Raw genomic sequence first — 72,089 nt, 5'->3', positions numbered from 1 at the left:
AGAAATTAGACAAAAGGAACAGGATAGAGAACAGGAAGAAAGAGATCGCGTGATAGTACAAAAATTTTTAGAGTTACATTTACAATGTGCACACGATAAGGAAGAAATATTTGAAAGAATCGAGGAATCCGTACCAAATGACAGAATCAATAACCTAACACAACAATATGAACAGTTAGCTACTAAATGTGTCAATACTGAAATCCGAGTCGCGACACTTACGGAAGACGTAAATAAACAGAAAGAACAAATAGGTGACTTATCGGAAAGAGTTGAGGAGATTGCAGATAAATTGACAAGTCTTAGTTTAAATGGGGACAGAGATTCAGATGATACAGCTCCATTGCCATTTGCAGAAACCGAAGAGTATCAGAACATAAATAAACATGTTGAAAATCAGGGAAAATTTAATGAACGCGTTAAAAGGGAATTTGAAGCATTACAAGAGCAAGTCAAGCAAATTGAAGGTGAAATCGTAGGAAAAGACAGCAGAAGAAATTTAGAATCACAGATAGCAGAGTGCTTTGAAGACAATAATTTATTTCATTTACGGGAAGCAACAAGAGAGCGCCAGGCGCGCGAACTTGACAATAATCGACATTGGGACTGGGACAGACACGGTAGGTCTTTGTCGCCACGAGGAGAAAACTTTGACTATAAACACTTCTTAACTGTTCGGAAATTTAAGATCTTTCGCAATTCTAAGAACGACATACATCCGTGTTCATGGTTAGATCAATTTATGTACGCACTTCCACCAAATTGGCTACTAAGTCACAAATTGGAATTTATGTGCGGCTATTAAAGTCCTCAGGGGATTCGCTACACCAAGTGAATATGTGCCGTAGCGTGCACAGGGCCCTGAGCTGTAGTGGTGCTATTTCCCTTTTAGTTTTCTGCACCGCTGCCTACTCTTTTACTATTCTTTGTATCTATCAAAACAACTCTTCGACTATCAATGTATCTCGAGAGTCGGTAAATAATAACCAGATATGACTAATTTACCCAAAAGTGATTTCGGAAATTACCGTTTGGACTTACTATATCTTCTGCAGCATTCATTCATAGTTTAAACGAAATTTTACCAGTTTATCTTCGGGACAATATTACTTCATATGTTGACGATATTCTTATTGCTAAACGTTCTTGGAAAGAGCACAACAAAATGTTGGATTCATTATTACGTGTTTTAGTAAGAGTTGGCATTACAGTGAACTTGAAAAAATCTGAATTTGGTCGTTCTCAGGTAAAATATCTTGGTCATATTATTTCAACAGAAGGTATTCTTCCTGATCCAGGGAAACTAGACGCTATTCGTAATTATGCTGTTCCTACTACAAAACATGATGTTTGTAGTTTCCTTGGTGTCTGTAATTTTCTTAGACGCCTCATTAGATTGGACGATTTGGCCACACCTCGTTTATGTGAACTATCTGGTAAGAATTCTAATTGGTGTTGGGATGAGGAAGCTCAATCAGAATTTGAACAACTTCGTGATGCCTTAGTTGCTGCTCCACTTCTTTCACATCAGGATTTATCTAAAGATTTTTGTTTGGCGACGGACTCATCATACAAAGGCCTAGGTGCACATTTATTTCAAGAGATAGAAGATAACGGCGTTGTCGTGCAGAAAACTATTCCCGATCTGTTCTTGCCAAATGCAAATTATGTCAAAAGGCTAAGCCGCCAACTATTTCTCACAGAGCACCGTTGTTTCCTATCATTCCAGCGAAATTAAAGGAGATGGCTGCAGTCGATTTGTTCGGTCCAGCGGTTCGTTCTACTAATGGTTTTGCGTACATTTTAGTAGCAGTGGAATTGGCATCAAAATACACTCCCGGAAATTGAAATAAGAACACCGTGAATTCATTGTCCCAGGAAGGGGAAACTTTATTGACACATTCCTGGGGTCAGATACATCACATGATCACCCTGACAGAAACACAGGCACATAGGCACAGGCAACAGAGCATGCCCAATGTCGGCACTAGTACAGCGTATATCCACATTTCGCAGCACTGCAGGCTGCTATTCTCCCATGGAGACGAACGTAGAGATGCTGGATGTAGTCCTGTGGAACGGCTTGCCATGCCATTTCCACCTGGCGCCTCAGTTGGACCAGCGTTCGTGCTGGACGTGCAGACCGCGTGAGACGACGCTTCATCCAGTCCCAAACATGCTCAATGGGGGACAGATCCGGAGATCTTGCTGGCCAGGGTAGTTGACTTACACCTTCTAGAGCACGTTGGGTGGCACGGGATACATGCGGACGTGCATTGTCCTGTTGGAACAGCAAGTTCCCTTGCCGGTCTAGGAATGGTAGAACGATGGGTTCGATGACGGTTTGGATGTACCGTGCACTATTCAGTGTCCCCTCGACGATCACCAGTGGTGTACGGCCAGTGTAGGAGATCGCTCCCCACACCATGATGCCGGGTGTTGGCCCTGTGTGCCTCGGTCGTATGCAGTCCTGATTGTGGCGCTCACCTGCACGGCGCCAAACACGCATACGACCATCATTGGCACCAAGGCAGAAGCGACTCTCATCGCTGAAGACGACACGTCTCCATTTGTCCCTCCATTCGCGCCTGTCGCGACACCACTGGAGGCGGGCTGCACGATGTTGGGGCGTGAGCGGAAGACGGCCTAACGGTGTGCGGGACCGTAGCCCAGCTTCATGGAGACGGTTGCGAATGGTCCTCGCCGATACCCCAGGAGCAACAGTGTCCCTAATTTGCTGGGAAGTGGCGGTGCGGTCCCCTACGGCACTGCGTAGGATCCTACGGTTTTGGCGTGCATCCGTGCGTCGCTGCGGTCCGGTCCCAGGTCGACGGGCACGTGCACCTTCCGCCGACCACTGGCGGCAACATCGATGTACTGTGGAGACCTCACGCCCCACGTGTTGAGCAATTCGGCGGTACGTCCACCCAGCCTCCCGCATGCCCACTATATGCCCTCGCTCAAAGTCCGTCAACTGCACATACGGTTCACGTCCACGCTGTCGCGGCATGCTACCAGTGTTAAAGACTGCGATGGAGCTCCGTATGCCAAGGCAATATATTTTATATATTAGGTTATTGAAGGGTCAGTGCAAAGCCAAAATTTATTTAGTGAAGTGATATTTACTTATTAATATTATCTTTCATTTTTGGCTGTATTTTTTTTCTTTTGGACGAATTTGGTGGTATTTTCACCACCAATGCTGGCAAAAATACCATCAAATTCTGGCCAGTGGAGGAGGGGCATATGAAAGGTGGCTACACTGAGCCACGGCGCCAGAGATTGCGCCAGAGAGTATTATTCTGCCGCCTCCACTGGCAGTGCTTGTTCAGAAGGTGTGGTAGTTAGTGCTTGCTGAGAAGTCGTAGTGGAGAGTGCTTATTGAGAAGTAGCAGAAGGCTGTGCTTGTTGAGATGTAGCAGTGGTGAGTCTTTGTTGAGAGGTTCCCATGGAGAATGCTTGTTCAGATGTTGTCATATTGTTTTGATGGGCTAGACACCAGGTGTTGTTGGATTAGGGATGCTGTAATGTGCTTTTCGTCAATATATATGAAGGTAAAAAATTCCTTTTTTTGGTATTATATCAATGTCTTGAACAATAATGCCTATTGGTTACAGGTTCAGTCAACAAAGCATCTGGCTCGTGTTCTTGTATTAGACTGTATTTCTGGTTTCTATGTGCAATTATAGTATTTCTGGTTTTTTTTTAAATTATTTCAGTATAAATGATGTTTAAAACATCTGGTCTTATTGAGGAAGAACCGTGCCAGATGTGTACGTTGAATCACACTTCCACACACAGAACAGCTACACTTGTGTTTTGTTGTTTTGTAGGTTTTGTAGTTACTGGGGACTTAATTAATTAATTGTGTTAACGGAAGTTTTCTCTCATTCCTTGTTGTTATTCTATGCAGTCAGATTGCGGAGTAATACCAGTCAGGGCCTACCGTTTACGAGACAGCGTAACCGAACAGACAGCTACTAAATCTAAAAAATAAAAAGTATTTGCATTCATATTAAATTAATTAAGCCCCCATGCACTCTTTCGTCATCTATGTCGTCCTAAAGCTCCCCTTCTCCGCCGAAGTTGCTGTTGAGGTTGGCATATGCTCCACTACACCACTAAAGAGAAAAAAGAGAGTGATAGGCACCCTCGGGCCTCTAAAGCTAATACCTTCGACGTTGAAAATCTCAAGAGTTTGCCAAAAGTGGCCGATAACAAAGAAAAAAGGAGAAACCTGGCGAAAGGCAAGTGGAAGCAATTTTGAAGACAAATTTAGCAAGGTAAATAGGAAGATGTTACGGGAAATTTTCCAAAGACATTGATTCACTAAATATCTTTTATAAGAATCAAAAAGTCTATATTTCAAAACGTACATAGTTTTGCAAAAAGAAAGAGATTAGTAGTTGCTGACTGTACACTGAAGTGATTAAAGTCATGGGACAGCGACGTGCACATACACAGATGACGGTTGTATCGCGTACACAAGGTTTAAAGGGCAGTGCGTTGACGGAGCTGTCATTCGTAACATGATGATTGATGTGAAAAGGTGTCCGACGTGACTATGGCCGCACGACTGGAAATTACAGACTTTGAATGCGTTGTGGTAGTTGGAACTACACGCTTGGGGCATTCAATTTCGGAAACGTTAGAGAATTTAATATTCTCTGCAGACAACGCAGTGGTCGACGGCTTTCACGTAATGACAAAGAACAATGAAGTTTGTTTATAGGCATCAGTGTTAACAGACACGCAACCCTGCGTAGAATAACAGCATGAATCAATGCAGGAAATACAACGAACATATCCGTATTCGGTGAAATCTGGAGTTAATTGCCTATGGCAGCAGACGACCGACGCAAGTGCCTTTGCTAACAGCACAACATCGCCTGCAGCGCCTCTCCTGGAATCGTGACCTTATCAGTTGGACCCGAGACACTATAAAACCGTGCCCGATTTCGGTAGTAAAGGCTGATGGTAGAGTTCGAGTGTGGAGGGAGCCCCACGGAGTCATGGACCCAGATTGTCAACAAGTCACAGTGCAAGCTGCTGGTGACTCCATAATGGTGTCGGCTGTGTTTAAATGGAACCGACTGGGTCCTCTGGCCCAACAGCACCGATCATTCCCTGAAAATGGTGATGCTCGGCTACTTGGACACGATGCCATTCATGACCTTCAGGTTTACGAAGAACGATGGAATTTTTATGGGTGCCACTGTGCCATTTCACTGTTGGCAATTGGTTTGAGAAAAATTCTGGACAGTTCGAGAAATTATTTCGGCACATAGATCACCCGACATGAATGCCATCGAACATTTATGAGACGCAAAAAAATGTTCAAATGTGTGTGAAACCTTTTGGAACTTACCTGCTAAGGTCATCAGTCACTGTGGCCTTGCGGTTCTAGGCGTTTCAGTTTGGAACCGCATGACCGCTACGGTCGCTGGTTCGAATCCTGCCTCGTGCATGGATGTGTGTGACGTCCTTAGGTTAGTTAGGTTTAAGTAGTTCTAAGTTCTAGGGGACTGATGACCTCAGATGTTGAGTCCCGTAGTTCTCAGAGCCATTTGAACCATCATCAGTCGCTCAGCCTACACACTACTCAACCTAAATTATCCTAAGGACAAACACACACACCCATGCCCGAGGGAGGACTCGAACCTCCGCCGAGACCAGCCGCAAAGTCCATGACTGCAGCGCCTTAGATCGCTCGGCTAATCTCGCGCGGCTTTGAGACTCAATCGAGGGGTCAGTCCGTGCACAAAATCTAGCACCGGGGCAATTTCGCAGTTATGGACGGTTATAGAGGCAGCATAGCTCAATATTTCTGCAGGGGACTTCCAGCGACTTGTTGCGTCCATACAACGTCGAACTGCTGTACTACGCAGAGCAAAATGAGATCCGACACCACATCCCATGACGTTTGGTACCAGAAACTTTTTTCACGAAATTTAATAAATTTCGGACTCGTGCTGTATAGTTTAACGCTCCCCGTTTCAGTATAATCATGAAATTGTTTTAAACAGTATGAAAAGTCACTTCTAATCCATTTTTGTGTAAGGACGTCTTCGTAACTTCTCCACTTATTAAGGTGGTCGTCTTTGTTCATCCTTGAGACAGCTGTTTAAATTGTTTTCGTCAGTAGGTCTGGCCACATGATATGAACAAACACATTTAACTTTTATAACTGCCGCGTAACGTTATAAACTCAGGTTTTTCTTTCCCCCCACTTATTGATGTTACAGCCCTGTCCAGCTATTCCCAACATGATTCGCCTTGTGATGCGTACCTGATTGTAGTGGGATATTTCCAGATCACTGTTGCTATACTGGAGAGATGGCTAAATAACAATGCAGATAGCGAATAATCATAAAAATTATTACACTGACTACAAAGGCGCTAATGGTTCGACAATGGTATGGCTGCTACTGCATAGAGGGACTGCACAGCGCTTTGCGTCACAGGTATGAGCGCGGCTGTTACGTGTCGGGAGAGCCAGAGGCCGTGTACAGCGAGGCAAATCGCGACCAACGCATCAGACATGGCTCAGTTGATTAGCATATGGTCGCTCACGCACACGGCAGTCAGCTAGCGCTCTCTTGATAGCTCACACTCGAGCCACGCGCTCCTCTGTTTGTTTCCACTCTAGCCTAATACGAGCAGCTTGAACAGTGATGCATAGAAACTCGGTTGTAACGTTACTTGAACGTAGAAGTTTACGTGAGTGGAGTGCTCTAATGAATGTCAGATGTTTACGTGTATACCTACGTTAATAATGTGAAAGTCATTACAGTACAATCATCATATCATATTTCATTGGTGTATGCAGGGGAAAAGTGAACTGGGTGCCGACGTCAGCGATTTCACCTCTGTTGTCTCACTGCAAGAATCTCTAGATTACATTAGATTGGATGTAGTTTTCTTTCCAATAAATCCATAGTGAGCAGATCCTCCAGAAAGTTGAACATGTCAGAGAACCACGAATAGGCAGTAATATTTACAAAAACAACAACAACAGAGAAAAACAAATATGTTAATCTACGTTTCACAGGTTCCAAGTGAAATAGTCTTCACGGGTGTGGAATACATCAAAAACTTTTAACCATATCTTAATTTAAAATGTAATAAGAAACTTGTTACAAAACATGTACATGTGCCATACAACGAGGTTGACACAGTAATTCTTAGGCTGTTGTGTTGCAGCCATGCATCATGAAAGTGAAAACCCTTTAAGAAGAGTTATTTACAATGATCGCATTAATCTATTGAATTTATACATAAGTCGGATCAGACTAATAGTAGCATCATCTGATATTATTACTAACACAAACACATCAGTAGGTTCTACATCTACGTCCATACTCAGCAGGCCACCTTACGGTGTGTGGCGGAGGGTACCTTGCGTACTTCTTATCTACTAAGAAGTTCATCAGTGTAATGGGGGGAGTTGGCCACCGACGAATACTTTAGGCTCCTCTTAAACTGAACTTCATTCGTAGTTAAATTTCTTATAGCTGCTGGAAAGTGGTTGAAAGTGTGTGTTCCTGAATAATGGACACCTTTCCGGACTAATTACGTGAGTTTAAATCTATGTGAACATTATTCTTATTTATGGTACTGATTCCATGAGCCGAGCTGTCGGTTTGAAAAATAGATATATTTTAATGACAAATTTCATTAACAAATAAATATATTGGGAACCAGTACCTAGTATCCCTCGTTTCTTACACAGGCCGTGACGGAAAGTTTTGAGTTGCCACTACAAATAACTCCTATTGCATGTTTTTGGACGCCCAAAACTTAAGCTTACCATGGAAACTTTAACTTGCTTGTTGAGTTATCGGAAAACCCGTTCCCGTATGATATTATGGAATGAAAGTAAGCGTAGTAAGCTCGCCTCAGGATTCCGAAATGACAGGACACAATATTGCAAATACTGTAGACTCAGGTTTTGGGTTCTCACCGTTTTCTCAAATGAGTCAAGACACATTTTCCATTTGTCAAAATGTGAATGTTCCCGGTGCAAATTCAGTGCCGAAAAGCACCGAAGAACATGTTTCAGACACCAGGGCATTGTTATTACAGTTAATGCAACAAATGGGTCAAAGGCTACAGAAGTTAGACACAATGGAAGAAAATCTTCAAAAGTTAGACACAACGCTTGAACAAAATCAGAAACAAATGGGACAAAATCTTCAAAAGTTAGACGCAATGTAACAAAATCTTCACACCACACTTGAACAAACACGTGAAGATTTAACTACTGAGTTACATAAAATAGAATCGAAATGTCAAAAAGTCTGTAAAGACGTGAAAACACAAATTTGTGAACATTTCCCACCTATTTTTTCACGTCATGAAAATGCATTACAGAATCACGAAGCAGCCATAAAGAAACTGCAAACTATTGGTCATGAAAATCACTACATCTTGCAAGCTAAAATTGACTCAGTTGCATCTTCTGATTCGGTTACGCAACTTGCAAAAACTCAGGAAAACTTAAAAGACAAAGTAGATACGATTTCAGCACAAATCGACACTCTGAAACTTGGTGGAGAAACACACACAGAGGAAATAATTTCACTAACGGATAAAGTATCCGAACTTTCAGATCAATTCACTAACTTATCAACAAAGATAGATGATGATTTGAATGACACAAGACCTGTAGCCTTCACAGACACTGAAGAGTATGAACAAATTAGAAAATTCAAACAAAATCAAAATCAAATCAATACACAGTATAAAAGAGAAATCTGGGAAGTCCAAGATCAGTTGGCACAAGTAATACAAGAATTACATATTTCAGAGGACACTCGCGCTCCAGTACGGGAAGAGGGACATAGAAATACGGAACAACCACAAAATAATAACATAGGACACTTCGGAAATTATGAAAGAAATTGGCAAGGCGCATTGGATTTTGAGATGGAACCGCCGAAACGAAGTAACAATGAGCGATGTGCGACTCACCGATACCATGATTTTGACTATAAGCTGTTCATTACTACACGTAAATTCAAAACGTTCAAGACTTCTGACAACGACATTCATCCACAAGCATGGCTTCATCAATTCTCTCATTGTTTTCCTCCCAACTGGTCATTGGAGGACAGGTTAGAATTTATGTGTGGCTATTTAGAGAATGAACCAGCTGTAAGAATGCGATCGGTCATTCACGATTGCCACAGTGAAGGAGAATTTTATCATGCCTTCCTCTCAGCGTATTGGTCTCAAGCTACACAAGACCGAGTGAAACATAGCATCATAATGATGAAACGTTTCGAACAATCTGAATTTTCCAGTCTTATGAAATATTTTGAAGACATGTTGCAGATGAATCAGTACCTGTCAAACCCATACAGTCCCTCAGAACTCATCCGGATTTGCTTAATAAAACTACCTGAACATTTACGACATATTATTTTGGCAGGACGTTGCAAATACGACATTGAAGCTTTTCAGGGACTGTTACAATAACTGGAAATTGACACTGACAATCGCGTGACGCGAAAACAGGAGCACAACAATTACAGGTCACATCTGTCACAATTCCGCGATGACAGAAATAATACACGACAAGGCTATTCTTACAACGTAAATCGTGACCAAAACAGACACCACCCATATGACAACCGTTGGCAGAGTAGTAATAATTACAGGGAAAGATCACCTCTCCGAAGTAATGATTATCACAGAGACAATCAGAGAAACAGACAATATGGGAACCAAAATAATTGTTATCAAGGGAGAAAGAATAACTTTAGATGCAATGGTCCAGCGCGCAGTTACGATTCAGGGAGAAATTCTCCACCACGTTACCGACAAGAAAGAAACTATGGAATCTACCGACATGACGACAGACGATATGATCGTAACGACAGACTTGAATTGCATCAGAACTGGCGAGATTCAAACAGAGCAGGGCACTCTCGACAAGGTGAATTTGTAGAAGTTAGGCCTCCTAATCCCAATAACGACGGTCGCCAACAAAGAAACAGACAATGACTCACACCGCAGGCAGCCACGTGCGCCCGGTGGCTCAGGGAAAAATAACATAGACGCTAACCTTGAGAAAAATTCCAGTATTCTTTACTGACGTATACCACATGATAATTGCGTTAAAGTTGAAACTCTGCATACTAGGAAGAGCAAAGGGTTCCACCACATTTCACATGTAAAACCATTTATTGAGAGATAATCTGCTTTTTAACTTAGTCTTTGCCATAAAACTTTTCACTTTACATTACTAGTATGCTTTGTCAGACCTAGAATCTGTTAATATGCAACAATGTTTGAAGTTAAATATCCAGTCAAGAACGAAGGGAACTTAGACAGAAATTACGAATGCATTGTTATTGTGAACAGATGGCACAGTGTTATTGTGTGTGTACATTCTTGCTTGTTAGTTATACGATTACGTAGCGTCTATAAGGCTCACATACTTATAACATTTACCAGTACTGCTAATGAGATTTTAATGCAACATTTTGGTTTACTTGAAAATACATTCTTTATTTGAAGTACTTTCTGTGAGATTAAAGATGACTTAGTATTTGGTTTCTTTGACAGCTACACGATTATGTCATGACGCTACTAATGAGTGACAATTTACAATGTTGCTTTTGTGGTGTATCTGTTTTATATCTGCACAGGTTTTCTGAATTCTTCTGTAAAGTAAAACATGTTTTAGTAGTAACTTTTGTGGTATAGCTACAAGGAGACAGCCTTTTCCGTAGGACAACAATACGTTACAGCACAGTACTTTCTTCATCACGTCAATAAGCGTAATAACTAAGATATCTATACGCAAAGCATTTCACTTTTGTGTATCATGAGGTAAGTACATTGACTTCTGCAGAGCTTAGTTTTTGGAGGACAATAACTACGACACTTCCACAGAGATTATCTTACAGCAAGACGCACAATTAGCGCTAAAGGACACGTATTTGAGTGATTAATTTAGTACTTAAATCATTTATTTTTAAAGATATTTGAAGTACAATGATACAAAGGTTTTCCGTGATACATTTCATTCCATTGGTGTAATCTGTAACACCTGAGGGTATTACATTAATCCTCAGGGGGGTACACGCTTACTTTGAGTACCATGTGTTTGGCAAGCACAAGGAGCCCTAGCTAATATGATATTTGCTTATACAACTTTACACATCGGTACCATATTTCTCTAACACACAAATTACATAGCTATCTGATCTTTTAACTAAGAGATAAACATTTTTTTACTACATCAGTGGCACATGTTTACGCAATTACACAGTTGGGTAACTTCACACTTATGAAATTGTATTTTGTCTGTACTTTGTGAACTGTTCATATTTTTTAGGAACCATTGTGATTCTATGAGAGCTTTGAATGATGTATTTGGTAAGGGAGCACGATTTTAAAGTACATTTGAGGTAGAAGACACTATTGAAATGAGCAGAGAATTTTTTTTAGGTTTTCACCTTATTGCAGAAAGCTACGCCTTTTTTGAGATTTGACTGAGGTGTTATGATATTATTTTTACGACGACGATGTGTATTATGCTGTTGAGGTATGTTTATGATCAATAAAATGATGCTACCGTATATGAGGAATTTGATTAAGCTACGTATTTATTATGATAAATATTGAAGAAGTGTCGATGAATACGTGTATGAATAATGAGTAGTGGTTAGGGACTCAGATTTGTGGAAAAGGATGTTGGAAACCAAGAATCGTACTTTAAGAGTTACGAAATGTGTGTAAAAGCGCGAATGTATCACAATGCCGACGAAAACTTTTTGAACACTGTTATATTCATAGGATTTTGTTTCTACACGTTTGCAACGCAAATTCTCGACCTGTGAAATTTTTTTTATGAGACTGCCACTGTAGCAGAAACTGATGTCGTAAATATGTCAGTAAGAAAGGTAAGTGACCTTGACGTAATGCATTTTGGGCGCCCAGCTGAGAGGTAGTCGTCTGAGAAAAGAAAGCCATCAGGTGAAAAAAAAAAAAGAGGCCGTTATCCTCGCTATTGACATTCCTTTGTAGAAAGCATCACAAATACGACACGCTCAAACTTGAAAACATGTGATTATACTGTGGAGCTCTTAATTTATAATATTTACTAAAATGCCTAATGAAATGATGAGAAACATTTCACGGCTATTGTCTTGCTAGTTGAGAGAAATTCCATATGGCTTGATTTATGTATTTATTTACTCTTTTTGTTTAATATCTAGTTTCTAGCTTCACTGCAGCATTGGTTAAAATAAAATTTAATAGATGTACTAATATACATATTTTATGCCTACAGATCAAGTATATAATTTTATGATCTATTCATAAAAACAAAGGAGCATAAAAAGACATTTCCCTTCATACGAATTGCATACAGAATTTTCTTTTCAACTACTTGGTAATTTTTTTGGCACAATAACTTCTTGTGGTGCACCACTTTAATTATATAGACATTAAGATGTGAATATACATTTCCCTTATCTGCATTGTTGTCTTTTGTGTACTATTTTTTTTTTTTTTTTTTTTTTGCTTGAGCTATGTCACGTTTAGATATAAGTTATTGCATTTTCTGCTGCTGTTTGCCAGGCATAGTGCTACTAAATTTGACTTTGTATTACTCTATTAAGCCAGTTTTACTACGGATTTATTTTTCTTGTTTGCTGCACATTGCCTTATATTAGTTGTAATATTGCAATTGCTTTGCTAATTTATATATACTGCAGCTTGCTTTGCCAATTTGAATTTTTTGTCATTGCTGTTTGTGTTAATTGTTTTGTGCTGCGGCATTGCCTCGTCCCTTAGTTTATGCATCTGAGCTCAGTAGATTTAAGTTAGCTTATAAGGCTTATAAGGCCATATAAGAGAACAAGTTGTGATGAATTGGAAGAAATGCATTGAGAAGCTATAAGAAAATGATTTGGCCAAAAAATTATTTGGAAAGAGGATATGAACCAAAAAAATAGGGTTTAGGGACAACAGGTTTAGGTAGGATTTTCTTGGAAATAAATGATGAGGTAAGATAATGGAAAATAAATAATGAGGTAAGAAATGTGTGAACATATAAATACAGAAAGCATGCTTGGATAGAACTTTTTGGTAGAAACAAATGTTGAAATAAGAGGAAAGATATATGGAATGAAGTTATGGGGTGGACTGCAGTACCAAATGTCACACTGAAAACAATCCCTGTCCTGTATTTTTGTGTTATTACACTATGTGAATTTGTGTTTTTCCTGTCTTAATGTGTTTAGCTAATAAGAGTTATGTTGTAGAATTTTTCTGATAATATAATGTTTAGACATTATTTATTCTGTTCATTTTTAGTGCTCGTGTGTGAAGTTGATATTTCGAAAGTTATTCTGATCTTTTATGCATGAACTTATGTCATAATTCTTGTAACACTGATGTGCATGTTTATTTCGATTCTTTTGTAAAGCCTGCACTACAAATGTTATCTGTATTGTTATGTTCTTTAATGATGTATTTTGTACCTTTGTAATTGTATTCTTATGTTACAAAATTGTAATTGACACCAGTTCATCAAATTAAGTAACTTGTAAGTTACATTTCACTGCACACATTTCTGTTGGTCATAGTATATGGACAATATGTGAGAAGTAGGGACTGTTAGTGTTCGCACATGTGTTAATAATTCAGCAAGGGACTGGATAACAGCATTGCTGGTTCTAAGGACAATTCCAAAAACTGTGTGAGTGCACGAGTGGTGGTTTATGGACTTGCTATATTCTCCGCAAGACTCTTCGATGGTGGTTGTGCACCTACACAGCCGCAGCAGATGGCTGCTGGCCATCTCTACAAGGACTACAGTGGGTCTACTCTGTGATGACCTACCTACCAATATTCTTCAAAACTTCGACTGACTCTGCGGTGGGTTTGCTGTGTTGTGGCCCATTACCTGTCTGCATGTCAAGAGCCAGCACTGTCTTTTAGTAGGAAGGACAACACTACTTCTTCAAGACTGCATGGAAATCCACAACTTCCGTGTGCATTTTCCTATTTTACTGTGATGAACGATCAAGACTGTCTTTATGGACTGTGAGAAAATTTTAGCTTTTGACCAACATTGTATCAATAAGTGTGTGCATTTGATTTTGTTGTTATTGTAATTAGGAAATTTTTTTTCAAATCTGTATTGGCCACTGCCCAAAACAATTTGTAAAATTTTTTGTGGGGAGCGTGGGGGCTATGTAAGTAGGCTGTTTAGGTTTTCTTATTTATAACGCCACGTAGCGCTCTGTATGAAAATCACTGGCTGTGCTGTGTGCAGTCTGTGGCTGGTTTGCATTGTTGTTGGCTATTGTAGTGTTGGGCAGCCGGATGTTAACAGCGCATACCGTTGCGCGGTTGGAGGTGAGCCGCCAGCAGTGGTGGATGTGGGGAGAGAAATGGCGGAGGTTCACAATTTTTAAGACTGGATGTCATGAACTGCTATGTATATTATGATTTTTCAACACTATTAAGGTAAATACATTGTTTGTTCTCTATTAAAATCTTTCATTTGCTAACTATGCCTATCAGTAATTAGTGCCTTCCCTAGTTTGAATCTTTTATTTAGCTGGCAGTAGTGGCGCTCGCTGTATTGCAGTAGTTCGAGTAACGAAGATTTTTGTGAGGTAAGTGATTTGCGAAAGGTATAGGTTAATGTTAGTCAGGGCCATTCTTTTGTAGGGATTATTGAAAGTCAGATTGCGTTGCGCTAAAAATATTGTGTGTCAGTTTAAGCACAGTCATGTATAATTGTTCAAAGGGGACGTTCCAAACTATGTCTGACACAACATTCGCGTTAGAGATTTGTTTAAGGCGCTTCGGCAATTCTGTGGGATGCTGCTCCCTTCTGAATTGTAGTGCAAAGAATTTGATGCTGTCAATTTCTTCGATCTGTTTGTCGTCGTATTTTAGGCATATACTGGTGAGAAACCTCTTACAAGTTCTAAGCCGAATATGGTGTATTTTTCCAAAGTTTAGTGACAAACAAATGCCTAGGAACCATTTATAAACGTCCATTAAAATTTCAGTAACCGATCTTTCTAAGACTGTACTTGAATTCGTAAGCGAGGTATACAGTGGAATCGGCAGAGCTATTGCACAATCTATTTTAAATACAGGATGTCTAAATTTTCTCAACAGAATATGTAGGGACAGTTGGTACTCTTTGAATGATCTCCAATTTCAATTCCCAAAGAGCTTCCATGAGAGCTGTGCTGAGCTGCTACAATTAAAGCACCACCTACACAAACATAACTGACGTCTGCCACCAGACTAAAGGGTTAAGTAACCCAAACACTGCAGCACCAGTAGATTCCACTTGCGTCTTATGTTCGGTCTCGTCAGCTATAGCACCATACTTTTCCACAATCTTTACAACAAATCTATGTCTTTGATTCACCTTGCGTCCGTCTTATTTCATACGTTCGTCCATTTACACACAGTGTAGTATTATTCGTACCATCACTAGCGTCATCATCAGCTGCTCAACATATGCGTCTACGGACTTTTCCATGCTTTACGCATTTCAGCTGTACACGTGTATGTTTGTTTGGCATACTTTCTAATGTCATCAACGCATATTACATTACGTCGTCGTCCCAGCGTTTTCTACCTCTTTGCCTTCAGCAAAGAGCTTCTTATGTCTACCAACCATATGTTGGCCACATCTGTTTAATTTTCTTCTCCGTCATAATTATGTTTACCAATCCAGTTCAGGCCGAGAAACGTTTTTGTCCTAGAAATTCCCAAAAATTATCTCACCTGCTCTGTGATCGAACCTCGCTCTTTCAACGATTCTCTCTATTCGGCTCTAGCTTTCAGATAGCTAGATGTGAAACATCTCTTCCCTCTCTGCTAATTGTGAGGACTATGACTACCTTGACTGGCTAAATGGCATTGAGCTCTGCGAGGGCACACCAGAATGTACAAGTACTCGGTATACAACAATATACGAAGTATAGTCTAAATAACTCTATAGTTTACTCAAAGCCCTTCAGTTGCCCGCATCCCCGTCTATACGGACATGATCCACTCTACCTGAGTTATGGGCTTGCTTTCTAACTTGCTCTAAGTAGTTCATTAACTTGTCGTGCAAGGTAGTTTAAGATGGTTCAAATGGCTCTAAGCACTGTTGGACTTAACACCTGAGGTCATCAGTTCCCTAGACTTAGAACTGCTGAAACCAAACTAACCTAAGGACATCACACACGAACATGCCCGAGGCAGGATTCGAACCAGCAGCAGCGCGGTTCCGGACTGAAGCGCCTAGAACCGCTCGGCCACAGCGGCCCGCGTGCAAGGTAGTCTACTCCTTATTTTGTGTTTGTACCTCCTGCGCCGGCTTTTCTACCTGAACTTGAAGCTAGAATTTACGTCGCCACTGAGCGAGTTACACCTGCAATGCTACAGCGAGTTTGGGAAGAAATGACTTCAAATGGGATGAGTGCAGGATAATCATCGGAAACCACATACCAATTCTTTAGTTTAAGGTAAAAAAACTTGATGTATTTCCGTACAAAATAACACTAAACCGTATTTATGTGAATTTTTATAGATGTGTAGTCCTTTTTGAAACACCCTTTAGATGGAAGCTAAGAGATTCCTCTATCTAGACAGCAGGACGGAGCAAGGGGGACATCACAAGCAGACTAGTATTGGCAGAAAGGCTATTGCTGGGCAAAAGAAGTCTTCTAGTATCAAATATAGGCCTTAATGTGAGTAAGAAACCTCTAAAAACTTTCCTTTGGAGCGCAGCAGTGTCTGTTATTGAAACACAAACTGCGGGGAAACTGGAACAGAAGGGAATGGTCGGCTGGGGTGGCCGAGCGGTTCTAGGCGCTACAGTCTGGAACCGCGCGACCGCTACGGTCGCAGGTTCGAATCCTGTCGCGGGCATGGATGTTTGAGATGTCCTTAGGTTAATTAGGTTTAAGTAGTTCTAAGTTCTAGGGGACTGTTGACCTGAGGTCCCATAGTGCTCAGAGCCATTTGAACCATAGAAGGGAATAGAAGCATTTAATGTGTGGTGCTACAGATGAATGTTGAAAATTAGGTAACTGATAAGGTTGGGAATGAGGTGAAGAAAGTAAGATACTGAAATCACTAAGAAGTGACAGGATGATAGAACATCTGTTAAGATTTCTTCCGTGGATTTCTTCCACGGTATTGGAGAGAACTGTAGAGGATAAAAACTCTACAGGAGGAGAAAATAATAGAGGACATAGGTTGGAAGGTTGGAAGCTCTGCTCTGATATGGTTGGCACAGGAGAGGAATTCGTGGCGGGTTGCATCAAACAAGTCAGAAGGCTGAGGACTCAAAAATGAAAGAAATTAAAAAAAAAAAAAAGACATTGATAGTGACGCGATACTGACGCATCACCTCTACGATTGATCGAGCATTTGCATGTACTCAAACTTGCTAATTGTGATAATTTAGTACGCCATCTCTTCTGACGGCCTGCACAACCGAATACTACATCTTATTCATCGCAAAAGTGGTCCATATAAAAGATGTGTTGGGTTTTCAGGCATATAATTACAAACCCACCATTATCTACCGGCCGTTGTGGACGTGCGGTCCTATTCGCGTCAGTCCGGAACCGCGCTGCTGCTGTGGTCGCAGGTTCGAATCCCGCCTCGGGCATGGATGTGTGTGATGTCCTTTGGTTAGTTACGTTGAAGTAGTTCTAACTCTAGGGGACTGATGACCTCAGATTTCAAGTCCCGTAGTGCTTAGTGCCATTTGAACGATTTGAACCGTTATCTCTATTAGGGATATGTGACACTTTCTAGACCCCGTATAGTTTCGTGTGTTGAGAGATTCCCGACTTCTCTGCGTAATGTGATTTTTATTGTGCTTCTCATATTTTGACTTTTTGGAGTGGAGTTCCGGAAATCGTGAAGTGCTCTGTAACTTTCGTTTCTTAACACTCAAATATCAGGCAGAAACATAGGATACAATAAAATCCTATCATAATACCAATTTCTAGAAAATGTATAGCTGCTCATTTGCCCAGTAAGCTCATACATAATGTACTTCCACATAAACACCCCGCAAATTACGTTACCCGAAGCGGAGAACACATATTTTCTGCTATGTACTACTACAAACTAAATTTGCACAGCGCAACGGCGTCCTGAGTAATAGTTATTACATTCCACTTTATTACTAAATTCTACTGAGCTGCGGACGCCGTGTAACGAGAATTTTAAACGAGTGAAGGGCTTAGCGTGCCATGCGCTGGCGTTGGCCCGCCGCCAGCATCGCTGCAGCACTAACACCGCGTGTTCCAGAGTTAACACCTTACGTTAATAGTGTAGCTGCTGAGAGGCTCTGTCAGAATAACCTGTGGTGCCTGAAAATCCTGAATGGGCAACAGATTCATAAAAGAGAGACGAAGGCAGCAGTCGTAAAAGCAAGGAATTTAAGGGGACACAGTCGCGAACAGGCTCAAAAAAATCGAATTCTTTATTTAGTCTTAATCTATGCTCCAATTATTTGGCTACAAAATGCCGTTTGTTTCATACAAATCTGATTATTAGATTCGGAGTTATTAATTTGTTCGTGAAGCATGGTAACTAGCGCCACCTCCATTTTTGCTGTGTCTTGCGCAGTAGTCAGCATTGACTATAGTACAACAATCATTTATGTTCCATGGATATAAATACTCTTTATTTGGGTTGCAAGAGAGAATTGTTATTCTGATGTTTGCCGGCCTGTCTGCATTGTCGACTATCGTTTGTCAGTTTCTTCATCCTAGTTGTTTACGTTTTGGTGATACAAATGAAATGATTTTGTGAAACGTTATAACACAATGGCTTGAATAAGAAAGTTTGGCTATAAGCCTAAGTTTCGTGGAAATAAATACATAAAAATAAACCGCGAAACTGCTAGTTTTGAACAGAGGGCAGAAAATAATACTGAAAGTGGTCAGTGCGAGTGTCAGTGCTTCAAGCAAGAAGCTTCTAGGTGCTGCCGGTTTTCCAAATGCCTCTCAAATGCGTGACAATCCAATATGTGGTGTGAATAGTGTTCCTGTTGTTACTGACACAAACATTCTGATCTCCATGAGGTTATTGCGTGAACTTATCGAAAAATACACAAATTGTAAAAACTGTGGTGGAAACGTTACTTTACACGAAGATGTGGTGAAAACCAAGGGAATTGTTTGTAATTTAGTTTTGACATGTTTGGAATGTAGCTGTGCTGCCAATACAATGTCATCCAACTTAACAAGAAGCAGATTGTATGAAAATAATATAAGATTAGTGTAATGCACTTAGATCTATGGGAAAATGCCGAAGTGCAGGTGCTTTTCTTTGTGCAGTGATGAACATTCCTCCACCTCCAAGAAAGTTTGATGTTTACAACAAGACTATTGGTGCAGTTGTAGCTGAGGTAAGTGAATCTACAATGTTGAAAGCAGCCAAAGAAGCAGTTCAGTTGAATGATACGAAATCTGACCCAAGGCAAATTTCTGCTGGTTTTGATGGCAGTTGGCAGAAACGTGGGCATACATCCCTAATTCACATTGTATCAGCAACTTCTTTTGATACTGGGAAGGTTCTGGATATTGAAATTATTACTAAGTTCTGTGACATCTGTAGCAAAAATCCCACTATACAACATGTGTGCAAAAAGGACTATGATGATTCCAGTGGAGGCATGGAAGTGGCTGGTGTTGCTAACATTTTCAAAAGGTCTGTGGAGTCAAGAGGTATCCTCTATACAGACTATCTTGGGGACGGGGGCAGAAAGTGGTAGAAGATAAGGTTTATGGGCCTAGAGTCAAAATTAATAAACTGGAATGTATAGGACATGTACAGAAAAGAATGGGATCACGACTTCTAAAGATATGTAAAGAAAAAAAGTTAGGTGGTAAAGGGGGCCTGCCAGAGGCTGAAATAGACAGGATCCAGACTTATTGTGGTATGGCCATTAGAAATAACTGCAACAATGCAGAAGCAATGAGGAGAGCCATCTGGGCTATATTCTTTCATAAAATTTCAACAGACGAGGAACCACAACATAATCTTTGCCCACGGGGACCTGATAGCTATAAGCACAAACATTCAATTCCAGAAAAAATCCTGCTAGCTGTGAAACCTATTTTCAGAGACCTTAGCCAACAAGAGCTCCTGAAAAAGTGTCTCCATGGAAAAACTCAAAACCCAAATGAAAGTTAGAATTCTGTCGTTTGGACAAGGCTACCAAAAACTGTTTTCGTTAGAAAAGAAACACTAAAATTTGGTCTTCACGATGCAGTGATGTGCTTCAATGCTGGTGTGTCAAAGAAGACTGATGTATTAAGACTCTCGGGAGCAAAGGATGGTATCAATACTGAAAGGGGACTGAAAAAGATTAACATGAACCGTATCCGCTATGCTGATATTTCTGCAGGAAATGCTACCAAGGAGGCGAGGATAGTCAAAAGATCAAAGAAAAGAAGAAAAGAAGATAAAGATCAAGAAGCTGAGCCACAGTATAGCCCTGGAATATTTTAAAAGTGTGTCTGTATGACATTGTACATTACTTTCTTGCATGTAAAACTTTAATACCATTTTTCTCAAAACTACATTTTTTGACCCTCTGCTACACTTTTCTCAAAAAGTATGACTACTACAGACATCAGACTTACAGTATATCTTGTTAATACAACGATGATTAATTAGATGAAAATATAGACCAGTAGTGATAAAAAGAACAAATTTACAAGCTCCAAGGTGTTTAGAAAAGTTTTAATTTTTTGTCTTATAGAACAAAAAATGATTACTCATGAAATATATATAATACATTAACCATTTTTTATGTGATTTGAGAATGAAGTTTCAGCTGTACACTGTAAAAGTTTCAGGTCTTTGTCTCCATTAGTTACTCCAGAAAGTGTACCTGACGTTTGCTCGTTTTAGCATTGATTCCTTATGGGAGTTCCCTCGCGACTGTGTCCGCTTAAAGAAAAAAACACTTACAGTTAGTGAAGAAATAGACTACGTACCGTGCATTATTTCGAAATAAAAGCGTACGAGCGCTGTCCATTCGCCACCGCAACAAATACATTTGCATGTTGTGCAACATTTCGTTGATAATTTGGCTACTGAACACAACAGAAACACCATCACACTGTAACGAAACATAAGCGTTTTCCTGGTATTCAGGGTGTTCATAAATTACCTTTACAAAATTGTACATTGGATGCCTCTATGAGGGGGAAGATTTGTCTGATGAAGTGATAGAAGAAGAAATATAATAAAATCAAAGAGCCTTAGGAGACATGAGATCAAATAAGGCAGTGAGGATAGATATTGTTACATCATAAATTTTAAAATTCTGGGGGAGGTGGCAACAAAACGACTATTTACGTTGGTTGGCGGTATACCATCCGACTTTCGAAAAGACATCTTCCACACAATTCCGAAGACTGCAGTAGCTGAAAAGTAGGAGAATTATCGCAGTCAGTTTAACATGCATCCAAGTTGCTGACAAGAATAATATACACAAGAAAGGAGAAGAAAATCGAAGATTTTTCAGATGACGATTCTTTGTCTTTATGAGAGGTAAACGAATCAGGGAGGCGGTTTTGACGTCGCGGTTGATAATGGAAGTAGGAGTAAAGAAAAATGAAGATACGTTCAAAGGATTTCTAGACCTGGCGAAAGCGTTCCACATTGTCAAACGGTGCCAGATGTTCGAAATTCTGAGAAAAATTGTGATAAGCTGTAGGGAAATACGTGTAATACACAAGACGTACAAGAACCAAGACGGAACAATAAGAGCGGAAGAACAAGAATGAAGTGCTCAGATTAAAAAGAGTGTATTGTAGGGACGTAGTCTTTCAGCCCTACTGTTCAATCTATACATCGAAGAAACAATGACAGAAATAAAAGAAAGGCTTAAGAGTGGAATTAAAATTCAAGGTGAAAAGATATCAGTGTTAAGATACGCTACTGACATTGTTATTCTCAGTGAAAGTAAAGAAGAATTAGAGGATCTGTTCAAGGCAATGAACAATCTAATAAGTACAGAATATGCTTTGAGAGTAAATCGAAGAAAGACGAAAGTAATAAGAAACAGTAGGAAAGAGAACAGCGAGAGCGTTACCATCAGTATTGGTGATCACGAAGTAGATGAAGTTAAGGATTGGTCCTAGCTAGGAAGCAGAATAATCCGTGAGGACCTGAAAAGGAGACTAGCACTGGCAAAAAGAGCATTCCTGGTCACTAGAAGTCTGCTAGCATCAAACACAGACCTTAATTTGAGGAAAAACGTTTTTGATAATGTACCTTTGGAGCACAGTATTGTATGGTAGTGAAACATGGACTGTGGATAAACAGGAACAGAAGAGAATGGAATTTGAGTTGTGGTACGGGCGGATGTTCAACTGATAAGATAAAAAAAGAGGTGGTTCTATAGAGAATCGACGAGGTAATGAATATGTGGAAAACATAGAAGAAGAAGGGTCATTATAAGACATCACACTATATCTTCCATGGTACTAGGTAAAAACTGTAGAAGTGGGATCCAACCGGCAAATAAATGAGGACGTTCGTAGGTTGTAACTGCTACTATGAGATGAATGAATTAGCATAGGAGAGGAATTCGTGGCGGACCGCATCAAATCAGTCAGAAGATTGATGACTCAAAAAGTTAACAAATGATTTTCAACATGTGGTAAGATAACTCATGAAGTATTTTTTCGTCTTTCATACACATGAATGTGTGCACTCTTAGCAGCACGGATAATGTCTATTTGGATTTCCATTTCTCTCTACATACGACTCAAGATCTCCACGGTTACATATTTTAACGCATTGCGAATGCATGCCTTCGCTTTCTGAAGGTCTTTGACCTTGGTTCGTTACACCAAATCCTTTACAAAATCCCATAGGAAGAAGTCGAATGATGTGAGGTCAGGTGATCTTGGCAGCCATCGAAGCGCACCATCTCGTCCAATCCACCTATTCGGAAACGTCTCATCTAGATATTGAAGGACATTTATGAATCGGCGGGGAGGTGCCACATCATGCTGAAATGACATGAGGTTTCAGGCGTTCCAATTGTGGCACAGCAAATACTGGTACATGTCCACGTAAACACCACCGTTGACGGCAGGCTCGTTGGAAAAGAATGGAGCAGTTATGGAATTGTGCATCAGTCCGCACCAAACACTGACCTTGGTACTGTATCTTTCCATTTCATGTGTAACATGAGTACTCTGTGAACCCGGTATACGAACGCTATGACGATTTATTTTGTCGTATACATGAAACGTTGCGACATCAGAGAAGCAAATCTATTCCAGAAAGTCCCTGTTTGCATCAGTCTTGGCTAACATATCCACTGCAAACTGTTCGCGCTGGGGTCTGTCCGTAGGCTTTCATGTTGAGGCAGCTGCATCTGGTAGGGACATAGCCGTAACCTCTCATTCAAGACGCTGTTCACTGTTTATAGTCTCATTTCCAACTTTCTGGTAGCTGTATGCGTCGATTTTGATGGGCTGGAACAGTTGGGAGGCGTGCCACTTGTTTCTATATAAGACGTAAGCCAACTCCAAAGAGTTATTCTGGGCGGTGGTTGCCTTCCGTTACGTGTTCTAAAGTTTCGTTGCACGTAGGTATCGGACATCATCTCTATGAACCACCTGTGGCGCCCACATTAGGTATTCAAGTTCAATTTTGCGTCAAAATTGTGTCACCTGTAAGGCGAAAAGAAACTTTATGACTTATCCATAATACGTTTAAAACCGCCTGTTAGTATCTAGTACTGTTTTAAAGTCTTCAGTAGTCGAGATAATTTATGGGCAACCTATATTTGAATGTGACTCTCGAAAAACAAAAATACAGAAAGCTAACGTGAAATACTGAAGTTAGTATGTGGGAGTTGGATTGACATGGATTGTTAAGCCAAAAGCAGCATAAAATCAGAGTTCATGTGCGTAAGTCACAGCTTCACATAAAGACGTGAAATGACACAATAAATTTTGCGTGCACTTTGTGCAAAGAATCAGTTGACCTGTGACCTGGTTAGAATGCAGACGCTGAAATATGAAAGTAACACGTCGTGGCACAGCAAAAAGCGACACTTACATGTTCAAGCTGCTCCGTCAGCACGGGATGAAAGCCAAGAAGTGAGTGTAAGCAGCCACGAGAAGACTTCTAGGTAAATAATACTTAGAATTCAAAGTTCTTCGATCTCAGAGCAATTTCTCTTTCGAGAGACGGCAGCAAGCTTGTATCTAATTTGACAGATGTAAATAGGCCTTGAAGCATGAAAATAGAAAGGAATAGTGTCAAAGTTTCGATGGTCTTGTGTACAAATACGTATCAACAATTTCAAAGATTGGTACCGCGTTTGAATGGTCATTTACTATTAATTGGTGAGGCATATACAGTACCTAGAAGAGGAGGTGATACACAGGGATGACCGAATAGAAATACTGTTGAGTGTTGGCCAAATTCCTCATATTTAACGGAGAGGGAAGATTCTTTTTGAGATCCACACTAAATAGATACTTAGTACTCTCGAGTGAGCACTTGGGGGATAAAGCACCCCGTGGGCGCATGTTATGGGTGCCGCCCGCAAACAGGAACTCCACAATACCCCGGGTATGCCCTAGGAACCACCCCAGAATGCAATCCAACTTGATCAAAACGTTTTCTGCTGGACTTCACAGCAAACACGGTACGTCCCGAAATCCGCAACTTTGCATGAAAACCTTTCAGCCACCACCAAATAGTTAGTACTGCTCACGCTGTTTATGAAACAAATGTAACTGAACTGTTACAGCATAGAAAAGAGACGTGTACTGATTATGTTACACCATGTAATGTACTACAATAAGTGCTGGGCATCGTGCAATAAGGTTTCATATTGAAGCAGCTTCAGGAACGTCCTCTGCAATGGAAGAGAACGACTTGTCTCCTATGTTGTTTTGTGCATATGTTCACGATAAATGTAGTTAATATTGTGTCGTGTGGTATATCAACGCCTTTGTTCCTTTTCGTAATAAGTTAGGTTTAGATGTTGTTCTAAAAGTGATTTATCGTAATCTACAAGTGCAGAGAATATGCTGACTTGATTGTCTGTGACAGATTGTAACTGTGTGTCGGAATGAAGTTCGAAGCCGGTTGCATACCTTCCACTGACATCTGAAGATAGAAAGAGACGAAGTTTAAATCAATTATTCACATATGCAAAGAAAAGGGAATTATGTGAGGACAGGCCTGGAACAGGTAGCATTCTCAAGAGTGTACGCTATCTGCACAGTATTCGTTATAAATATACTATAGTAACTTACCTAGCTAAGAAGAACAGAAATTGCTTCGAATCCTTGGGCACATGTGCATTATCAGTTGCTTCAACATAGGCCCGAGACCATCATTGATCATTATATGGCCAAAGTACTTTGTAGCCTCTTGGAAAGAGACTACACTTTCTTTGTTGATATTTGAGCCTCTGACGCTACTATACACTCGTTGAAGCGCTGGTCTTGGGTAGAATCAATGACTAATTTTTCATCAGATAGCTCACATATTACGGTACCAGCTTCATGAACTTGTGCAAATAAGTTTTAAATATTACAGGGGCACTAGCGTTATTAAAGCGGAATTTATTATACACAAAGGCATATTAATCATAAGAAGTATTGAGTTTGCATCTGTGTGTAAACGCTGAAAAGCAGCTGCTAAATCTTTCTTAGAATAGAACTGGCATACCTCGGTGGTATATCTTCTGGAGGTGAAATCAGATACACCTGTATATTAGACTGGTTGTTGAAAGATGTTTTAACGTCTCTGAAAATCAGAATTATACAGTTAGGCTGTCTAATTATCATCATGGACCAGTGCTCACAATAGAACAGAGGCAATAGGTGTTACGACACCTGATGATTGTGTAGATCGAGTTCCACTTGAGTGCTTCCTTCGCTGCAAAGTATACGGGCCTAGCACAAAAAGAGAGGAGTAGCATTAGGTTTTAACTATATCTGCCCAAAGCTGGTAAGATTCGACCTAAAGCGTCCAAGTAATTAAACGGGATACTACACTCCTGGAAATGGAAAAAAGAACACATTGACACCGGTGTGTCAGACCCACCATACTTGCTCCGGACACTGCGAGAGGACTGTACAAGCAATGATCACACGCACGGCACAGCGGACACACCAGGAACCGCGGTGTTGGCCGTCGAATGGCGCTAGCTGCGCAGCATTTGTGCACCGCCGCCGTCAGTGTCAGCCAGTTTGCCGTGGCATACGGAGCTCCATCGCAGTCTTTAACACTGGTAGCATGCCGCGACAGCGTGGACCTGAACCGTACGTGCAGTTGACGGACTTTGAGCGAGGGCGTATAGTGGGCATGCGGGAGGCCGGGTGGACGTACCGCCGAATTGCTCAACACGTGGGGCGTGAGGTCTCCACAGTACATCGATGTTGTCGCCAGTGGTCGGCGGAAGGTGCACGTGCCCGTCGACCTGGGACCGGACCGCAGCGACGCACGGATGCACGCCAAGACCGTAGGATCCTACACAGTGCCGTAGGGGACCGCACCGCCACTTCCCAGCAATTTAGGGACACTGTTGCTCCTGGGGTATCGGCGAGGACCATTCGCAACCGTCTCCATGAAGCTGGGCTACGGTCCCGCACACCGTTAGGCCGTCTTCCGCTCACGCCCCAACATCGTACAGCACGCCTCCAGTGATGTCGCGACAGGCGTGAATGGAGGGACGAATGGAGACGTGTCGTCTTCAGCGATGAGAGTCGCTTCTGCCTTGGTGCCAATGATGGTCGTATGCGTGTTTGGCGCCGTGCAGGTGAGCGCCACAATCAGGACTGCATACGACCGAGGCACACAGGGCCAACACCCACCATCATGGTGTGGGGAGCGATCTCCTACACTGGCCGTACACCACTGGTGATCGTCGAGGGGACACTGAATAGTGCACGGTACATCCAAACCGTCATCGAACCCATCGTTCTACCATTCCTAGACCGGCAAGGGAACTTGCTGTTCCAACAGGACAATGCACGTCCGCATGTATCCCGTGCCACCCAACGTGCTCTAGAAGGTGTAAGTCAACTACCCTGGCCAGCAAGATCTCCGGATCTGTCCCCCATTGAGCATATTTGGGACTGGATGAAGCGTCGTCTCACGCGGTCTGCACGTCCAGCACGAACGCTGGTCCAACTGAGGCGCCAGGTGGAAATGGCACGGCAAGCCGTTCCACAGGACTACATCCAGCATCTCTACGATCGTCTCCATAGGAGAATAGCAGCCTGCATTGCTGCGAAAGGTGGATATACACTGTACTAGTGCCGACATTGTGCATGCTCTGTTGCCTGTGTCTATGTGCCTGTGGTTCTGTCAGTGTGATCATGTGATGTATCTGACCCCAGGAATGTGTCAATAAAGTTTCCCCTTCCTGGGACAATGAATTCACGGTGTTCTTATTTCAATTTCCAGGAGTGTATTACAACTGATGTGAAGTGTATCTTGTATTTCTAGGCCATATACAATAAAAGCATCTAGACCAAAAGTATTAGTTTGTCCTGGGGAAGAAAATATAAATGTTATTGGTCTAAATGCATGTTTATACGTAACGTTAACTGATACTTAGCCATTTAAATCGATAAACAGATTACTGCATATTACCAAATGAGGTTTAGATGCATCCATATGTGAGGAGCTGGTAAGTCAATATGTTTAAAAGTCAATTATGAATACGGAAGCACCGGTATTCACCAGAAAATCTACGTCCACCTTGTTGATGAAGGGTGTGATAATTAGTATGAGTGGCGCTTTGGTATCGGGTGATGGAACATGAGTGATGTTGTGCAGTGTGGTACTGCGGCGAGCCTAAGGACATGGCTGGCTTTGAAAGATACTGGCCAAACACACACGTTCATTCCACGTAAAGCACGAATCACTTTACTGTGTGAATTACACCAGATGCGCTTGCAGAAACACGTGCCTAATGACTTCCTTGCTATCGCTACTGTTTGCGAAGAATCTTTACCATATTTACCGCTATTACCACTATATATTCCACTTACAGGGTGGCTATAATTGTACTTTCTCTACTTGAGAAGACCCATATCGATATGAAAAACGATCGTAGGGCAATGAAACTTTTTAGAAAGGACATGCGGAAGAGAGATAACGAATAAACTTTTGAAAGAGAGACATTTTAATTTCCACATAAGTGGATGACATTTGTTAATAGCGAGCCATGTTTACGCTCCAGGTAAAAAACGTTGCTCAGTATGTCATTTGCGTCATCGACAGTCTGGATACCTTTTCACAGTAGTTCGAGAGCTCTTATCGAACGGTGGACCACGGAATGTTGAACTGTCGTGACACAGCTCGTGTACTGCCTGAAGATCGAACAATGCATCCAGCATTCTCAGCAACCACAACAGTAACTTCTTCAACAACTTCTGGCGCAATAGATCTTCGGCCTCTCCCAGCAGCAATACCGAGTATATTCGAACTTCCTAATCATGTTCTTCAACGCAGGTGAGGAAAGAGGACCTCCAGGTATTCCGTGAATGCGTCGATATTCGCGAAGAGCAGCAGTACTACTGCCGTTATTTTGGTATACAAACCTTTACGAGTAAAGCCATCTTCATGTTGTGCTCATCTGTTCAACTTGATGCCTGTGTTTCAGCCCTACGCTGCCGTACAGTAGCGGCGCGTAACAGCATGTCATGACACAAATACTGATAACAAGGCACCTCTGTGGCTCTCAGTCTGAACATCATTGCTGTAGAGGTGAGTGACCATACGGTCTACATTGGCCTATGTAACGAAAAGGAAGCAGTAAATTAGTTGACTGTTCTATGAATGCGCTGTCACGGAATTTTTACGCTAGACCACACTCTCTCTCCTGTAACGTCCATCGCTAGAAGTGGATTATTATCACCGTGGCGCTGTGACGCTTACTAAACGTCCCTGCGATGAACACTCTGCTCTTCCTTGAATCTTATCTGTATCCTCTATCAATCCTTTTATGGTACGGGTGCCAGAATGACGAGCAATATTCGAGTAGCGATCGTACAATGGTATTGTAAGAAACTTTCTTCGTATCAACTTACGAAGAAAACTTCTTACAATGCCATTGTTCAATCGATACTCGAACTGCAGTTCCTGATGGTCTTCCTAATATACAGGTATTGGATAAAAATGTGGAAACATCAAAAGCACAACATACTGCATGTCTAATACCGTGTAGGAAAGCCGTTGGCGTTCAAAACAGCTTCACCCCGGAGAGGATAAATACAAGTCCTATACCGTTTTCGTGGGGATATTCTTCCTGCAACGATGACGGAAGTGGATAGCGAACACGTATCTTTCTCTCCAAAGTTGACGTCAAAGGCCCATTAATACTGAGATGATATGACTATGGTGGCCAGCGGAAATGCGAAAATTCACTCCCGTGCTCACAAAACAAGTCTTGGACCATGCGAGCTGTGTGAACACAGATCCTGTCGTCTTGAAAACAGCAGCAGTAGCTGGGGAACAATCACTGTACCCAGGAAAGGATCTGCTCAGCCGAAACGGTTACAGAAGCCTTCGAGGCCTGGCAGAGTAAGAACGGATTTCATGGAATAACATGATATGGCTGCCAAAATCGTCACCGAGCCCGCGCAAGGTGTCACTCTTGGGACGCACACTCGGTCAGAAGCTGGAAACAGTGTGAAAGAGGACGCATCCGAAAAAAACTTTATTCCGGTGCCCCTTAATCCTGGTTTTATGGCTTCGACATGACATTATCCAGTCACATACATTTGTTATCACTGATGAGTTATTTTCGAATTCTAGCTCGCCAGGCAATTCCCATGTTAGAGCACTCGTCGTGTTGTTTTGGTGCTGACGGTGTTCGCGGATGCGACATTCAGTTCTGCAGCAACTATCAGTTTTCTAGTCTGACAGCTTCTTCGTATATAACATTATCATACACAAATAGCCTCATGGGGCTTCCGAAACTATTCAGTACATTGTCAACTTCTAAACAGTATAAGATGCTGGAATGCAGTTTCAGTAAAATATAATGTAAGAAGAAGTGTCTTTCTTTTAGTAAAGTAATGATGTACACCCCCCTTTTGAATAAATGACCATGTGGCTGCCGCCGCTATGGCCGAGCGGTTCTAGGCGCTTCAGTCTGGAACCGTGCGACCGCTACAGTCGCAGGTTAGAATCCTGCCTCGGGCATGGATGTGTGTGATGTCATTAGTTTAGTTAGGTTTAAGTAGTTCTACGTTCTAGGGGACTGATGATCTCAGATGTTAAGCCCCATAGTGCTCAGAGCCATTTGAACCATTTGACCATATGGCACTGATGGCCGGGAGGCCCCGTCCGGGGAAGTGAGGCCCCCGAGTTGTAAGTCTTATTTCAGGTGACGCTGCATTCGGCGACTTGCTACCGGTGATGATGAATGATGATGAAGACAACACAGCACCCAGTCCACGAGCGGAGTAAATCTCCAGTCCGGCCGGTAACAGAACCCAGATCCGCTGCATTGTAGACAAGTACTTTACTACTTCTCTTTTTTAAAATTTTGTTCGGTATTGATGTTTTTGTTTGGTCTGGGAGGACGTCATATTACATCCGTGCAAGTTAATCGCTGATTCATTTACCCAGCTTTTTTTTTTTTAAATTGCAGAGAACATCACTCAGCTCAGCATTTACACTCTTGAATAAGGAGTAATGACACAGAGAAACAAACATCCTAGTACAGCCTTTGCTACCATGCTAACATCAGCTTACTAGTAGGAGGATAGGAAAATTGGATATTTGAAATTTGTTTGCTGAATAATGGTAAATATATATCACGAATACCCTTTTCGACTAATATTAATTTGTGATGTCATGTATAGTGGTTTTCGAATACATACGAAGAGTGGATAATTGAAAAGTGCAAAATGTGCCATTTGTCTGGAGAATGAAAAAAACGATGTATCTCTCTTTGTTCGTAACTATTTTCTAGCCAGAAATTGAGAATATATTATGATATGACAGAATTATACTACCTACCACGTCACTACAAAAATAATGAAACAAATTAGAAAAGAAATATTATATTATGAACGTTCTAAGTGCCGTACGAGAGATCTGGCAGGTTCTAGATGCCAATAGGGAAGTGTTTAAAAACGAATTCTTGGAATGAAAAGTTTTTATGAATTGATTCTTGCAATAAATCAACAACCTGTCAATGATAATAACGCTATTTATTTACATAAATAGCACCGTTACCAGTTTCCACCTGACAGGTTTATCTTCAGATTGCTGTTCTAGTTTACATCAATTGTTGGCTGTTTTTGCCTGGTTGTCCTTTTCTTCTCTGTAAGAAAGGGCTTGTATTTGGTCGACATTCACGGTCTCATAGACATCTATTTTTGACGGAATAGTAGAAAGAGAATCTTTGTTCCAAATGCCGTTAATAATGAAGCACTACGTCTTTTTTGTGGAAACCAAAGTACAGAAATACAATATTAGAATTTTAACTAGTAGAACTGAAATCAACAAAAGCTACTCTTCATATCTTAGAAATTTGGGAACTCCAAAGAGGAGCACTGCTTGGTATAAAGACTATGGGCTATTTACTAAGGCATGTTTAAAGTTTTTTCCATCTTTGTCACCTACACCAAGTCTAGGGACGTACAACAAACTACTGGTAACTCAATAACACTGAAAATACATGTTTCGAAGAGATGTTACTTCAAAAGTTTCGTTTTCCATATCCATTATTCATACGTTGTATACAGATTGAAATGTGTTCTTCAAGAAACAAGTCACCATTCACTCTGAGTATTTGCTGTAGTCCAATCAGCTGGTTCCAAAGAAAGGCGGGTGCCTCACAAACTGTCAGAATTTTCCGAGCATTAGATATACTGTACCAGGCAGGAGGGAGCCGAAAAACCACTAAAATATTGCACTTCTTCAGTTAGTTCTGTATAATTTTTCCCTTACCTTCTGCGACAGAAACAACTTCCTAGGATTAGCACTGGTTGAACATTTTTTGTGCCAGATATTTATCAAATTTCAGAGCTTCAAACGATAGGCAGTATTCTGAAATCACAAATATATGAAAAAATTACGTCTTTTAGCGATGTAACTGTAATTCTACAGCATTAATCAAAAAACGCATACGATACGTGCTTGTAACTGTCAAGGTTTATCATCCGCAAGAAGCCTCCTCCATTTCCATGGAGGGTTCGTTGGCCAGTTGTATAGGTGTTTTTGGGAGACACAAAGCGTTCGTTACGCTCAATCTTCGCTCATCGGCGCCGAGACTTCTGCTGAAAACGGTACCTCTTTAGACAGCACTGCGTTCTTATTGCTACACTATGGATTAAGCAATCAAGTATGTGTACGCTAGTAAAAATCTTCGTTAAATGTGAACAGATGAGGGTTTTGGGCCTTCACAACCAGTTTATCAAAGAAATGATTCCCCACTTCCTTGTAGCTGGTCATCTGAACAATCCTAAGAGTCCACTCAGCAGCGGAATGTACGTTGATATGAAACTTCATGGTAGGTTAAAAGTTTGTGCCAAACTGAGACTCGAGCTCTGGACGTATGCTTTTCGGGGGCAAGTGCTCTAAGAACTGGGCTACCAAGCACGAACCACGACCCCTTCTCACAGCTTTAATTCCTACAGTACCTCGTCTCCTAGTTACCAAACTTCACACAAGCTCTCCTGCGACAGGTCTCGAGTTCGAGTCTCGTTCTTGCACACAGTTTTAATCTGCCAGGAGGTATCAATCCTAAGAGTTCTAACGTGATCAGCCCAAATAACAAAATGGATCCAAGAAATCTCAAAAATTTGCCGGTGAAGGCTACACACTATTCCCTGTACTGAAAATTTCTAGTCGGACATCAGATGACATGACCATACACCCTTTCCTAATGATGTCGATGAAGGCGGAGCTGTTATCTCTGATTCACGTAGAAAGGTTTCCGATGTGATTTTGGCAGCAAGAGGGGAGATAACAGACTTCGAACGCGGAATGTCAGTTGGAGCTAGACACATGGGACATTCCATTTCGAAAATCGTCAAGAAATTCAATATCAGCAATGTCAAGAGAGCGCAGAGAGTACAAAATTTCAGTCATTACCTCGCAGCACGGATAACGCAGTGGCCGACGGCCTTCACTTAACGACCGAGAGCAGCGGCGTTTGCGTAGAGATGTCAGTGCTAACAGACGAGCAACCATGCGTGAAATAGCGCAGAAATCATTGTTGAATGTGCGACTAACGTGTCTGTTAGGATAGTGCTCTGAAAATTGGCGTAACACGCTATGGCAGCAGACGACCGATGCGACCGCTTTTGCTAGCAGCAGGACATCGCCTGCAGCGCCTCTCCTGCTCTGTGTGTTGAATCCAAGACGAGTGAAAACCGTGGGCTGGTCAGTTGAGTCCCGATTTCCCTTGGTAAGAGCTGATGGTAGGGTTCGAGTGTGGCTCAGACACCACGAAACCATGGACCAAAGTTTCAAGAATGTGCTGTGCAAGCTGGTGGTGGCTCCATAATATGTGGGCTGAGCTCACATGGAATGGACAGGCTCCTCTGTTCCATATGAACAGGCCATTGACTGTAAATGGTTATGTTCGGCTAGTTCATCTTCAGCCAGCCATGGACTTTATGTTCCCAAGCAACAATGGAATTTTGAAGGATGACAATAGCGCCATGTCACCGGGCCACAATTGTTCGTGATTGGTTTGAAGATCGTTCTGAACAATTCGTGTGAATGATTTGCTCGCCCAAATCACCCGACATGAATGCCGTCGAACATTTACGGGACATAATCGAAAGGGCAGTTCGCAGACAAACTCCTGCACCGGTAACACTTTCGCAATTATGGACGTTTATATAGACAGCATGTCTCATTATTTGTGCACGGACTTTCTAACGATGTGTCGATGCCACGTCGAGTTGCTACGAAGGGCATAAAAAGGTCAAACACGATATTAGGAAGTATCTCATGACTTCTCCATCTCAGTGTATAGCATTGTTAACTCAACACGACAAATAAAGGTTATTGCAGACACCACAGTCTCACTGACGCCTCTGAGGGTCAACTGCACCACTCATTCACACTTAGTGTCCAGCCTGCTGCTCATAACGCGGCCCTGCTTTCCATGTCACAACGTAACTTCAGTTTCCAGAAGAATGAGATGCGTAATTGTCAATGTGTTATGTACCTGTAACTGACATTTTTAAAACCACTATGATATGAACCATGGAACAATTTAAAAATTTTGTTGATTAATACGAAAAGATTTTTCTTCTAAATTTACTATATTATAATATAAATTGTAATGATTGTAATTTTTTACGTACTTAACTTTAATTGTATCTTCAAAATGTTAATTAATATAAAAAAATTACCTTTGGTACACTGAATCCTTAACAACGAAGAAATAATTTCCTGGTTATAAAAGTTCACAGAGGCAACGTTCATTCCACAACTTAAGTAACATTTTTCTATGCACTATCAATACCTGTACTAGTAACTCAAGCAGTGATCTTACAAAATTATTCAAAATAATATTTATTTATTTTGCTTCACAGTTATGTAACATAAATATCTTAAAGGTAGTCATTCAACGCAGAATCCATGCTGTTCACAGTTGCCTTTTCTACACTTTAAACTATAGGATCAGTATTTCATGAAGACAGATTTGGCGTTGTTTTTCGTTCATGACAGTGGTATTAAAATTAGAATGACAATAGACAGTTTTGCTTGTAATGAGATAAAATAAATAGTTAATGCAGTCTAACATTTATACTCTCATGAATCTAGAACTGTACACAGAAACACTTAGACTGCATAAATAAAAAATAATAGCAAATGACAGCGACAGAGCTCTTATATTAAACAGCAGCAGACTTCAGTTTTTGTTTAAGATAATTGTCGAATCTTAAAGATTCAGACACTAATAAATTTTGTAGTTAATGATAACAGTAAGAAGGCCTAAGAATATCAGGCTTCTAGGTGGAATCATTAATGATGACTAACAGTTTCCTGTGTGAGCGCTATACATGCTGCACTGACCCACAAAACTGGAGCTCTGGAGGAAATGATTATTTGTGAGAAGTGAATCATATTACAACGATCATACATCGTGTAGGGTCTTCGGATTCTGACTGCCTACTTGTCAGTTAAGTCATCGTCTAGGCACACTGTAGCTATTCATCAATTATCTGGTTAGTAATTGCGTGCTGTGACAAAGTATCTCTCAACTGTATAATCATTTAACAACAGAGTTTTTTCTGTTCTTTTTTCATGCTACACATAGAAGTTTTGAATGTAAATAAATTAATAAACGGCGACCGTTTTCTTAAAATTACTAGACAGATTTTCGGTTATTTTACAATAGCAAACAAAGCTAATTAGTTAATTACGAATTATAGATTCGTTAAAATTATTTCATAGAGTATTAACAGCGAAGTCAGAAGGATCAGCAACAAAAATGTTAAGGGGTGGTGGCGGTTGGCACAGGACAGGAATTCGTGGTGGGCCGCATCAAACCAGTCATAAGACGATGACAGCAAAACACAAGAAAGAAGGGAATGGAGCTTATTCATCAACATCATGCACGTTCAAGCAACATGAAATTATTTCCCTCCATACATCACGCACGTGTGACACTTCTTCAATTCCCTTTGTGTAGGGGAAGTAGAAAGTCGGCACCGTTTATGAGAAAATCTCTTAGCATTTTCAAATATTTAGACGCAACAGAACGCCAAAGTTCTGAAGCAGGAGAATGGTTTCTGCTGACCCTGTACGGTGGAGACATGGGCAGAGATACACTGGCCGATGTTTGCCTCTGACAATTCTTTAAATCTTGAAGAAAAACTCAAGTTCATACTTGCAAGGCGGCTGTCTAAAGGAGATTCCGCTGAGTACTCGAGATTCTACTCAGTATCACACTTTTCTACCCACCATCAAGTACAAGCATTGCTGGGTAAGGAAAAGATTCCTTTAGTGTGGTGCTCGACGCTACTCAGAACAGAGGTAAACACCATAGCGACAACGCAAATGCGTCTTCAGACACATTAGCGAAAATCTTTTTTTGCAAAAGTACGGTAGGTTGCAGCAAAGGACTTGTAGATTCGAAAAATTAGGACTGTGGTGTTCTATTGCGGCCATGTATACGAGTATATGTCCATGTAGAACTCTAGGAGAAGGATACTGAGATATATATATAACCGCTAAGAAATTAGTTTATGTTAGGAGGAGGTGATGTTATTTTGTTTGTCAAGCTTCGATGTTTATAAGCCTCTACCACGAAAACACACTTCTTTTTACTTTCCGCAGCCTTACCAGAAATGAGCATGCCTTTGAGGGTGGGGGTGAGGTGTGGGAACTTTCTTGATGTCAACCGTTGACAATTAGAGGCCACTATCACTTAAAATAGTTTCAAAGTCAAAATTACAGAGCTGAAATTTTTCCTTTTTCAAATTGTTTTAATGATATGCGAATGTTACTGTTTCTTTTACGTCCTGAATTTCGACAAGTAGGTGGTACAAAGGTACATGTGATAAATGAAAATTATAAAATATTTTACGCTTTGCACAGTAGGACTGAGTGAGATTGGTTGTTGGACAGAAGAGAAGGAAATTATAAGGAAATACCTTGAAATTGTCAAACTTTCACAGTTTTCAAGATCTTCCCGTGTTAGCACAGGGTTCTCGACATCAAAAACTTGGATTCTACACTACACACCAGCTACGTTCAACATGCTAAAAGATAAAAAAATTAGGACCTTTTGTAAGGCTGAAAGTAGCTGCCGACTGGACCACAAAAAATCCGTGAAATCTGGACAAGTATCGAATGTAGCGTGCTGTTCAAAGGTGTGATGGCCATACGCTGACTTCCCGAATACACCTATCAAGAAATTTTTTGTTTCAATGCTCTTGTGTTTTAGATTTAGGTAATAAAGACGTTCGTATAATATATTCCTTCTTTAGCAACTATCTCGGAAAATTTGAATAAGGTGGCTGGGCTCATCTGTATCAGTCTGGAAGGTAGACCATCTGGAAGCACCAAAAGCTTCTGTGATGTTATGAAGGTAGGTACTGGTGAAAGTAAAGCTGTGTGAACGAATTGTGAGTTGTGCTTGGATACCTCAGCCGGTAGGGGACTTGCCCGCGAAAGGTAAAGGTCCCGATTTCGAGTTTCGGTCCGGCACACAGTTTTAATCTGCCGGGACGTTTCACTAAAATCTTGGCGTTGAATGAAAATAGAAAAGTTTGTTACACATGACTCTTAGTATTCCTTTATGAAATTGCTGACAGGAGATTACACTATGTGAGCAAAAGTACCCGGGCACCTGGCTGAAAATGACTTACAAGTTCGTGGCGCCCTCCATCGGAAATGCTGCAATTCAATGTGGTGTTGGCCCACCATTAGGCCTGGATGACAGCTTCCACTCTCGCAGGCATAAGGTCAATCACGTGCTGGAAGGTTTCTTGGGGAATGGCAGCCCATTCTTCACGGAGTGCTGCACTGAAGAGAGGTATGGATGTCGGTCGGTGAGGCATGGCACGAAGTCGGCGTTCCGAATCATCCCAGAGGTGTTCTATAGGATTCAGGTCAGGACTCTGTGCAGTTCAGCCCATTACCGGGATGTTATTGTCGTGTAACGACTCCGCCACAGGCCGTGCATTATGAACAGGTGATCGATCGTGTTGAAAGATGCAATCGACATCATCTAATTGCCCTTCATCAGTGGGGAGCAAGAACGTGCTTATAACATCAATGCAGGCTTGTGCTGTGATATGATAGTGTCAAGCAAAACAACAAGGGGTGCAAGCACCCTCCATGAAAAACACGACCACACCATAACACCACCGCCTCTGAATTTTACTGTTGGCACTACACACGCTGGCAGATGACGTTCACCGGGTATTCGCCATACCCACACCCTGCCATCGGATCGCCACATTGTATACCGTAATTCGTCACTCAGCACAACGTTTTTCCACTGTTCAGTCGTCCAAGCCAGGCGTCGTTTGGCGTTTACCGGGGTGATGTGTGGCTTATGAGCAGCCACTCGACCGTGAAAACCAAGTTTCCTCACCTCCCGCCTAACTGTCACAGTACTTGCAGTGGATCCTGATATAGTTTGGAATTCCTGTGTCATGGTCTGGATAGATGTGTGCTTATTACACTTTACGAACCTCTTCAACTCTGGCAGTCAACAGGCGAGGTCGGCCTGTACGCTTTTGTGCTGTACGTGTCCCTTCACGTTTCCACTTCACTATCACTACGGAAACAGTTGGCCTAGGGATGATTAGGAGTGTGAAAAATCTCGCGTATAGACGTATGACACAAAGTGACACCCAATCACCTGACCACGTTCGAAGTCCGTGAGTTCCGCGAAGCACGCCATTCTGCTCTCTCACGATGTCTAATGGCTACTGAAGTTGCTGATGTAGAGGACCTGGCAGGAGGTGGCAGCACAACGCACCTAATATGAAAAACGTATGTTTTTGGAGGTGTCCGGATACTTTTGATCACATAGTGTACATAAATGTTTTCCACTAAACTCATATCTAACGTTATATGTGAATATTTTTATTTAGATATGTAGTGTAAACCAAGATCTTATTTTCCTGTAAGGCCCAGGATGCAACAGTAACTTAATAGAGCACATTCTCCGCGTTGGAAATTAGACCATGTCAGAGTTTACGCTTTTCAAACAAATTTCTCTGACAAGAAGAAAACCTAAGAAATTTAGTCACATACATAACAAGCAAGATATCGATAGATGTATGTTTGTAGATTTATGATTTCCATTAATAGAAAGGGAAGCTGGCCGTTAGGTACTACATCAGTAACAACAGTTCGTCAGCGGATAACAGAGCAGCTCTTTGCTAATTATCCGTATGAATTCCGTCGCGCAAAGGCACGGTTGTCTCCGCGGGCCAATCTTATGAAAGTTATCCTTAATCAATAGTTACAAGATGTTAGTAGTAGAGCTGAACATCAACAAAGAGGAAGACGACTCAACACCATTTCATTTTTTCTGTGAAATAACCCATGAAATTAAAAGTTAAATTTAGTTATTTTATATCTTTTGTTGGTCATTCATTAGCTACACCATACTATTTTACTCCAGCTGTGTAGATATAACTTAATAACGGAATTTAACCACAATTAGAAGAAAATTTTTGCAGCCATATAGAAATATATTAGGTTTTAATGTTTGATGATTTAATTATGTGTCTTAAGAGCCAATTTTTCTCATTTAGATACGCCAGTTTTTGATAACCGATATTCTGTTTAATTCAGTATTTTATTTCCTTTTTTTTATTCTAAAAGTAACTTTTCCTCAAAGGAAGAGGCAAGAGCTAAAGAATATTTTAACAGTTGCGAACTCGCCACGTTTGTTTCGATTTGAAGTTTGGTTTGTTGTTAAGCCATACGCACCATAAAAATGTTACAGATCTAGAAGAACTGTTACGGGTAATCATTAATTACGACTGACATGCTGTTGGCTATAAATATGCCAGAAATTCATAAAACGCCGTTTGTAGCGATACGTGTGGCGCCATGTTGCTGACGGTTTGGAGACAAATGTCCGCTGGACGAGACCGCACACGCACGCAGGTGATTATAGCAGTGGCGGACGATCCATCGAGCTGCGAAACTTCAATCTGTAGGTACTCTGTCTTATTCCCGCAGTAAAACAATTCCAATATGGCGCTCCTGGCACTGATGTGTAGCGTTGGTGATAGGACGGCTGAGTGCGGTGACCCAGTATTGAACTCTTTTAAACTCTTTAATCTCTAATCGAAGGCCGAAGATCACGTCAAGATTACGTCTCAAGAGCAATGTCGGTAACATTTGGCGTTACTTTAATAACAACGAATTTTTCACCTTTAATTACTGAAATTTCTGTTAGGAATGTTACATGGGATTAAGGTAGATAATGCGACTTTTTTCGGAAGGTGATGTTTCTTCTCTAAATTTATTGCTAGGCTAGGTAACTATTAGTTCCGGATGTGAGACTCTGATTTTACTACCAGCAGTAACATTGACAGTACAGTTAAGAGACGTGCTACAGTAAAACAGCAAAGGCAATACTGTCCTTAGTTCGAGAACTGAAAGCGCACTACTGAAGGGGAGTGACAAAGAATCTATAAAAGGTCAGTTCATTGGCGGAGCAATCATTTCTACTTAGGTGATTCATGTGAAAAGGTTTCCTATGTGATTAAGGCCGCAAGACGGGAATTAATATTTATTGAATGGTGGTTAGAGCTAGATGCACGGGACATCCACTTCCGGAAATGGTTAGGGAATTCATATTCCAAGATACACTGCGTCAAGTGTGTGCCGAGAATACCAAATTCAGACATAATCTGTCACAACGGACAGCGCAGTGGCTGATTGCCTCGCTCAACGACCGAGAGCAGCGGCGTTTGTGTAGAGTTGTCAGAGCTAACAGTCAAGTAACAATGCCTGAAATAACCGCAGAAATAAATGTGGAACGTATGCTAAACGTATCCGTTAGGACAGTGCGTCGAAATTTAGAGTTTACTACTTGCAGCAGATGACCGACGCGAGTGCCTTTGCTCACTGCACGACATGGCTTGCAGCGCCTCCTGAGGACTCGTGAGCATATGGGTTGGACCCTAGACAATAGAAAACAGTGCCCTGATCAGATGAGTCCCGATTTCAGCTGGTGAGAGGTGATGGTACGGTTCAGTTATGGTGCAGACTCCACGAATCCACGGACCCAAGCTCTCGACAAGGCACTGTGCAAGCTGGTGGTGGTTGCATAGTGGTATGGACTCTGTTTACGTAGAGTAGGCTGGTTCCTCTGGTCTAAGTGAGACCACACTTGACTGAAAATTGTTATGTTCGGCCTCTTGTAGACCATATGCTGCCATTCATGGACTTCATATTCCCAAACGTGCTGGACAGCTCGATCGAATGATTTAGCCACCGAAATCACCCGACATTATTCCTATTGAACATTGATGGGCCATAATCGAGAGGTCAGTTGGTGCACAACGCTCAGGACAGGCAACACTTTCTCAATTATGGATAGCTATCGATGCAGCATGGTTCAGTATTTCTGCAGAGGACTTCCAACGACCTATTGAGTCCATGCCACGTCACGTTATTGTATAACGAAGCGAAAAAGAAGGCCGGACCTGATATTAGGCTGTATCCCACGACTTTTATCGCCTCAGTGTATGATGATTAATGAACTCAGCACTTAACACTCAAGATCAGTTTAAGTTCAGTCTGATGTTATAAACTACTGCCAGTCGTAGAGTATCTACGACCTATAGATTCGCCTGCTTAGCTGCATGATTACGTGCTTGCCTACCTTGCAGCGGGCCAGGGTTCGATTCCCAGCTGGGTTGGGGATTTTCTGCGCTCTTGGACTGGGTATTGTGTTGTCCTCATCATTATTTCATCCTTATCACCGGCACGCAAGTCGCCCAATGTGGCGTCCACTGAAATAAGACTTACACTCGGCAGCCGAACTTACCTGGATGGGGCCTCCCGGCCAAGAATGCAATACGCTCATATCCATTTTTTTGAGACCTGTGTGTCTACACATGGATGTTGAACCTTCATGCATTGCCCCTCAGCGAACTAAGCGCACAAACGTGAGCATGTTACTTTAAATTTTTAGCATCTGCAGCCAAACGTCCATATTTTGAAAGAATAAGTTTTTTTTATTAAAAGTCACAACCGGTTGCGCTCCATCACTGGTGATAAAGATTCCTTTGATAAAGATTCTTTTTCCACGCGGGATTAGCCGAGCGGTCTAGGGCGCTGCAGTCTTGGACTGTGCAGCTGGTCCCGGCGGAGGTTCGAGTCCTCCCTCGGCCATGGGTGTTTGTGTTTGTCCGTAGGATAATTTAGGTTTAGTCGTGTGTAAGCTTAGGGACTGATGACCTTAGCAGTTAAGTCCCGTAATGTTTCACACATATTTGAACATTTTTGAAAGATATGTTTGAATAGGTTTTCGCCGAAAGACTACAGCCTTAGAGCCACTCACCATCGTTCGCATCATGTTGTAAGCAAATAACGCCCTAAATGCGCTAGGCCTTATTTGAAACGAAAGAGGTAGCATAACTGCGCCACAAGCAGAAAGGTGGTTGAGAGGCAACAGGTAAGGGAGTACTGCCGTGTCTGCTGCCGTTAAACCGTCTTTCTGTTTGTGGCTTGGTTATGCTACCCCTTTCGTTTTAAATAGGGGCTACCGATTTAAGCGCGCTGTTTGTTTACAACATGATGCGAATGATGGGCAGTGGCTCTAAGGCTGCAGTCTTTCGACGAGGACATATTAAAACAATCTTTATCACCAAAGCGTCTCTAACGGCGTGAAACCAGTCGTGACTTTTAATGCAATATGCCACAGCCATTGGGGATTATTTCTTTCGAAATAAGATCACAAAAAGTGCCTCGACAGCAGCGAAAATGCAAAATGTGAGCGTACAGGAAAAATTATACAGTCCACTATGTTTTCTGAGGAAACTAAACGACTGCAGCAACTAACTTGTTATTCATACTTAATATTCATGTGGTCGAAAGCGAAATAGACACTTACTTTTCTTTATTTCAGTACACCCAGATAAAACACAACGGGTTTCCTATGTTTCTATGCTAGGAGGAGAGTTAACAATGGTTCTATTTGAAACATGCTGTCGACATTCCGCTGTTCCGTATCTCAAGATGCTTTTCATTATGAATGTTTTATTTCACAAACAGTGCAAGAGTCATCACATTTCGGCAGTGTTTATATTTCGTTCTTGCTCAGTTTGGAACTGATTACAACAGCAAATTAAAAATTCTAGAAGTAATCGATATTTGACATCTCCGTGGCTGCTTGACGAAACTCATATTTATTCACGCTTCCTGCAAAGCTGTTGGCTTCACTCGTGTCACACTGCTACCCAGAAGATGAGTGTCAGAAAGCAGTCTCTCAGCCTGAAGAATCATGGAGACATCGTAACAAATGTACAAATCTAAAATTAATATAATCCGGAATTTACTAACATTACTACTTCAGAAAAGTAATCAATCGGCTGTCATTTACCATGAATATTTGACACTATTGCAGTTTATTCACTCTTTCCATAAAGCTGTCGAATGCATTACAATGTATCCGTAGATATCTGCACTGGTTATGAATGTGGGAGTAATTTCCCGATTTGGCAAATTTTGGAGACGTCGAATCACTTACGTACATAAAAGGGTCTCTTGTCTCCTACGTCACGTAACAGATATGTTTTTTCATTAAAACTACCTATGAGTGCCTATTTTAGCACAGCGACAACGTATTTTGTAACGTCTAACCCTCATACCACTCCCCTTCCCCTAAAGAGACATTACTTGGTTACTAACATTTTTCGGATGGAGTTCTTGTTTGTCTTTACCCGTCATTCGTGTCACCAGCTCAACAAAATTCAGCAAATAAATTCTACAACCCTAACTGTGAGTCACTCAGGCAGGGATTGAATTAGCAAAGGGTACAGGAACGAATAGGAATTGCGTCCACTACTCTGAATTCACAGAACACATCCGACAAACGCAGAAATAAACGAATGTCGTTCCGTTATTATTTTATTATGTTGTATCTAAAGCTTTGATTTATTAATCCTGTTTTAATTAATTAATGTAATCAATGTGGAATTAATTTGCGTACTTGGTGTACTTTGGTAATAACATTTTATTGAGGAAACTTAAAAAAAAAAAGAGACAGACGCGTGGGGAATCGCCAACTACGGTTTCATCGATAACATCGGGGAGCCACTAACGACCGTAAAGAGTAATAACAACCTCATTTACGGTCATAGCTACCAGCGATTATTATCGGAAGCAGCAGCCGTTCGAGCTGAAGCCAACCAAAAATTACGTTACCTGGAAAAACAGAGCAAGGCACAATAAAATCTTTATTTACATCCTGTTCGAAAAAGAGAATACCCTGTGTTGTTTTAGACCGTTCTTTGAGAATCAAATTTCACATCCTTCTGTATCGATCTAGAAAACACAAAGGGGAATTAACAAGTAAGCAGACTGTAGAAGTGACATGATCATTACGAATACCAGCCAGCTGAACTGCTCGTAGTTTTAGATCGGTTTGTTCGTTCAGTAAATTTACTGGAAGTACAGGCCGACCTAAGGCACAGATAGTACATAGGAAATTTTATTCACATTATAAAAAAAGAAAACGGATAAAGCAATAAATGAGAGACGCTCAATAACACATATCCATAGTAAGAGCTATGACAACATGAAGAGTATAAAAAGCAAAGACATAAAACCAACTTGAATCAAAGACGATAACAAAATAATTGCCAAAAAATAAAAATTTAAAGTAAAAATCTCAAATAAAATAAAAAAATTCCTGACAGAAACATAAATTGAAGCAAACTTATAAAAATAATAAAAAACAACCGAATATTCACCCAAAACTTATTTATAATGGTGTACATTAAAACATATAATATAGCTGAACAACTTTCATCCAAGCTGTCAAGAAAAATAGTTTACATAAAAACCAACTAAAATCAGTTACGCATCACCAGTGCATCTGAGGAGAAAGTAAAAATTCTAAAAAAGGTACGACTTGCACCCAACGATATTACACGTAAGGTAAAAACACCATCGAGGAATTATAACTTTCACGATCATAATTAGAGACCATTATATTAAGACCATTCTTACTTACGTATTTACAGAGCATCTGATGATGGCAATGTGCCGAAATGCGCTCATCGTGAATAATTTACACAATGAAAACCATTTAAAGAGCAGCGTAGCTGACTGATATTCGTAATAATCTTGTCATTAAAATACACAGTTTGCACTGCAGGCTTCAAAGAACAAAATATTGTGGAAATATAGGGAAGGGATCTGCCTGAACTCTTCATATAAAACATCCTGACATTTACTTTCATCGACTTTTGCAAAAGATGGAAAAACAAATTCGAGGTGTCGGATGAGAATTTCAGAATACGAATGAACTGTCTTATTACAGCGCCACAGCTTTCGCATCGATATACAATGAATATTGTCAGTTTATACACGTGCAGAACTCTTTTGCCATGATTCGTGCAGCGTGTAAGCAATTTGCATTTTATCACACGGTCTATAAAAACCAGATATAAATAATCTTCATTTCCTTGTAATGATAGTGCTACGTAAATTACCAAAAAAATACACTAACGGAAAAAAATCGCAACACCAAAAAGTAATTACTGTATAGTAATGAAATTTTAGGAATACTTTTGTCTAGGAAACACAATTAAGTGATTAAGATTTCAAGATCATATGTTAATGTAAGAGCGAGATAAGTCATTGCTAATGTGTAATCCTAGTACATTAATAATCAGTGTAACCGCAAAATGTTGCATGCAAACATGCAAGTGTGCTCGTATTGTGTTGTACAAGTGCCAGATGTCAGTTTGTGGGAGGGAGTTCCATGACAGTTTCACTTGGTCTGTCAGTATACAGTCTTTTAATTCTGTTTCTGGATGACGCTGGAATTGTTGTTCGATGGTATCTGATGTATGCTCGATTGGAGACAGATCTAGTGGTCGAGTAGGCCAAGGTGATATGTCAACACTCTGTAGAGGCTGTTGTGTCACAACAGCGGAACGTGCATGAGCATTATCCTGTTGGAAAACACTACCTGGAATGATGATCATGAACGGCAGCACAACAGGAGGAATCATCAAAGTTGTAACCTCCCCACCGCAATTTAAAAGAAAAGTAAATGGATAATACTTAATATAAATGCTGATGGACATTGTTCTAGGCGTAACCTGCCCACAATCAAATGTACTGACAATGGGAACAAAAATGTGAAATTCGCAATCTGACTCAAATATAAATTCTTCACAAAATTTAAAGTCCGTTCAGTGACAAGAAAATACAATTAAACCGAAATATCGGTCTTTGGCCCTGTGTAAAACAATCATAATTAAAGTCTTACCTCAGAATAAATGGATGTCACATATCTGCTCTTGTTGTTGTGCACCGCTTGGAGGAACTGCATTGCAAATAATAATATTCTCCTTTTTTTTTTTGATTCTAGTGAAATTTTTCTTCAAAAGAAGTGGAATGAAATGGGAAGTGCAACGAGATCTTTAGTTCAATAAAAATTAAATTTTTGAAAAAATGCTTTTGAAATAAAAATTATTATTGGGGAACTTGTTGGAGAATAATTACAATAAATAAATTTTTACATTATCTAATGATTATATTAATTAATGGTATACCTTATTCACCATCTTGACCAGTGTTGCCGACCGCCTACATCACACAACCGCACTGGGCTGCTACTACTGACCGACTCGCAACGACTATTAGCGTACCGCACGCGACGACTACTAACTGAGTACTGCTCTCAACTAGACAGAGCTACAGACTCGCAACGACTACTGTACTGCACTGGCCTACAGCTACTAACAGACTCGCCACGACGACTACTGACAGACTACAACGACTACTACCGACTAGCCACGACTACTACTGACTGACTGAGAACCGCTCGCAACACTCGCGCGGTCAAGCGCATACTCTCTGGTCACAGATGCTACAATGCCTCGCCAACGCTGCTGCGTTACATACGTGTTTCATAACCCTCCACTGGGGGGGCAAAAATTTGGCAGCGATGGTGAGTCATTTGGACTTGCCAAGCGCGGCAAAATTTTTCATTAATTAACAAAATCCTACAACTTACAGAATATTTAAATGTTGTGCACACGCACTAAGTACAAAATATATCAGACAAAGACAAAATGTGAGTACAAAACATAGTAGCAAATCAGAAAAATGTATATACAAATTATTTGACAGATAACAAAGTGCACAGGCACTGAAAATTCTTTAGCATATTCAGAACAAATGAACAGACTGGCAAAAAATATTATGTTGACAAGTGACATAAGTGTACTCGCATTGGAGTTCAGCGAATCGAAAAATGTATAACCTATGAACATAAATGATGTTACCAAAAAATTTTTTCTTTATGTGACAAGAATCAGGATAGGAAAGGGAAGGATTGCATCATGGTTGTAGCACTTTAGATTGCACACAGCTGCTCTGAAAGTCCATATCTTTCCACAGAAGTACAACACCAAGTGACACAACTTGAAGTTCTTTTCCCATCAGAATTTATCAGTGTAGCCAAGACACTGAACTGTCGTAGTAATGTTCCATGTTTTCATTTTGGCAGTACATTACGTACACCAAACAGTGGGACCATAATAATGTCTTCATCGCTCATGGTGGTGGACAGCATGTCGTGTCAACACCACACTCTTACAAGGCACACCAACGTAGAATTAGTGCAAAACCAAAGATAGTGCTCCATGATCACTAGGATAAACAGGACAAATGGACATTGCAGTAATTCAGGGTAGTCAGCTTATGAGGTGAAGGACATCAAGTCACATAATATTGACAATTACAGACTTAATTAGTAGTTTGTGGCATTCATAGCCCAGTTATTGAACATTTCTGTACCAGGTATGTAGTATTACAGAAAAATGTTCATTAATTGTTGTACATAGAATCAGTAGCCTTCTTTTCCTGGTTACAAAGCATTATGAAATAATCGCATTCTTTTCAGTTACAGAGTATAATTAAGAATCATTAACCTTCTCCTAATTACAGTTAATTAATCATTTGTCATTCCAATAATCATTAGCCTTTTCCTAATTACAGTTAATTAATCATTTGTCGTTAATTGATCATTTGTCTAATTACAGTTAATTAATCATTTGTCGTTAATTAATCATTTGTCTAATTACAGTTAATTAATCATTTGTCGTTAATTAATCATTTGTCTAATTACAGTTAATTAATCATTTGTCGTTAATTAATCATTTGTCTAATTACAGTTAATTAATTGATCATTTGTCATTTCAATATAGTAAGAATTATTAGCCTTAATTAATTACAAAGCATTATTAAACAGTACCATAGTTAATTAATTATGTGTCATTCCAATCTATTAAGAATCATTAGTCTTTTCCTAATTACAAAGCATTATGAAACAGTCACATTCATTTCCAATAACAAAGTATGGCATCGTTAATTAATCATTTGAAATTCCAATATAGTAAGAATTATTAGCCTTCTCCTAATTACAAAGCATTATTAAACAGTCACATTCATTTCAAATTACAAAGTATCAACATTGGAAACAAGAGCTAATCAATGGCATAATTAATAACAATTCGTGGAGTGACATTAATTATTGGCACTCAGTGGCCAGCAAGTATTGAATAGAATCATCATTCAGTATTATTCAGATTATTACGAAGTCATTATTAAAAATCAGTTAATTACAGTCAAATCATTAATAATCACAGGCATTATAAGTGGTATCATTACAATAAACAGTGGCAGTTATTAGCTAGTGACAAAGCATCATTTTGAATATAGTCTCATTAAGAGGTCATTAATCAAGTGCCATGCTATTCAGAGTTGATCAGTATTATTCAGAATTTTCTCAAACTGGTATCACTATTTGGGACTGTTAACACATTTTATTTTTTTTTTTGTCAGCAATGCATTGCGTTGGGATCGATAATTAATTGCTGAAACATAACACTATTTGCTTTTGACCTATTGCAGCAAATGAGGATAGGTAACGTCATTCGTTATGAGTCAGCTGTAGCAAGATTATGTAACAAGGCAGTACATGTGATCACATTTATAAACGATAGACACAAATGGGTAAAAAATATAAAAATGCAAGTACTAGAACAGGTATAATAAGTAACAGGTTTAGTAAGTGTCATGAAAAACTTCTCCTGGAAAAAATACAAAATGGATTATTCACCTGAAAGAAGAAACGCACACTATGCTGAAAAGTAGTGAACTTCGAATTAACAGGCAGTGAAGTGTGTATAAAAAATGTGTTCCATAGCTGTCCTTTCCAAAACTTTCAGTCATCCTACTATGCAATGTAACACCTGCTGTCAAAGCAAACTGCAACACATACTTAAATAACTACGTAGCATAAATACATAACTTCAACATTATCCTCATCTGTAAAGAAAAAAACTTCATTATCCATATCATCATAACCTCACCATTATCATCATCTGTAAAGAAAAACTTCATTATTCATAATACCATATCCTTCATCATTATTCATCAGTATTCATTATCATCTGCAAAATCACTTCATTACTCATTACATAACTATTCCTTATCTCTAGCATATTTCATCACTAAAACTAAGATGTGTAGTTCTCTCTGACAGCCTGCATCAATCACCTTGTATTCTGAAAGAAAAAATTAGTTAAGACTGCTATTCTGTGATGAGTATAGTATATTCTTGTTAATGTTTGTTAATCCTGATCCATTTACTCTTCCTCATAAAGTTATTGCATCTCCTTTCGTTTATCCCGTAGGTGAAATTCCCATTTCTGTTGAATGTATTTCTTACATGCATCATTTCTTTCTGAAATTGATGAACAGAGATTAATGTCTTGCATTTAAATCATATACCCACTAAATAATGACTGGTTTATGGTGACACAATTAACCATACAGCATAACATGACAGAAAACGTAATATGTTAAAGACGTTGACAGTGTTCAGATGCAAAAATGTACACAGAATAATACAATGCAGTAGCAAAAAAAAAAAATGTTAAACAGTCACGATGTTGAGATGTCATAAGGCAAAAAAAAAATGTCAAAGTCGACTGGTGTGTGTTATATCTTAACTATTTCACAGTGCATATAAACAAAACTGGAATACAATCATACATAAAAAGACAAAATGTGACGTTCGTTGTGTTCAGCTTGTATGTAGTGTAGTTAATCGAGGCGAGAATTAAAGACTTTAATGAAAAAAATGTAATGAAATTAACACGTCATTAGCTAATATTGCATAATTAGTCATAAAGTACGTAAGTTCATCTGGAAAAATATGCACGGTCTGATGTGTAACGACAAGAAAAGCGACCTGCTAACCTTACCTTGCCGGGCACTTGCCAAGAAAAAATACGATAATCATCAGTAATTAGTCACGTGAATTAATTGCATTAGTAAATGACATCATAGTGTGTTGAATCATACAGTGGTTTCATTCAATAAACGGTTTAATGTTTGAGATATGGTGATTGCCTTTCGATTTTCTGGTTCTCAAAGTTTCGACGTGTACAACATTGGGGTGAGGGATGCTGCGAATCCGATATGGACCTGTGTATAGAAGTTCAAATTTACTGCACTTACCTTTTAATTTGCTGGATAAATAGTGTGTACGTACTAATATCTTCTGTCCAACGTGAAAGTCGCGGCGTGTACAAACCTGTTTTTGCTGTCTTCTCCGGCGCTCTGCGGCACGTTTGATGTTGTTCAGCGCAATGTTAATTATTTCGTGGTGTCGTAGGCGACGACTTTTGGGTAGTTTTACTAATTCTTTAATTTTGTTTGGTGGTTCAACGTTTTTCAGTATAACAGACGGAGATAGCATAGTGGATTCATTTGGAATGGAATTAATTACATCTTGGAATGAGAGTATGTGTGTATCCCAATCAATATGTCTTTTGTGGCAGTATATTCGGCACAGCTTACCAATTTCTTTCATTAATCTTTCACAAGGGTTCGAAGAAGCGTGGTACTTGGATATATAGATCGGAGAAATGTTTCTGGCTCGTAACATGCGTGTCCATACGCTACTACGGAATTGAGATCCATTGTCAGAAATTACTTTCATTACATGCCCTACATGAGATAGAAAATGTTTTACAAATGCATTTGAAACAGTTTTAGCAGTAGCTTTGCGTAACGGAGTGAAAGTAACAAATTTTGAAGTGAGCTCAACAGCGACAAAAATGTAGCAAAAACCTCTGTTAGTTCTGGGAATCGGGCCAAAAATATCTACTGCGGCCATGTGTCTTAATTTAACAGGTATAATGGGATATAAAGGAGGAATATGTGAAGTGGTGTCTGATTTAGCTTTCTGGCAAATTTTACAAGACGCTAGAACTCGTCGTATACGTTTTTCCATGTTAGTAAAATAACAGTTCTGTCTCAGTATAAGAAAACATTTTCGTGTTCCGTAATGTGCGTAACTTAAATGAGTGTACCAAATTAATTTGTTAACCAGTTCGTCAGGAATGCATAATAACCAGTTGTTGCTGTCAGGATGAGAGCGGCGAAACAGAATGTCATTGCGTACAGTGTAGTGGTTCTTAATCGTAACATTTTTCCTATCTTGCCAAAGGTGTTTAATTTCTTTCCACACATTGTCCTTATTTTGCTCTTGCGCTATGTCCTGTAGTGACGATGAAATAAAGTTTTCAAATGCGACTTGCTGAATGTACATGACACTGAAATTTGTTTTACAGAAGTTGGTTGCTACGTCTTGCAGATTGTTGCCGAGAGAACGCGATAGTGCGTCTGCTATAACATTTTGTGTACCGGGAATGTGAACTATTGTAAAATTAAATTCCTGTAAATATAGTTTCCATCTGCTTAATCTGTCGTGCGTGAATTTGGCCGAAAGTAAAAATTGTATCGCTCTGTGATCTGTGTAAACTGTGGTATGTCTGCCATAAAGAAAGTGCCTAAATCTCATAAAAGCCCATACAACACATAATGTTTCAAGTTCTGTAACAGAATAATTTCGCTCAGCAGGTGACAAAATGCGACTTGCAAATGCGATGTTTTTGATTACTATTGAACCATCTTCTTCAATTTCCTGGAAAATATGTACGCCTAAGGCGGTGTTGGAACTGTCGGTGGCAATGGAAAAATTTCTAGTAAGATCTGGGTGCGATAATAGTGGTGCATTCAACAAAGCATGTTTCAGGTTCATGAATTCAGAGTGTGCTTGCTTGTCCCAAGACCAAATAGTGTTTTTACCTGTTAATTGACATAATCTAGGCGTGTCTAAAGCGGAGTGATGAATAAATTTACGAAAAAAGTTAATTAAGCCCAAAAAACTGCGTAATTGCTTCTTCGTCGTAGGAACGGTAATGTCACGTAGAGCTTGAAGTTTTTCCGGATCAGGTGCAATGCCTTCTGCTGAAATCACGTGTCCAAGAAATTTTATGGAAGTTTTGCCAAAGTGCGATTTACTGAGGTTAACTGTAAGTCCTTGTGCATGGAAAGTTTGTAACAGTTGTTCAAGAATCAGATTGTGTTCAGACCAGTTAGTTTCTGCAATAAGAATGTCGTCTACATACGTCGTGATTCTGACCTTAAGTTCTGTCGGAAGTATTGTGTTCAAACCGCGAATAAAAGCTGCAGAAGAAATAGTTAAGCCGAATGGTAATTTGCAAAATTGATAACAGTCGCCGAAACAGAGAAAAGCTGTGTATTTTCTGCAGTTCGGATGAATTTGAATTTGCCAAAATCCCGATTTCAAATCTAATGTGGAATAAATAGCTGTACCGTGAAATTTCTGTAAAAGTTCCTCTAGTGTCTGTGGTCGATCTGTTTCATTAATAATAATGTCATTAATGTGACGTGAATCAAGTACAAGGCGAAGTGAGCCATCTTTTTTCTTAACAATATGTAGCGGGTTTATGTACGGACTAACTGCTGGTTCAATAATTCCTTGGTCGAGCATATCCTGCAATTCTTTTTTAACCTGTTCTCTGTGAATGTATGGAATAGGATAATGCTTTGCTTTAAATGTGTCGTGCGGTTTGACTTGAAATTCATACATGAAGCCGGACATAGTACCAGGAATGTTGTCAAAAACTGGAGCTTGCTGTAAAAGAATTTTGTGTAATTGCGTTCGTTCGTCGTCTGTAGTTGCACTGCTTTCTTTAACCTTATCAGAAATCAATTGCATTACGTCGAAGTCAGCTTCGTCTGGAGTATTATAGTTGTGTACGTACGTATCCGTGAACAATGTGGGATTAAAGTCTAAGTTACGTGTTGCGGAAATGACCTCTGTGCGGTTAATTGTTTGTTCTTCCGTAGATAAAGAGTGCTGAAATTCTAAAGCAAGTTGTACATTTTCATCCTTTAACATTAAATAAGAATTCTGAAAATCAATAACTGCGTCGTGTTGTACCAGAAAATTCGTACCTAAAATAACGTCTGTTGTCAATAAAGGCACAATCCAAAAATTAGAGTGAAAAGTATGACCTCCAATACAAAATGATAAATGCGTTTGTAATTTAACGTCTACACCTTTACTCGATACTGCTCCTTTCACTTTTGTTTTGCCCAAAGGTAACGTCGGATAAGTATTCTCTTTGTTGCACTCGTTGAAAGTCTCCTCATTAATTACTGATATAGGTGATCCGGAATCAATTACTGCTGAGAATTTCGATGAACCAATTTTAATTTCGATAACAGGATGTGAAATGGTTTTCTGAATAACTGGTCTTTCCTGTAAAAGAGTGTCTCTGATGTCGTCAAAAGTAATTACATTTTCGTGAACAACATTTTGCGTGTCTAAGGTAGTGCTTGTGTTATTAGAAGATGCGTCCTGTGCAGTATTTAGTCAGATTCTATCTGACGTGTTATTATTATTAGGAGGATTCTGTGGCATTTCGACTATTTGAACTGTCCTATTACTTCTTCCAGGCGTGTTACGCTCTGGATGGTACCTACTGTCGGGTTCATTCATGAGAATATGCTCTTGCGTATGATTTTGCTGTTGGTATGACCGACTGTTGTTAGATGTTCGCTGAAAATTGTCCTCATTATTTTTACGTCTGTCGTAATAGTCATTCCTATACGGTGCATTACGATAGGAATTGAAATACTGTCTTCTTTGTACGTAGTTGTTTCTTTGCTGCCGTGCGTTACTATTTGTTGTAGCTGAGACTTTACGTGCACGCGGCGAAACATTAAAGTTTGGTTGACCTTGTAGACTGCATTGTTGGTTAGGTATGCTAAGCGGTTGACTTTCATGCTATTGTGGTGAAAAACATCTATTGTTACAAAAATGTGGTTGCGACTGCCGAAAATTTTGTACATACTGATGATTACGACTTTATCTGTTAATAAAGTTACGGCGGTAGATGTCATTACGGGAGTGCCTAATGAAAATTGTCACATTCGGTAAAATATTTGTCATATCCGGTTTTCGTTACTCGTTTCTTAATACTAGGTAGAGCAATAGTTAAAGAGCAGTTTGGATAGATATAAAGGATAGTAGAAGAGAAGGCAGCAGTGCAGAAAACTAAAGATGAAATAGCACTACTACAGCTCGGGGCCCTATGCTCGCTACGGCACATATTCATTAAAGCGTAATGAATCCCCTGAGGTCATTTACGCACTGCAAATAAATTTTAGCTTTTGCGTTACAGGCAATGGCAGTAAAATTCCAAAGGCAAATTGTTGTATTCTTGCTAATTCCAATTTCTGCATAATAGATAATGCTGATGAAAATACAATAGCAAATTGTCGCCTCAGATTCAAAGCTGGTTTCTCCATTACAGATAATAGCGGTGAAAGTACAAAAACAAATTGTCGTATACAGTGCAAAGCGTGTACCTGTACGCTGTCATTATTAAATTCCTTACATTTTCTTACAAATGCAAATTGCTCGAAATCTACGTTCTCGTCACTCAGTTTGATAACACGTTCAGGTTTGTGTGTGAATCTGTTCGTCTGTGTCATTTCGGATTTCAAGTTGCATAGCTTTTCAGATTTTAAGTCGCGTGGCTTTTCGGATTTTAAGTCGCGTAGTTGCTGTAAATTGCTCACATTATACGCGCTGCGTAAGTCAGACAAATGTTCGCAAAGTGGCGTCTGCTGTGTTGAGTTATTAACTGAAATACTTTTCATCTCTGTTACTTCTTGTTGTAAACTCGATAACTTTCTACGTAACGTGTTGTTAGATGAATCGATCTCATTAATTGTCTGCTGTAAATTTTGAAATTCAGGCGTTTGGATAAATGAAACCGGTGCAGTATCGTCTGATTTATTGTCATTAGTGTTTTCGATAGCATCAATACGACTGGCCAATTCATCACATTTTTCAGTCAGTATTTTAACCTGATCATCGGTCTTAGAATCAGACGCATTAATCTGTTTTTGCAACTTGCGCGTAGTTTTGCTCAGTTTTTTAACATCAGCTTTGATAACATCACAATCCTGTGTTAGATCTAATTGTTCGAATCTGTCTGTCACTGTTTGAATATTTACTGTGTGTGTATCTGTTTTTGATTTAAGATCAGAAATTTCATCCCGTAATTCCGCGTTCAATTGTTCTATGGTATTAATTTTGTCGGACACTGTAGTAATATTATTGTCTACATACGTCTTCGCTTTCGCGAATATTTTACGTTTGTCCTCTTGTCTTTGTGCAGTGATTGTTTCCATGACTTGTCGTTTTACTTTGTTTTGATCCTGAATAAATCTGCGGAAACGCGTATCACTGTTCTGTATGTGCTGATTAAAGCGCTCGTTAATCTGAGTGTTCTGCTGTTCGAATTTCGCGTCTATCTTTGCGTCCATAGTGCGCGAAAGTTCTACCGTCATTGCTCTAAACTCGTCCCGTAATTGTGTAGCTTTTTCAGAGCACTGTTTGGCGACTCCGCTAATTTCGTCTCTGAGTGTATTTGTTGCGGCTGTTTGCATTTCCCTTAATTCTTGCGCAACCGACTTTATTTCTTCGCTATTTTTTTGTGAACAAGCCTCAATTTCCACGCGCAACTGTTCCTTAGTGTCATGGCACTGCGCGGCAACGTCTCTAATTTGTTCACTAAGCTGTCTGTTATCTTCCCTAAGTTGTTTGAAATTTTCACTCTGTTGTTTATTATCTTCCCTAAGTTGTTTGAAATTTTCACTCTGTTGTTTGATATCTTTACTACTGTTGTCTTGGTTTTCCATTATTTGGTTGTTTCGTTGCAGCAATAGTGTCATAATTTGATCCGAACCAAAATTAGCATTTCTATTCTCAGTACTGTTTAATGATGTACCTGCAGTTGTCGCACTTTGTGTGACCATTTGGTCATTTTGCAACTTACAAAAAGGATTATCAGTCCGATGTACACTGTCACTCACTATTTCGGAATTAAATAAATCCGTCCTACTTTGTGTGATCTGTTCATATTCGTTAGACAAATTTGTCTGTTCGTTACTTGGGTTTTCCAAATCGGGTGTGTTAAGCTCTGCAGCGCTCATTACAATAGAGCATTCTGCGTCATCAATTGTCGTCAAGTTAACAGACGAGGCAATTGAGTTCGTTTGTTCATCACTAAGGTGAAAGTCATCATTAGTGGTTGGAATGCACTGATTGTTAGTGAACGCAGGATTGTCATCATTACGTTGCGTATCACAATTACTATCGGTCACGTTGTTTAAGTCGGTAATTTCATTCACAATACTTCGCGATACACTATTCACAGTCTTTCGCGGCATTTTTACAATAGTCAAAATTTTTCACAAAACAAATCAACACAGTGCAAAAGCAACACACAAATACAACAAAGCAACAAATTGCCGTTAACCTGTAGAGAGAAAGTCACAAGATTAATAAAAGCGTAGCGCCAAATCCTAATTATACTTAAGCAAATAAGAGCAGATATCTGACTGTCGCTCAAAAGACTCTCAACGAAATTCGATCCTGGACTGGGTGTCGCCAAGTGTAACCTCCCCACCGCAATTTATAAGAAAAGTAAATGGATAATACTTAATATAAATGCTGATGGACATTGCTCTAGGCGTAACCTGCCCACAATCAAATGTACTGACAATGGGAACAAAAATGTGAAATTCGCAATCTGACTCAAATATAAATTCTTCACAAAATTTAAAGTCCGTTCAGTGACAAGAAAATACAATTAAACCGAAATATCGGTCTTTGGCCCTGTGTAAAACAATCATAATTAAAGTCTTACCTCAGAATAAATGGATGTCACATATCTGCTCTTGTTGTTGTGCACCGCTTGGAGGAACTGCATTGCAAATAATAATATTCTCCTTTTTTTTTTTTGATTCTAGTGAAATTTTTCTTCAAAAGAAGTGGAATGAAATGGGAAGTGCAACGAGATCTTTAGTTCAATAAAAATTAAATTTTTGAAAAAATGCTTTTGAAATAAAAATTATTATTGGGGAACTTGTTGGAGAATAATTACAATAAATAAATTTTTACATTATCTAATGATTATATTAATTAATGGTATACCTTATTCACCATCTTGACCAGTGTTGCCGACCGCCTACATCACACAACCGCACTGGGCTGCTACTACTGACCGACTCGCAACGACTATTAGCGTACCGCACGCGACGACTACTAACTGAGTACTGCTCTCAACTAGACAGAGCTACAGACTCGCAACGACTACTGTACTGCACTGGCCTACAGCTACTAACAGACTCGCCACGACGACTACTGACAGACTACAACGACTACTACCGACTAGCCACGACTACTACTGACTGACTGAGAACCGCTCGCAACACTCGCGCGGTCAAGCGCATACTCTCTGGTCACAGATGCTACAATGCCTCGCCAACGCTGCTGCGTTACATACGTGTTTCATATTTATTTATTTATTTTTTTTTTTTTTTTTTTTGCTTTTGAAATAAAAAATTATTATTGGGAGACTTGTTGGAGAATAATTACAATAAATAAATTTTTACATTATCTAATGATTATATTAATTAATGGTATACCTTATTCACCATCTTGACCAGTGTTGCCGACCGCCTACATCACACAACCGCACTGGGCTGCTACTACTGACCGACTCGCAACGACTATTAGCGTACCGCACGCGACGACTACTAACTGAGTACTGCTCTCAACTAGACAGAGCTACAGACTCGCAACGACTACTGTACTGCACTGGCCTACAGCTACTAACAGACTCGCCACGACGACTACTGACAGACTACAACGACTACTACCGACTAGCCACGACTACTACTGACTGACTGAGAACCGCTCGCAACACTCGCGCGGTCAAGCGCATACTCTCTGGTCACAGATGCTACAATGCCTCGCCAACGCTGCTGCGTTACATACGTGTTTCAAAGTAAAGTACAAATTCGCTACAAGGTTCCGCGGGATATCCACGAGAGCGCTTCTGCTGTCATGTGAAATCGCACCCTAGACCATACCTCCAGGTGCACAGTGTCTAGCACACAGGCAGGTTGGTTGCAGGATATCTCTGGCACCAAGGCTGAACCAGCTTTAATAAGATAATACCACAGACCTCCACCCCTCCCCCCCCCCCCCATCCAATGACCCCTCGCTTGACACCATTGAGGTCGCATTGTGTCACTGTGGTGCCAACTGCTGCTCAAATTGCTGCTGCAATTGCAGTGCGGTGCCACAGCCATATTTCGAACGTGGTGGTCTTCCCCCTTGGTAATGCCATGTGGCCTTCCGGAGCCCGGTCTTCTTGCGCCCGTACATTCTTGTGGCCCCCACTACCAGCAATCATGTACATTGACTATTTTCCTGCCAACTATTTCTGTAATACTGCAGAGGGAACATCCAGCTTCTCTTAACCCTATTACAAGGCTTTGTTCACACTGAATGAGGATTATTTTGAGTGATCTGTTTTTCACACTATATACGTATACACTCCTGGAAATGGAAAAAAGAACACATTGACACCGGTGTGTCAGACCCACCATACTTGCTCCAGACACTGCGAGAGGGCTGTACAAGCAATGATCACACGCACGGCACAGCGGACACACCAGGAACCGCGGTGTTGGCCGTCGAATGGCGCTAGCTGCGCAGCATTTGTGCACCGCCGCCGTCAGTGTCAGCCAGTTTGCCGTGGCATACGGAGCTCCATCGCAGTCTTTAACACTGGTAGCATGCCGCGACAGCGTGGACGTGAACCGTATGTGCAGTTGACGGACTTTGAGCGAGGGCGTATAGTGGGCATGCGGGAGGCCGGGTGGACGTACCGCCGAATTGCTCAACACGTGGGGCGTGAGGTCTCCACAGTACATCGATGTTGTCGCCAGTGGTCGGCGGAAGGTGCACGTGCCCGTCGACCTGGGACCGGACCGCAGCGACGCACGGATGCACGCCAAGACCGTAGGATCCTACGCAGTGCCGTAGGGGACCGCACCGCCACTTCCCAGCAAATTAGGGACACCGTTGCTCCTGGGGTATCGGCGAGGACCATTCGCAACCGTCTCCATGAAGCTGGGCTACGGTCCTGCACACCGTTAGGCCGTCTTCCGCTCACGCCCCAACATCGTGCAGCCCGCCTCCAGTGGTGTCGCGACAGGCGTGAATGGAGGGACGAATGGAGACGTGTCGTCTTCAGCGATGAGAGTCGCTTCTGTCTTGGTGCCAATGATGATCGTATGCGTGTTTGGCGCCGTGCAGGTGAGCGCCACAATCAGGACTGCATACGACCGAGGCACACAGGGCCAACACCCGGCATCATGGTGTGGGGAGCGATCTCCTACACTGGCCGTACGCCACTGGTGATCGTCGAGGGGACACTGAATATTGCACGGTACATCCAAACCGTCATCGAACCCATCGTTCTACCATTCCTAGACCGGCAAGGGAACTTGCTGTTCCAACAGGACAATGCACGTCCGCATGTATCCCGTGCCACCCAACGTGCTCTAGAAGGTGTAAGTCAACTACCCTGGCCAGCAAGATCTCCGGATCTGTCCCCCATTGAGCATGTTTGGGACTGGATGAAGCGTCGTCTCACGCGGTCTGCACGTCCAACACGAACGCTGGTCCAACTGAGGCGCCAGGTGGAAATGGCATGGCAAGCCGTTCCACAGGACTACATCCAGCATCTCTTCGATCGTCTCCATGGGAGAATAGCAGCCTGCATTGCTGCGAAAGGTGGATATACACTGTACTAGTGCCGACATTGTGCATGCTCTGTTGCCTGTGTCTATGGGCCTGTGGTTCTGTCAGTGTGATCATGTGATGTATCTGACCCCAGGAATGTGTCAATAAAGTTTCCCCTTCCTGGGACAATGAATTCACGGTGTTCTTATTTCAATTTCCAGGAGTATATATATATATATATATATATATATATATATATATATATACAGGGTGGCGCAGATGGATCGGGTGGTTTTAAAATACTTGTCAAACTGTCAATTGTAAAGGTATTGGATTGAAATAAAGTGCAAAACGTGTAGTTACAATGGAAGTTTATTAACAAAAAAATAGTAATGTTAGTTTTTAAAAATTACATCCATCAAATGCCCTCCTTCTCGAGCGACGCATTCTTGGAGTCGGTCCTTAACGTTCCGCATTGCCCGCTCAAGCACATCACCAGGAATTGATGTGATTTCGGTGTGAATTGCTGCCTTCAACTCCTGAATGGTCCGGGGTTTGTTCATGTAGACCCTTGCTTTTAAATAGCCCCATAAGAAAAAGTCACATACCGTGAGGTCCGGCGAGCGAGGGGGCCAATGGACATCTCCATTACGGGAAATCAAACGGCCAGGGAACAGAGCGCGTACAGCTTGCATTGATATCCTAGCGGTATGTGCAGTTGCCCCGTCTTGTTGGAACCACATATTGCCCATGTCGTAATTGTTCTCTTCAAGTTGTGGGAGAAGAAAATCTTCAATCATGTTCACATAACGCTGCGAATTAACAGTAACCGCCTGCTCCCTTTCATTTTCAAAAAAGTAAGCACCAATTGTCCCTACCTTAGAAACCCCACACCAAACCGTCACTTTGTCACTATGGAGAGGCCGTTGGTGTAGATCTCTTGGGTTAGTGTCGGCCCAGTAACGGCAATTTTGCTTGTTTACGTATCCGTCAATGTGAAAGTGAGCCTCGTCAGACATCATGATAATCAGGTTTACATCTTCCAATAACTCCAACATCTGTTGGCTAAACTGAAGCCTTTGAAGATGGTCTGTTGGGAGAATCTTCTGTACCAACAGGATTTCATAGGGGTGGAATTTCAGTTCTTCGTTAAGAATCCTTTGAAGGCTCCGACGTGACATTCCAAGAGCTTGAGCACGACGTCTCGTTGATCGACGTGGGCTCGCAGTGACATCGCGTCTCACACGCTCCACGTTCTCAGGCGTTGTTATTGTTGGCGGTCTAGGCGTCCATTTTGGAGCACATGAACCAGTAGTGCGGAAATTATGCACCCAACTCAATATCGTATCTCGCTTAGGAACACTACCGCGAGGTGGGATGTTGAAACGCCGGCGAAAGGCACGCGTCACAGCAACAAGTGACTCGTTATTGCGTATGAACTTTTCCACTGCGAAAACACGATGCTCAACGGACCACGTAGCCATCGCGACTGACTGCCAGCCTGCAACTGTAACTTCGTGCCCCCCCCACCACAGGACGAAGTCGCCGAACACCTGGCTCCCCCCCTCCAGACGTACAGTCCACTTCAAAACCACCCGATCCATCTGCGCCACCCTGTATATATATATATATATATATATATATATATATATATATATATATATATATATATATTAACTGCAGTTGACAAGCTATTAAAACCAGCATTGACACGGTTAGCAATTGTTTAGCGTTAAGTTCGTCGAAAAGACAACGCTGAAAGCTGCGTCGCTGAACTACGGGTAGGCTTAATTTCTCTGATCATCTTCATTCTGTTACAGCGTATAATGATGTCACAAACATATTTTGTTCCTCAAGGGGTGCTTCATTATAACTTGATGCATGTCGCTATTAGTTTACTGCACCTTATGTTTGCGTCACCACTTTGCGAAGCGGAATTACAAGCCGCTGAAGAACGTCATGAGACAGATTCTTATACACGAATTTATCACCTGCCTGAGCTGAAGTGCCGCAAAACTTGGTCAGTGTACAAATTCATGCTTTCCAGCACAATACTGAAATTTTTACTTCCGAAAAAGAGAAGTGAGATAAACGTCAAGTCAATTAGTCTTTTTAGAGGTAGACGTTTTGTGATGCTACACAGGGTGAAATAGTTGGTCATTGCGAAGGAATCCGTTTCGGCAGGTAGACCAGTTGGCACTATTTGTGTGTAAGGATTAAGGAAACTGCGGTGTCATAACTTGAACCGTTCGTTATAGAAAGAATAAAGGAAAAATGTGCTTCAATGTACTACTTTCAGCTTTACAACAAATTACATTTTCCTCCACCGTAACTGAACCAGAACTTTCTACAACTGAAGACATAAAAAAACCGGCATTGCATAATGAATGTCCTGCTAATACATTTAATGTGACTCCTTTTGTGATGAAACACTTTGATGTAAGAGTTTTCTACATTCGAAACGATTGGCGCTCATTGTCATCTAACCGAGCGTGGTGCCGAGTGGTTCGCACTCGGGATTCGCATTGTGGAGGACGACGTTTGAAATTCCCGTCTGTCCATCCACATTTTGGTGTTCAGTGATTTCCCTAGATGGTCTCGGGGGAATTCCGGGATGATTCCTTTGAAAAGGGCATGGCCGATTTCCTTCCCCATCCCTTCGTAATTCCAGCTTGTGCTCCGTCGATGTGTCGTCAAATTCTGATCTTCCTTTCTTCACTGTCAACCTCCCCCCCCCCCCCCTCCCCCCACACTCTGCGCCCTCCTTGCTCTGACAGTGGCCTGGTGGATTTTCCCCCGATCCGAAAACTACCTAATTATTAGGTTTACGATGGTAGTCGAACAATGGAAGAACCAGGTTATTTTGTATGACCGAACAGCTGTTTCTCTGAGAATACTGTGATATAATTATACTTATCTGACGATTGTAATGCTTAAAAGACAGACGTCGTGAACAAAGTCATTGAGTTCTGTATCTCCATCATTCAGGGATTCTAATGGAACCGCACCTTGATTGTGTTACCAATAATTGTTATGATACCGAGTTAAGTTGCACAGGAAGAATATTTATTTATTCATGACCTGTTTCGGACTGTAGGTCTATTGTCAAATCTCTTGTGTTACACAAGACATACAAATGGAACATTTTACGGCCAGAATTCCCCTCGTATGACTGAAGTGGATCAAGACATACATTTATGGCTGATTTGATAACGGACAAACAGTCTAAAAACCCATCATCAATAAATGTTATTCCTGAACAACCTTATAACAGTTATTGCAAAGTCATTAACAACTCTATTTGTTAGACTGGAATATCCTCGGGGCATAACTGGAGTTTACGTAATGTTGTAATTACAGTTAAAGTGTGCATTACATATTGTTCTGACAGTAGTATACTTCTGTTTATAATCCACTGAGTCGACATACGGAACACTATTACACATGTGGATATCTGTGAGTAGATCCAATGTAAAATTGCAGTGCTCCGTTTCGAACAGAACAACATAGGTTTTATTGCAGATGGTGCAGAATTTGAAACTATCTCTGTATCGGAAATCAGAGGTAAGGAAAGACATATTATAGCTAAACCTGGACTAAAATATTAATAAATTCATGCAGAATAATAGCAAGAAAACTTGTACAACAGAAAGAAGCTCTAAGCTCTTACCGCAAGCCATTGTAATACTTCAACATATTATTCATACCGTTTCTAATCTTGTAAGACGTTACTGTTTTGAGATGTCATCTATACTGTTTTCTTCCAGCGAACAGAGGCCAGTGCTTGGGCGTAACTACCATGTTGACAGTCCTGGGGTAAGTACCTAAATCTAGGCCTCCTCCTCCTCCTTCAGGCTTCCCACATGCCCTTATCATTCCGAATTCAGCGAAACGTCGCACACGTTTCTTTTATCGCTTTTACACAGGCTGAGATCTAAACAGTTTTACATGTACTCAACTGTTTCTAAATACGGGCCTAGTTCTTGATGAGCACCTTAGTCTTAGGGGCGCATTTTAATAACTATATTCAAACTGAGACTCTTTTCATTTCTCCCAATATTGTATACGCTATTCAAAATGACGGTTCCGTCATAGCTTTGGCCACAGCACTTGCTCATATGTTGACCCTTTCGTTCTAAGGATTCATTTAAATAATGTTCAGAGTGGTCTTTGGGCTATTTAGAGGAGGCAAATAATTCTCATGTTCTAACTTCAGAAAGATTTGCAAAACAAACTTTGATTATTGTAAAAGCTGAAAGACTTGCCTCACTGATCAGTTATTTCACATGTCCATTCCATTTTTATTTTTTTGTTTCTTTCCTGTCCTTCTTACGGGACTAAAGGGCATTTATCGTTAACACGGATGCCCCAGCCAAGTTAGCTCCTCATATCACCGCTGAATAGTTTCTCTAATTCTACGCTGATTATATTCTGGTTATGCTCTCAGAGTAGACAACATAAATCGTGGTGTGACGGAGTTCGCAGGAACACACCATTGTTTCATAAAATTCTAGGCAAATCAAATGACAAGTGAAACGAATGTTTCTGCCCCCATTCAGCGAAATCACAAGAAAACCGTGATATGAAGCAAAACCACGAAGGGACAATAAACGTTTAAACCATTCTGTGAACGCAGTACCACCCATGTCTTTATTCTTTAATCTTATTTAACATGTCTGAAACGTTTATAATACACATGTGCATGACAGTTTATTTACAGACACTGATCTGAACGCAAGAGACATTCTTAGATTGTGTAGTTTGTTCATCAAGCTTAAAGAAATTGCTTAAAACAGATGTTTCTATACTTCAGAGTTCAAGTTCTCGCCTTTTCTTTAATCCAAAGACGGTTTCGAAAGAACGATGACATTCTGTGGTGATCGGTAGTTTTCATAGCAAAATGGTGAATGTTTTCTTTGCCAGTTTTATGCATGATGGACATGTATAAGTTTCTTATCATTTGTAATCGGTGATGGTGCACTTCGTTGGACGTCGCAAAATAATGAGATGCGAATTGTTTTCTGCAGCCGAACGTTAAAGCTGTACCGACTTTGCTCATAAACTAAAGAAAATGTACTGTGCCTATTTCCTTGGAAAGAGGACATTTATTATCGTCGCGATTGTATTTCCCTTTCCTTGATTATAAGAGATGTGTTGGTATTAAATAAGAGTGTTCTCCATCATCGAACGGTGGTCGCTTAAGTTGAGGTGCTATGGAGGACGGTCCACCGTGTGTAAGATCGCCAATGCAGCTGCACCCGACTAGGAGCATGGCATTTAGGGTAGGGCTGTTCCCCTAAATTTCCCTCCCTTTGTGTTAGCGAAGGACCATCGCCTCAAAGGCATCCAGAGCTTGTGCCACACGCTGCAGGCTGCTCTGGCCACAACTAAGGAGGGCTGTGCTTCCAGATAAGACGGTGTCTACTCTCGCTTTAGACGAAGGGATTTCTGTTTTCCAATAGAGGACATTTGAAAAAGCGGTCTCGAGTGTTTTCCACAATTTAATTTTTCTTCCATGAGGGTCGAGTCTTTCGGAGAAATACATTTCACAGTTTACATGAAGCATCTTGTTCTTGTCTTTCGTCTGACTGTGACTGATTTCTGCAGACTGAATGTCACCAGAAGGGTCTTTCTGTGGACCACCAGTGACAGAGTAGGACTCCGTCCCCATCTATGGTGAGTAGAGGGAGGGCAGGTATGAGTGATGGAAGGGGGCGGGGGTTAAGACTACCTCTAAGTTGGCTAGTATATGAGCGCCCTTTGAGGAGGACACAGCCGCAACTGCTGCCCGTCTGCAATCTTTTGGCCCAATCCCCAGTATATGTGTTGCATTGTGACCAGTTGATTACAAGTGCTGTTTTTTTTTCACTACAATTTCGATGTGCAACTACCCAACAGTAATGAATTTTCCATCGCTTGTGTCAGAGTGTATTATCTTCGATTGCCTGGGTTACAAGACGATTGTCGAGCAGACATCTGTAATGAACTATTATGTCAAACAGCTGTATGCTTGCACGTAATATACTTACTAAACTCCTCTTTATCCAACACCAGCATCTCGAGCGTTGAATATATTTACTGCAAAACAAAAAAAAAAAAAGAAAAAAGAAAAAAGAGATAGTACCTCTCATCTCAGCATTTTTGCTGCCAGCTTCTAGGTGCAGGGTAGAATTTGAGTGCATATGCCACTAGTTTCGAGTCGTATTATGGATTTTTTCGCAGCAGGATAACATCAGTTACATGGTGTCATAAATTTTTGAGCTGTATTGCGATTTTAGGCAGTCCCTGTGTATCGTTATGAATATAGTTGTGTAATTAGGCCTGATGTTTGTGACTAATTACACAATTAACCAATCTTTAGTTCAGTTTCCCATCCAAAAGTACACTAATGTAACCTGTCTCTCCTGCATCTGGGCAGTTTCCATGTGTTTTGTTGTGCGCTTGCGCTTTCCGTTCAGAAGGACCAGGGTTCAAGTGCCAGAAGGGGCTTCATGACTTTAACTTCCTGCCATTTCCAGGTGGGGGCTGAGATGGGACATCAGTGCAGCCCTGTGAGTGGGCTTGGACGGCAGCGCTCCCCTGGGACAATGAAATTCCCTCCAAAGATTGAATCTCCCACCATTGTAGAAATTCCAACCAAAATTCGAAATTACGCTCAAAATTCGAAATGCCAGTCATAATTCGAAATTACCACAAACAGGATAGGTGAGGGTGGGTGGGGACATTGGGTTCGGCAGAGGGGACCCATGTACAGACTGACGAAAGCATGTGACGTCATTCCAGGTGTGGGTGTGACTTAGTTGTGGGGGTAATTAATCGATCAATTTATTTAATTTGCATATCAATTTGGTATCAAAGTTGCACCAGCACCGTCATCTCCCTACTTCTCCCTATCATGTTCAGGCTTCTGACTTTCCACACTCGGACGCGTAGAACATTATCCTTTGGTTATTCTCATGGTCACCTCGCCTTTGGCAGTCCCCTCCTAGACAGCTGAATGTGGGATTATCCCAGAATCTTTTTCTAATGGAGAGATCATCACGACACTACTCAAGTACAGGCCACATGTCTTGTGGATACACGTTATGTGTCTTTAATGTAGTGTTTCCCATTGCCTTATGCATCCTGATGCCGTTGATAAGTGCTGATTCTTCCACCTTTAGGGGTAGTTTAACCCCACGGACAAGAGAGTGCCCTCTTTGAGAAGGCCGTTGGCAGAACGAGGATGACTTCTTATGCCAGAAGTCTTCTGCAGCCAAGGCTGATTTTTAATCAAAATTTAAGCAGTAGCGAATGTCGAGCCCTGGAACGAGAATGTGTCCAAGTACAACGAAATGTGATGTATACTGATAAGTTAAACATTATGCCCTTTGCCCATCTTGGATGCCTCCTCGTAGCGCTGCGGGCACGTGAACGGCGGTAACGATGTAGTTAGTATGTAAGTGGAACCGACACGGATGATGGACCACCCTAAAGAAAATATGTGCTGCAAAGGGGAAACTCATTGCTATGGGTGACTTTTACTAATGACAGATTATTATTTCCCACAGCCTGTGAATTAGTATCTCGCAAACGGCGAGGGAGGTCGAATGTTCACATGCTATTGACGTGAGCATCTACAAAAAGAGTTGTAAGGTCAGTGAAACTACCATTAGGCGCTAAATGGTTGGACGTCCACGACTCTTCACAGAATCATGGGTTCGGAGTCTCGTATTCCCTGTGAAGTGCAATAGATGGTGATCTGTGATATCTCTGCCGAAGCAGCACAATGCTTGTGGAAGCACAAGTGTTTCGGAGCACATCGTTCATCTTGCATCCCTGCGTGTTCACATGATGACCCAACACATCGTCAGTTACGATTGCAGGAGCGTGGGACCATCAGGATTCGTCTGGCGAGCAATGGAAGCACGTCTGCTCATTTTTGCTACAGTAGTTTTGGCCATCTCCATAAACGCCGTTATCGAGGTGCCCGGCGTCTCGGAACGTGCAGCGCACAACGGACGCAGACTGGTGGGAACAGTATAGTTACGGTAGACGTTCTCCTGCGCTAGCATGGGACCTGTGGTAGTGATCGAAGACACGTTGACAGCTGCGAACTACCTGCATCCCTTCATGCTTGATGTCTTTCCCGACGGCGATGTCATCTTGCAGCAATATAGCAGTCCGTGTCTCGGAGGCAGAACCGTGCTACACTGGTTTGAGAAGCATTATAGTGAACTGACGTCTCGGAGGCCAAATTCTCCTGATGTAAATCCTATGGAACTCATCTGGGTCGCTATCGGACCCCATCACGGCGTATGCAAATCAGCGGCTTGTTAATTACGCGAATTACATGACCTATATGTAAATATCTAATGCTTGTACAAACCTACCAACAAGCTGTCGGAAGCCTGATAAGCAGAATCGTTCCGGTGCCGGATAAACAAGTTATTAAGCAACTGGCCATGATGTTTTGGCTCATCAGTGTATTTGACCTGATAAGTAGCTACTTTGTAAATAAATTTCGGTTATTAAAGTGGAGTACAAGTGTAGACTAGAAAGATCATCATTCTGCTCGATAGGTGAACGATGTTGCAGACAGCCTAGATAACCGTTCCTTATCTCTAAATGCAACCATTATGAATCTAGTGTTCTGGTTCGTTCGCTATTGAGTTGGACAGCGGTAACCATTTAACTCAGTAATTAAATTATGATGGTTCTTCTACTGTGCTGTTAACACGTCTCTCAAGATTTAGCTTCCTCCTTCGCTATTTGGCCTGGCAGCCGAATTACTTTCATGAATCTGTATGCCATCAACAGATCACATACAGAAGGATGATTTTCATGAAATTTGAAATATGAAGCAGTTTAATTCTCGAAGCTACTCACACTGGCTTACTGAATAAATTGTTCAGTGGTGGCTGTTCGAAGATACCTGTGTCACGTACGCGAGGTCTGCATTTATCCAGTAGAGTTACTGTTGTTACAGACGCGTCAGAACTGCGGAGTAAAGTAAATTTTCCCTCAATCGTACAGCATTAGGTAAAGATGACGGTAGATATATGTATCTCTGGAGCTATCCCAGTCATATCTGCACCGTATGGAGATGAAGAGCGATAGGCGGAAACATGTATATCTCGGCTTTTTAAATACAGAGCTGCTTAGGTTAGTTGTTAGCTCCTGTGCCATAATTCATAATCATTCATAACATTTTCTCTGCAGGTTCAGTATTTGCTGATCATTCCGGGCAGTCGAGTTGGAGCGCGGATTTACTTGAATTCAGCTTCTAGATTTCAATATTGGCGATTTCTTGCGATAGAAGTTAGTTTCAAACGTGGTTGACAATTAATATCATGTACTACTAATCTTCCCGATCCGTGGAAACGACAGGCTCAGTGTTAGACCTCAATCGCATCTATCATGATCGGTTCTGCAGACTGCCACGATTACTTGAGTACAATCGACGAGTCGCTTTCCTCGCGGATGAGGCAGGGTACTCGATAACTATGTAGCAGAAACAGCAGTTCAGTATCGTATCGGTGTTTCATACATTTACAGAGCTGTATAACATGATACACGGAGGCAAAGGAAAGAACAGAATTGCAGAATAAAAAATGATAACATTTAACTGTCGGCTAATTTTAACATAAAATGAATCACTTTCCGGACGTGCCGCAATGCGATATTGCACTTTTAGTGTTCGTGGAGGTATATTAGTTCTTCAAATGGTTCAAATGGCTCTGGGCACTATGGGACTTAATATCTGAGGTCATCAGTCCCCTAGAACTTAGAACTAGTTAAAGCTAACTAACCTAAGGACATCACACACATCCATGCCCGAGGCAGGATTCGAACCTGCGACTGTAGCGGTAACGTGGTTCCGGACTGAAGCGCCTAGAACCTTCGGCCACCGCGGCCGGCTATATTAGTTGTTGAAGAAGCTTATTACGCATTACAGTGTGATTGGCGTTGTATAGTATAAGTAATCGCTGAGTACTACAAGAAAATCACTTGCACTAAAAGTAAGACCGCGTAACAATAATGGGAGTAAACGGTCGTAACTCGATATAACTAATATCTTAGTACTTTCGAAACTAACGGCCGTATCTTCTTTCCTTGTTCTTGTCACCCGATAGACATAGAAATTTGAAGTTAAATATTGTGAATATTACATAAAGCGTCCAATGCCTGCTGTGATCAATTTCTCTAATAATCTTAGATGTTCACAGGAACTCTGAATGAATTCCCTTGTGCTTTCTCTGCTACTTTCACTCCCACGTGAGCTCTTCTGAAATTATTTCTGCGCTGTCAGTATTAATTTCCTTCTCGTGTCGTTATTTAATCCGCTCGCGACAAAGTGTTTGGTTCTAAAAGCTTTCGGCTATTCAGCAGCCTGCCGGGATGTTATAGTACCATATTTTCATTTCCTCGAGAAAACATTGCTCCTGCCAAAACCATCCTGTCCTATGGATTATTGTGATAAATTGTGGTGGACTGTAAAAGTTCCTGTGCTTGAGAATGGAAATGCGTTGTACAACTGTGAAGCAGGTATTTCAGAGCATTCCACAATATACGTGTTAGATAGATATGCAGAAAATGTGCAGATAGGAACTGGTTCAGAGAACACTTATAAGCTGCTGCCGACACAGAGAGGCCGGCCGGTGTGGCCGTGCGGTTCTAGGCGCTTCAGTCTGCAACCGCGTGACCGCTACAGTCGCAGGTTCGAATCCTGCCTCGGGCATAGGTGTGTGTGATGTCGTTAGGTTAGATAGGTTTAAGTAGTTTTAAGTTCTAGGGGACTGATGACCACAGATATTAAGTCCCATAGTGCTCAGAGCCATTTGAACCATTTTTTGACACAGAGAGCGCGTGACGGTGGAGGGGTGTAGGAGAAGACTGGAGAAAGCAGGAGAAGCAGATTATGTGTGTCATCTACACCTACATCTTTATCTACAAAGATACTCCGCAAGCCACCGTAGGGTACGTGGCGGACAGTACCCTGTGCCACTACTAGCCATTTCCTTTCCTGTTCCACTCGCAAACAGAGCGAGGGAGAAACGACTGTCTATTTGCCTCTGTTTGAGCGCTAAATTCTCGTATCTTCGTGGTATTTACGCGCAATGTATGTTGGCGGCAGAAAAATCGTTCGGCAGTCAGCTTCATATGTAGGTTCTCTAAATTTTCTCAATAGTGTTTCCCGAAAAGAACGTAGTCTCCCCTTCACGGATTCCCATGTGAGTTCCTGAAACATCTCCGTAACACTTACCTGTTGTACGAACTTATCGGTAACAAATCAGGCAGCCCGACTCTGAATTGATTCGATGTCTTACTTCAATTCGACCCGGTACGGATCCCAAACACTTGAGCAGTCCTCAATAGCAGACCGCACCAGCGTCTTGTATGCGGTTTCCTTTACAGGTGAAACACTCTTTCCTAAAATTCTCCCAATAAACCGAAGTCGACTATTCGCCTTCCAGACCACAGTTCTCACATGCTCATTCCATCTCATTTCGCTTTACAAAGTTACAACCTGATGTTTAAACAACTTGACCGTGTTAAGCAGGACACTAGTAATACTGTATCTGAATATTACAGGTTTGATCTTCTAACTCATCCGCATTAACTGTAATTTTTCCACACTTAGGGTTACCTGCCATTTATTGACTTAACTGTGTAAATCGTCAGTGTATACAAATCAATGGAAAGCGAGGAATATAATCACAGGATAAAGAATGACTTCACTGACATGAGAAAGGGCACAAGAAGTTGATTCGTGCATGTTCTTAAGTGTTTTTCTACATTTCATTTTTCGTTTTCAGTCATTTGTGTTTCTTTAACTAGTTTATGAACTGATATTGTGATATTCAGTCGTTCCACTCCCCATAACCTTTTGGCCAACAGTGTCAATGACCTCTAAAAGATCCAGTCCAACCTAGAGGTCACATATTGCGCAGTCCATGGAAGTGGTGCTGACTATATCCCTGTCTACATTCACCTAGAGAAGAAAACTGGTACAGCAAAAGTTTAGATACAAATTTGGATACTGTTTCTACGATGTTCTTCTTTATCTTCACAAAATTTTAGTGAATAATTTATGTTAGTAGTCGAACTGGCCTTCGCCGCTTATGGAAGAAATTGAGCAAGCTCCACTTCAAGCGTAATTCCAGAATTGGGCGTCACACGTTATAGTGTAAGATTTAGTTGTAGCAACCACGTGGAATCGGTATTTTAACTAAAACAATGAATTTTAAAACAAGCTATAGTATTCTCAGTTCCACTGCAATATTTTGCAATTCGAACAATTATTACACCATGTCGTGTACGCTGTTTACTAATATTATGCATAAGGCCTACTGCATCATTAGGTGTCCAGTGTCTGTTAGATACCTGTCAG

The sequence above is a fragment of the Schistocerca americana genome, chromosome 3 (assembly GCF_021461395.2).
Source record: "Schistocerca americana isolate TAMUIC-IGC-003095 chromosome 3, iqSchAmer2.1, whole genome shotgun sequence".
NCBI lineage: Eukaryota > Metazoa > Arthropoda > Insecta > Orthoptera > Acrididae > Schistocerca > Schistocerca americana.
Note: the sequence above shows the minus strand (reverse complement) of the source record.